General features: G+C 40.7%; 5 protein-coding genes across 10 annotated transcripts in view; all 5 read right to left on the minus strand.

The window, feature by feature from the left end:
* Window positions 1–341, minus strand: part of LOC111151334 (keratin 24) — a 4,623-nt gene extending 4,282 nt beyond the window's left edge. For 3 of the 4 annotated variants that reach the window (XM_022509263.1, XM_022509262.1, XM_022509261.1), the window contains exon 1: window positions 1–341. This exon is cut by the window's left edge and continues 324 nt beyond it. In XM_022509263.1, the coding sequence (XP_022364971.1) occupies window positions 1–315 (315 nt within the window). In that variant the 5' untranslated portion in view covers window positions 316–341. The other variant, XM_022509264.1, reaches the window with a different exon arrangement.
* An 18,993-nt stretch (window positions 342–19,334) lies between these two features.
* LOC111151400 (keratin 25) lies at window positions 19,335–26,860 on the minus strand. 2 transcript variants are annotated; one of them, XM_022509395.1, is made up of 9 exons: window positions 26,312–26,740; window positions 25,487–25,569; window positions 24,901–25,057; window positions 22,364–22,525; window positions 22,153–22,278; window positions 21,583–21,800; window positions 21,137–21,144; window positions 20,702–20,752; window positions 19,464–19,708 (listed from the first exon to the last, which is right to left on the minus strand). In XM_022509395.1, exons 1-9 carry the CDS (start codon window positions 26,738–26,740, stop codon window positions 19,599–19,601), a joined length of 1,344 nt encoding a protein of 447 aa, XP_022365103.1. In that variant the 3' UTR covers window positions 19,464–19,598. The 2 variants fall into 2 exon arrangements, with proteins under 2 accessions (XP_022365102.1, XP_022365103.1); XM_022509394.1 differs by lacking the exon at window positions 21,137–21,144 and having other exon boundaries at window positions 19,335–19,708; window positions 20,702–20,769; window positions 26,312–26,860.
* Window positions 26,861–31,484: 4,624 nt separating this feature from the next.
* LOC111151494 (keratin 26) lies at window positions 31,485–37,302 on the minus strand. Its single transcript, XM_022509508.1, has 8 exons — window positions 36,831–37,302; window positions 35,868–35,950; window positions 35,314–35,470; window positions 34,795–34,956; window positions 34,584–34,709; window positions 34,003–34,220; window positions 32,481–32,548; window positions 31,485–31,892 (listed from the first exon to the last, which is right to left on the minus strand). The coding sequence occupies exons 1-8, from the start codon at window positions 37,257–37,259 to the stop codon at window positions 31,741–31,743; spliced, it is 1,395 nt and encodes a 464-aa protein (XP_022365216.1). The 5' UTR covers window positions 37,260–37,302; the 3' UTR covers window positions 31,485–31,740.
* A 6,737-nt stretch (window positions 37,303–44,039) lies between these two features.
* LOC111151424 (keratin, type I cytoskeletal 27) lies at window positions 44,040–48,722 on the minus strand. The gene is made up of 8 exons (XM_022509416.1): window positions 48,265–48,722; window positions 47,713–47,795; window positions 47,186–47,342; window positions 46,780–46,941; window positions 46,562–46,687; window positions 44,947–45,164; window positions 44,478–44,527; window positions 44,040–44,362 (listed from the first exon to the last, which is right to left on the minus strand). The coding sequence occupies exons 1-8, from the start codon at window positions 48,676–48,678 to the stop codon at window positions 44,220–44,222; spliced, it is 1,353 nt and encodes a 450-aa protein (XP_022365124.1). The 5' UTR covers window positions 48,679–48,722; the 3' UTR covers window positions 44,040–44,219.
* Window positions 48,723–63,516: 14,794 nt separating this feature from the next.
* Window positions 63,517–69,810, minus strand: part of LOC111151443 (keratin 28) — a 7,885-nt gene continuing 1,591 nt past the window's right edge. The window contains exons 3-8 of one of the 2 annotated variants that reach the window (XM_022509447.1): window positions 69,711–69,810; window positions 68,588–68,749; window positions 68,378–68,503; window positions 65,260–65,477; window positions 64,191–64,246; window positions 63,517–63,910 (exon numbers count right to left, since the gene is read on the minus strand). The exon at window positions 69,711–69,810 is cut by the window's right edge and continues 57 nt beyond it. In XM_022509447.1, coding sequence (XP_022365155.1) covers window positions 63,768–63,910; window positions 64,191–64,246; window positions 65,260–65,477; window positions 68,378–68,503; window positions 68,588–68,749; window positions 69,711–69,810 — 805 coding nt within the window. In that variant the 3' untranslated portion in view covers window positions 63,517–63,767. Of the gene's footprint in view, window positions 63,926–64,190; window positions 64,247–65,259; window positions 65,478–68,377; window positions 68,504–68,587; window positions 68,750–69,710 lie in introns of both variants that reach the window. The other variant, XM_022509448.1, reaches the window with a different exon arrangement.

The following is a 69,810-nucleotide window of genomic DNA, read 5'->3' on the forward strand; positions in this document are numbered from 1 at the left end:
CCCACCAAAGCCAGAACCCCCACCAAAGCCAGAACCTCCTCCAAAGCCAGCCCCAGAGCCTGGAATTCCTCCCAAACCACCCACTCCTGAGCAGCTACCAAAACCTCCCCCAAAGCTACCTCCAAAGCCACTGGTCGATCCCCCACTCAGGCCACAGCTACCGGTTCCTCCTCGGAAGCCCCGGGCAGAGCCACGGGCAGAGCCACCCCCCAGACCGCATCTGCTTCCACTGCTGAAGCTGCTCCCACCAGCAGACACCCTGACCAAGCCGCTGCTTCCAGCCCTGGAAGAGGAGACTCGAGAAGAGCAAGACATGGTACTCCTGCAAATGTTTAGCTCGTTCCGGGGAAGAGGAGAGGTGACACTGAAGCCCGTATTTGCAAGCTGTCTTTTTGGCCCTTATATACACACTTTCAGGGTGTTCCTTTTCTGTGTCACTTCTTAATCCCTATTACAGTTTTGCTAATCTGCAGTTGGAACCCACTCTACTGGCTCTTTTTCTGAAGCTAGGTCAGAGCCTCAGGGCATTTACTCTATCAAGAAAAAAAAAATGAGGTGGAGCAAAACAAAAACTTTTTTTTCCCCCAGAATTACAGTTTTAATCTTTCAGAGGTTTCGATGACTTAGAATTCTTTCCTGAAAGTGTAATTCTATCCATTTTGCTTCATGATTTCCCAACTGAAGAACACATCCCCAGATTAGCAAATGCAATTAAAACACTTAATACAATGAGAATGGAAATTTCCCAACAAACTCCTAACTTATGTTCATATTATCCTCTTAAAGTTGAAATTAGCTCTAGCATCAGCATTAGTTTTAGGTTTACTTAATTGTCCTTCTCTATGATCATTTCAATCCCCATATTTCTAAGGGTACGTTTGTATTGAAGTTTTCTTTGTGTTCTGAGATCAGATTAGGTATTTTCACTGTTAAAAAGAAAGAATTAAATATAATAGTCTTTCCTGCATGTACTATTAGATCTCAGCAACATGCTTACTTGAGCAGAGAATATCCTAGAAAGACTGGAAACAGTTTTAGATGGGGTTCATTGTCACTGATACGGTGGTACGAAGATGCTTTTCTTTCTGATTAAATTCGAGCCTGAGATGGTGATAGCAACTTCCTTTTTTGGAGTCATATCTTAAGAAACTAAGATGATGCTGATTTTATCTTTGTTTTAAAGGTGTCTGGAGAAGGGGATCTGAATCCACTTCTGCTAACCACTGTTATGTCTGGAGTCATTTTGCAGATATTAAAATGTGGAATTCCCCCCTGTCTGCTTTCTGCTCATATTTTTTCTGTTTTGGTTGAAAAGATATTTAGTAAAGATACGTATCCACTTCCGATAACTAATGTTATGACTGGGATCATTTTACAGATACTAAAATCTAGAATCCTCCCCAGTTCACTTTCTGCTTCCTGTTTTTCTATCCCTTTGTACTTTACATTACTTCCGTTTGCCTCTGCTAGTAGTTTCTCTGGTTTAAAAGTTTTGGTTTTTGTTTTTTGGGTTTCTGTTTTGTTTTGTTTTGTTTTGTTAAGACGCTCCTATATGATTCCCCTTACATGAAGTACCCGGCATTGTCAATTCCAGAGACAGTAAACAGAACTGAGTTGCCAGTGGCTGGGTGGAGGAGAAATGAGGAGTTGTTTAATGGATATAGAATTTCAGTTTTGCAAGATGAAAAGAGTTCTGGAGGTTGGTTGCAGAGCAATATGAATGTACTTAACAATACTGAGCAGACACAAATGTGAAGATGGTAAATTTTGTTATGTTCACTTTACCACAATTTTTAAAAAGCGTCTTTTTTTAAAAAAAGATTCTATTGATTTATTTGAGAGAGAGAGAGAGAGAGAGACAGCAAGAGAGGGAACACAAGCAGGGGGAGTGGGAGAGGGAGAAGTGGGCTGCCTGGCAGGCGGAGCTCAATCCCAGGACCTTGGGATCCCCACCAGAACCAAGCTGAAAGCAGATGCTTAATGATTGAGCCACCCAGGCCCCCCTAAAAAGTAACTTGAAAAAAAAAAAGTGTAGATGCTTTTAAAACCTTTCTTGGCCTCAGCTTTATGCTCAGGTAGCTGAATTTTGCTTATTTAAACTAGTTTTTATCTTGGCAGTCTCTTTAAATTGTGTGTGTGTGCTTTAATCACCATCAATCATTTGTCATTCTGCGTTCTGCCTTCTGTTAATTTCTCCTTGGACTGCCTTTGATTGGGACACACTATTAAATAGGTGATAATTCCCTTTGCTGTGTAGCTCTTCAGGAATTAGTTTTTACATTTGCCTGCCCTGTCTTCTTTCTCTTCTCTCTTTCTCTCTCTTTCTTTCTTTCTATCTGACAGAGAGAGAGAGAGAGAGAGAGAGAGCACAAACAGGGGGAGTAGCAGGCAGAGGGAGAGGGAGACATAGGCTCCCCACCAAGTAAGGAGCCCAACGTGGGGCTTGATCCCAGGACCCTGGGATCATGACCTGAGCCAAAGGCAGTTGCTTAATCAACTGAGCCACCCAGGTGCCCCTATGCCTTATTTTCACAGCAGTGGTGTGTTACCATTCTTCTGTGGAGGGTGCCATCTCTCCAAGGCTGTTGAGGTACTTTATAAACTTTAAATTGTTAAGCTGGGAGTAATTCTCATCACACCCTTTTAAGGTAGGTAAAAAATGCACCAGCGTTAAGGAATGTTGGTCATCTTGCCTCACCCCTCCCCAGAGCTGGGAAACCAGGGAAGCCTAAGCACTAGTGATTAATGGTATGATGGTAAATGCTAGAGATAAGAAAAAACCACTGGGCTTTTCTTCCCTTTCATAAATGTATGAAATGAAATCTTTCCATGTTCATAAAGGCTGACATTTGCCTAAAGGAAGGTGTAAAGAAAGGGACAATAGCTAAATGAAAGAAAGCTAATTGCAATGGTGAAATTTCAGAGCCTGGGTAGAAAGAGCTTTATGTGGAAAGATTGAGAAAAACCAACATTCAGCAGCAGCTCTGGCCTCTGAAATTTGCTTGAGACTTGTGTTTTTAGTTGTCATGTGAGTTGTATCTTTTTCATTTTGTTGGCTTTACTAACCTTCTATTTGGGGATATCTGGATTGTTCGGGTGTCCACTGAAGAAGCTTGTGATGACTAAGGTATTCCATCTTCTGTCCTATTTTTTTTTTTTTTTAGCTTTCTTCTTGATATAATTTTTAATGCTGATACATTTCTTTTTTGTTTTTAAAATTGAGATTCAAAATTAAGTTCTTTTTTTAAAAATTTTTTTAAAAAAGATTTTATTTATTTATTTGACAGAGAGAGAGAGATCACAAGTAGGCAGAGATGCAGGCAGAGAGAGAGGGGGAAGCAGGCTCCCTGCTGAGCAGAGAGCCCGATTGAGGGCTCAATCCCAGGACCCTGAGATCATGACCTGAGCCGAAAGCAGAGCCTTAACCCTATGAGCCACCCAGGCGCCCCCAAAATTAAGGTCAAAGATGCTTCTCTGATACTCTAGAGTTATTGCTGAGAAGCGTATGTAATAAATAAAACAACCATTACTACCTCAAATTCCTTGCCTGATGAGGCGGTGTATGAATATATATAGACATAAACTCACAGGATTTTCTTCTATTCATTAGTATTACTTTACATGCATTTTTAATGCTTTCTTTCTATGGATCAGTGCATTTCATTTTAAATGGGTAGACCTATCAAACAGACTCATCTTAATTCTATGATTGGCAAACTCTAGAACACTGGTGTTTAGTGGATTGAAGGGTTTTAATCGCATATATAAATAAAATTCTGTTCTTGCTTGAGGTGTTAGAATTCATTTTTTGTTTTAAGATTCTATTTATTGGAGAGACAGTGAGAGTGAGAGAACACAAGCAGGGGGAATGGCAGATGGTGAGGGAGAAACAGGCTCCCCACTGAGCAGGGAGCCCAATAAGGGCTCCAACCCAGCACCCCGGGATCACGACCTGAGCTGAAGGCAGATGCCCAACCGACTGAGCCACCCAGGCGCCCTAGAATTCTTTAGTAAATACTGGTCCCCTTTGTTTTAAGACATCCTCCAAATTTAATACTTTCTTTATTTGAAATAATGACTTGCCAAAGCTCACAAATTAATTCTTGCCATTTCTTTCATTTGTAAAATGAAAGCTTCAAGAATCTGGTGAGTTTGCAGTGAAACATAATGTTCAGAGATGCCAGCTTCAGTGCCTGGCGTCCCAGAGTTGTTCAATATAAGATCCTTTCAAAGAAATAAAGTGAAACCCTGATGACCAGGGTCCCAGTTCAGTGCTGCCCTTAGTTATATAGTGCTTTGAATAGTTTCTTGTGAGCAGTTCATTTTACTTGTAAAGAATCATGTAAATGATGGTTCAGTATAGAATAAAACTTTTGCAATGAGTGCAGGATGATTTGCAAATAATAACCTTAGACATTTTTGTCAGATAGATTATAGTATTTCTTTATTTTTATTTTTTTAAAAAGATTTTATTTATTTATTTGTGAGAAAAAGAGAGCACAAGTGGGGGAGCAGCAGGCAGAGGGAGAAGCAGAGGCCCCATTGAGCAGAGGCCTGGTGGGGGACTTGATCCCAGGATGCTGGGATCATGACCTGAGCCGAAGGCAGATGCTTAATGGACTGAGCTGCACAGGTACCCCTGTGCATCCAAATTTTACTACCTTTCAAGACCTGCCTCTTTTTGAACACTTTTCTTGCCCCACCTACCAACTCCTAATTTACCAGCTTCCCCACCTCTTACAACCTTCTTTCTTTTGTTCTTATAGTTTCTACCACATTACTCACCACTTAGCTATTCTTTTATTTTTCCTTAAAATTAAAAAAAGCGGGGGGTACCTGGATGGCTCAGTTGGTTAAACATCTGACTCTCGATTTTAGCTCAGGTCATGATCTCAGGGTCATGAGATCAAGTCCCACATTGGGCTCTACCCTCGGGGTGGAGCCTGCTTAAGATTCTCTCTCGCCCTCTGCCCCGCCCCCTGCCATCCCTCCTTGGCATGCATGCTCTCTCTAAAAAAAAAATTAAAAAAAAAACATATTCATTGCAAAAACACTTAAACATACAGTTTTTCTTTAAGGATTTTAAAGTGGTACAAGTAGTACATTTTTTTTTTTTTTCAGAAAAATTGGAAAATGCTTACAAACACGCAGCAGAAAATAAAGATCACTCACATTTTCACTACCCACAAACAGCCACTGTTCACATTTTGGTGTACATTCTTCCAGATTTTTAATAAGCATGTATGTAATTTGTGAATAATTATTTTCTTACAAAAGTAGATGATCCTGCACTCATTGTCTTGAAACTCTATTTTTCATTTCTCAAGAGATGACTGACATCTTTTCTGGCCAATACACCAACTCGAACATTCTTAACTGGCTGCATAACATGCCTTCAATGGACCTTGATGTGTGTTTGGTAACAGTGTATTGATTCTTTGTTGTGGGATATTTTATAATGTCTGGTTTTTCACTATGATAAGACACCAGAAGGATGGGCATATAATAAATAACTGTCCTAGGAATGGAACTCCAGGTTCTAAGAACATGCTGTTTTCTGAAGGGCCTTTGATTCCTGTTGCTGAATTGTTGCCAATCTCACTCTATCTAACAATGCATTTGTGCCTTTTCCCTATACCCTTGCTAAAATAGGTATTACCACTAAACAAAACAGACCTGTTTTGATGTCCTTCTTTGAATATGAGAGATCTTGGACATGGGGCACTTTGCTTTTTTTTTGTTTTTGTTTTTTTAAAAGATTTTATTTATTTATTTATTATTTATTTATTTTATTTATTTATTTGATAGAGATCACAAGTAGGCAGAGAGGCAGGCAGAGAGGAAGGGAAGCAGGCTCCCTGCTGAGCAGAGAGCCTGATGCGGGGTTCCATCCCAGGACCCTGGGATCATGACCTGAGCCAAAGGCACAGGCTTTAACCCACTGAGCCACCTGGGCGCCCCGGCCTGGGGCACTTTGTAATGTTTGTTGGTCTTTTATATTTTATGAATTGCTTATGTGTGTCATGTATCCATTTCTTAACACGATAGCTATCTTTTACTTAAGGATCTGTTCATGAATTTATATACTGGGGATATCAGTCAAATATGTCATATATGTCAAGGACATTGAAAACCCCTGTTAACTTGCGGCATTGCTGAAAATTTAGACATAAAGTGATTGGCTGTTGGCTCCCTTCTGCATCCAGCCTCCAAGAAGGTGGGCTAAAGTTCTTATCTTCTTGGGTGATGGGGGGATGTGGCAGGCAGACAGGCAGTGTTGGGGGCAGTGGTTAGGGAAGGGGAGTTTGGCAAACAGGAGGCTGGGATGAGTTGGGCCAGCTAACCAGGTTGTGGATTCTTGGAACTACCAATTTCTTGGGAGTTCACTGGTCCCAGAATCCGCTCTTAATTTTGGACAGAGAAAACATCTGCCAACAGGTGGCGCCAAACTGCAGCTAAGACAAAATTGAAATCGTGTAGCCCAAATCTGGAGTCCCTCGGCTGGCTGCTACAGATTCCCCTGGGGGGGTTGGAATGGATTTTGACCACGTTTTACCAAGGTTTAAAATGTTTTCTTTTAATTTTGTGTTTCTCACGGTATATCATTTTTTTTTTAATACGGATCTCTCTTTCCCCTCATGCTTTCGTAAAAGCAAAATCCTCTTTGGATTTCTTTCGGTTAGCAAAATCAGGTACAAATATATGTCTTCCATAAAAGGGAAGTGGTATAACCGTGAATTTTTGAAAAGAAGGGGAAACTTGTATTCTCTTATGATTTTATTATTTATTATTCAATTTATTATTATATTCATATACCAATTATTCTAATGTTTTCTTTTTATGAGTCTATAAATTATCATCCTTTTACTATCTTATTATTCTATTCTGTCATTTATTTTATTCTTTTATTATCTTGTTAGTTTATATTTTACATACCAGTAATAAGTCAATTTTTATCAGTTATTATTTGAACATCTTGCAAAAACCACTCTGCCAGATCTTAGGGCATAAAATCGACAAGTCGTGGTCTCCGGTTTTAGAGAACTTATGCATAATTTTTGTTGTGTTTTATATGATCACAGAAAATCTTCTCTTATATAATTTTTACAATGTTAAGAGAGTGTGAGAAAAATAATTTACATTTTTTTCCTACTGAGAAACAATAGAGCTTATTTGCTGTCCCAGTGGTTGACCTAGTTGTAGACACTTGGTTGCCGCCGGCTGATTTATCATCTTCCCTTGTTTACAGATCATTGCCCTAGTTAGAAACCCTGTTTCCATGTAGCTTGGTCCTAGAAGCTCACTCTACCTTCTGTCACAGACTTGTAGCCATATCCTGCTACCCAGTGACAGAAACTGATTCTCTTCTAGTTTTGCTGCTGCAGTTCTGTGTTGCAGCCCCCTGCGAAAACCATGACCCCATTGGTTCTCTGCGTTCAAACACCTGTGCCATCTCCATCATGTCCAGTCGCCCAATCGCCCATCATCATGTCCAATCGCCCAAATTCCTTTTAACCATTAACTGTTGGGACTGATGTAGGAGATGCTGGAAAGGAGAACATCGTGTTCCTGCTGTTGGGCCTTCAAGTTGTCCTAGAGCACTAATGTCGTAAAGTAGGGTTATCTGTTCTGTATTAAATCCAACAAATTTTTATTGAGCCCTTATTCTTTGACAGATATTGGGCTGGGAAACAGGGCTTTGTGTTTATCAATCTACAGAATATCTGCTCAACTACATGTGGTTAAAATTGGCTATGGTGGAACTTTATGTAACTATTTATGACCTTGTTTCCATAGGAAAATGTATTCAAGGTCCAAAAGGTCAGCATGGCGTGTTGCCTCAAGAAACCTGGAGCCACATTTTTTGTACTTCCAGCTCCCCAGTCACTATCTGGCTGTGTACCAGCTGTAGGATGTTGAGAAAATTACTTAAATCTCTGTACGATGGTTTGCACATGTGTAAAATGAAGACAATGGCTCCTACGTCATAGAGTTACCGTGAGGACTAAAGAAGGTATAGTTGTAAAGAACCAGGAGTAATACTTGGCATATGGCAGATGTGAAATGTGTTAGTCAAATAGAAACATGTATTAAAAAACCTTTTGGAATTCAATGCCCTCTTGAATTGAAGACTGCTTTTGTTTTTAACAACACATTAATGTAATTAATAACCATTATGTCTTCGTTCATTTAAAAAGTCCTGGGTTTTTTTAAAAAAAGATTTTACTTATTTATTTAACAGAGAGAGAGAGAGAGACCACAAGGAGGCAGAGAGGCAGGCAGAGCGAGAGAAGGGGAAGCAGTCTCCCTGCTGAGCAGAAAGCCTGATGCGGAGCCCAGAGGTCATGACCTGAGCTGAAGGCAGAGGCTTAACCCACTGAGCCACCCAGGTGCCCCTTAAAAAAAGTCCTGGGATTTTAACCCTAGGACCAGTTACCTAAAAAAATAGAAAAAATAAATAGAAAGCAAGATTATGTATATGTGGCAATGCATTATTTTTTATTTTAAAAGTCCCATAAAACAAATACTTATGAGAAAGGTTGAGGAGTGTGGGTTTCTTGCTTGACTCATCCATTCTTTAATTACTGGATAATATTTGCTGTAGTCTTTGGCTGGACCAAATCCCCATTGATTTTGATTTTTGAATCAGCAGCTTGTTGATGCTGTATCCTGGGAACTGAGGTTCCAGATGGTATGCTTTTCACATGGGAAAAGCCCACCATTGTAGCCTCCAGTCTTTCTATCATGACACCTGCCTTAACTGTAGGTGTGTTTATCACCATGGAAACCTATACTTACACCTACACCACTATCTCCAATCTGTGCTAAGTATCATTTCTCAAAAGTTTGTTCTAATGATTCATCATGTTCAAGGCCTTTTGCTCCTTTAAATAAGACATCATTTTCTTGTCTAATCTCTCCGGCTATTCATACTGGCATTTCCACATAATTTTTGCAGTTTTCAACCACACTTTTACATGTCAATGAAATCTAAGTAATAATTATCAGAGTTGTTAGAGGCAGTCAGGACATTCCACAATGAAGGAAACTGAAGCTTGAAAATTATGTTTTCCCAAAACAAATGAACAAATAAAAAAAAAAGAAAGAGAGAGACAAACCAAGAAACAGACTCATAAGTATAGAGAACAAACTGGGGGTTACCAGAGGGGATGGGGTGGGAGATGGGGGAAATAGGTTGAGGGGATTAGGAGTGCATTTGTTGTGATGAGCACTGCGTCATATATGGAACTGTTGAATCACTGTATCATACACCGAAAACTAATATAGCACTGTATGCTGTATGCTAACTACACTGGGATTAAAATTAAAAACTTAGTAAGATTTAAAAATTTATGTTTTCCTTTATGTAATACAATTTGTTGGTGCAAACTGTAGAATTTCCGGGGTTGGAACCTGGGTCTCTTGACTCTGCCCAACACTTATTTCATTATATCGAATGTTCTTTGTTGACCTGCTCTCCTCATGGTTGTCACCTTCACTGTGTGTCCCTGACATACATTTACCTTGAAGAGATCCTTGGCTGAAAGGGGTCACACCTGAAGGGAATGAAGTTTATGAGGAAAAAAAGAAAAAAACCACGAATCTCCTCATTTCTAGCATCCCTTAATGTGAAATTCAGTGTTCCCACCTTAAATTCTGTCCCTTTGGAGCAGTTTAAAAATTATCAATGGGTATTTTATATTTTATAATGTTTTTTTTCTTTGGGAAAGAAAGAACCCGAGAGAGGGAAAAATGTGTGTTAAAGCAGTTTTTTAAAATTAAAATTTTAAACCTTTAATTTTTATTTATTTTTTAAAATTTTAAACCTTTTTTTTAAAAATAAGATTTTTTATTTATTTGTCAGAGAGAGAGAGAGAGAGAGAGAGAGCACAAGCAGGCAGAGAGGCAGGCAGAAGTGGTGAGAGAAGCAGGCTCCCCATGGAGCAAGGAGCCTGATGCGGGACTCGATTCCAGGACCCTGGAATCATGACCTGAGCCGAAGGCAGCTGTTTAACCGACTGAGCCACCCAGGCGTCCCAATTTTAAACCTTTTTAAACCTTTTAATGACCAATATTTTCTTATCACTAACCCTAATTCTGTCAGCTTTGAGATATTTACTGTGAAACAGGTTTGCTGAAAGTTATAGTTAAGCAAAGCTTCCCATGAGATCTACCAATATTCCTGTGACTTGTGGACAATCACACTTGTATCATCAATCTAGAAGCATTCGGTCTTTGCTTTAGTGAATTCTTTTCCTTTTTAAAAAAGATTTAGTTATTTATTTGAGAGAGAGCAGGGTGGGAGGGGCAGAGGAAGAGGGAGGGAGAATCTCAAACAGACTCCACAATGAGCCCAGAGTCCCCCCCAGGGCTGGATCTCATGACCTGCACAGAAACCAAGAGTCTGAAGCTTAACCAGCTGAGCTACCCAGGTGCCCCTAGTGAATTCTTCTTAATGAAACGAATATAATTTACTTTCTGTTCATTTAGTATTGATTGGTGGCATAAAATGAAACATCTTAGGTCCACGTTGAAGAAAAGTTTCTGTTAGCTTCTGTGTCTCCCCATATATTTTAAGACATTTTGTATAAAATCACCTTTTGTGGAATAAGTTTCAAGGGATTGAGGTTTTTGAAATCCTTGCCAAATTCATAGGGTAGTGTGTTGGGTGTGGAAAGAATTGGAGTGGCAGTTTGGAGACATGAGTCCAAGTCCCATACTGCCCCTTAATTACTGTGAGACCGAGGACAAGACAAGTTAACACCTCTGAGTCAGACCCTTGGTCTATAAAAGGGCATCACGCTTCTTACCTTCTAGGGTTTCATGAAGATCAAATTCTTGTTATCTTGTATCTTGTATCTGTACATTAAAATATCTTGTAGCGATATTAAAATCCTAAAGTGATCTATAAACATAATGTAAAATCACCATTCAATTAATTAAGATGCTAGTGTTTGTTCCTTGAATTCTATTTCCAGGCTTTAAGAAAAACTGATAATGCAAGGTGAGGAGAAATGGAGGAGTGAGTTTTATGTCTGGAGGATGAGTTTTTATATCAGAGTTAAGTAAGTACCCATTTGCATCTTCTCTTTCTTTGGGTTTCTAGACCTAGAAACTGAACTGTGGCAAAGGTTAAAAAATGCTCTTTTTCTGATATGTCTGAGACATGATTATCTGTATTGACTGAATTTCCTGTTTTTGCTTTAATGGCCTGGAAAATGGTTTCAGTGCATGTAAATTTTTATTAAGGTTGCCTTGTTTCAAGTATTCTCTCTCTCTCTCTCTCTCTCTCTCTCTCTCTCACACACACACACACACACACACACACACACACACCCCTATCCCTCTAATACGGTGAATGCTTCCAAACACTATTAAATCCCTCTGATCCTGGTGGAGATTTAGGTCCATGCCCTGGGGTAATTATTTCCATCTTCTGCTTTATGTGGGAACCGAGGGGCCTTCTGTGAATGTGTCGCATGTCTTCTCTGTGGCTAAGGTGTTGGTTATATGCCAGTGCAGGTCAGTGCGGACCTGACAGATGTTAAATATGGAAGAAGGTCTCTAAGATAGAATTCATTTTAAGAAAAGATGGCTTCGGGGCACCTGGGTGGTTTAGTTGGTTGAGTGACTGCCTTCGGCTCAGGTCATGATCCTGGAGTTCCCGGATCGAGTCCCTCGTTGGGCTCCCAGCTCCATGGGGAGTCTGCTTCTCCCTCTGACCTTCTCCTCTCTCATGCTCTCTCTCACTCTCTCTTTCTCAAATAAATAAATAAGATCTTAAAAAAAATAAAAAGAAAAGAAAAGATGGCTTCTACCATCAGCTACACTTGACTGCAGAGGCTAGATATCCCAAGGGGCGTGGAGGTCTTGAGTGTGGACTGCTCATTCATCCTGGCAGGTCAGGGGTAAGTGTTGTAGGGAGTGATTGCTCTGAGATGAATGCTGGAATGTCTTGGGGCTCTGCTGTGGGATCCCACAGGCGGTGAAGGGTTAACTCAGCAGGCTTAGGATGCCCAAACCCTGCACATTCCAAAAAAGGAACTGGCTCTTACCCAGCTTCTGAGAGATTACCTCTAAGCCTTGGAAGATCCTGCCTGATTAGAAGGCCTTTCTAGATGCCTAAGAGTTTATTTAACAATGGGATTTCTGGGGGGGTCCTTGGGCTACCCTGTATCAGTGTGACCTCTGAAGAAGCTGGAAATTGAGTAACTAAGGTGTGTCGCATGGGTCCCCCCGGCAACATAACTGACCCCCCAGTAAAAACACTGGACATCAAGGTTTTGTGAGTTTCTCTTATTGGAAAAACAATATGTTGTCACAAGTCATTTCCGGGAGAAGTAAGTCCCAATTTATATGATTCTACTCTGCTTCATCTCTTCTATACCTGGATTTTAATCTGTATCCGTTCACTATAAAAAAAACCATAACCATGAATATAGCAGCTTTTCTGAGTTCTGTGAGTTCTTCTGGGGAATCATTGAATCTGAGGATGGCCTTGGGGCCCCCAACACACCTACACAGAGCAGAGCTCCAGAAAGAGAGGAAAGGGTGTTTGTTTCCTTTTTCATTTTCCCATACAACTTCCAAGTCTTGTAGCATCTTGAGACTTGAGATTATATGCAGCCTAATGCAGAGCATTAAATTATGGTGGATAAGGTCTGTATGTAGTTTCAGAGGTAGGGGTTAAAGAATTAGAAAAATTAGTGTGTAAGTATTAAGGAGACTCTCTGATACTTATATATATATATTTTATGTTTCAAAGTTATTAAATCTCCCGAGCAATTACAAATCTATAGCTATGTTTTCTCAGTGCTGTGTATAAATAAGCCCCCTTTTATGTCAGGCAGCGAGAGAGCTCTAATGAACCAAGGCAGTGATGTTCTTTTTTCCTTTCTGGAGAGCTTTCAGCTGCTTCTTGCCCGAGACATGTGTTCTAGCATGTTACCCACCGTGCCAGGTTGTACCTCCCACCTGAACAGGAACATCTTGGCCCCGCTGGGTGCCGTGTCCCTGCAGGCATGAGCCTCACAAAGGATAGGATCGAGAGCTGTGCCCTGTGTTTTCTTTACAGACTTGCCATTTTGCCAATGCACTCATTGCAATTAGGTCATTTTTTTCCTGAATGCTTTTGTTTTAGTTGGCTGATTTATTAAATTCATTGTCTTATTGAAAAGTAGGGAGAATTACTGTTCACCTTTGAAAGGACTGATAACCATTCTCTCTCTCATTCTGAGTACCGTGGGTGACTCGGAATCCCGTTGGGGACTCTGAAGCCTTTGGGGGAAACATGGACTTGATCATCTCTATGTTTTCCTATGTCATTAAGGTTCTTGGATATCATGAATTTCATTTTTATATCTTTATTTCTTCATTATACTAGCCACATTTATTGAGGGCTTAATATGAACCACTTTTCAACCTATATAAATTGAATATTTACTCCTTGTAACAACCCTCTGAAGGAATTGTTATCATTATTATGACCATTTTATAGGTAAGGAAATGGAGGGATAGGGCAGTTAGATAACTTTGTCAAAAACACACAGCTGGGGGGACGCCTGGGTGGCTCAGTCAGTTAAGCATCTGCCTTTGACTCAGGTCATGATCCCAGGGTCCTGGGATTGGGTCCAGCATCCGGCTCCCTGCTCAGCAGGAAGCCTGCTCCTCCCTCTGCCTGCTGCTCCCCATGCTTGTGCTCTCTCTCTCTCTCTCAAATGAACAAATAAATATCTTTAAAAAGCCCCACACAGCTAGAAATAGGTAGAAATTATTTTGCACTCAGGCAGTTCAGGGCCTGACCCTTTTACTGTGCTTTGATGCTGCCTTCTCAAACAAGCAAGTTAGAGCCTGTGTGTGTCTTTAGTTTGATATGTTTGTTGGATGACATGAATAGAAGGAGAAGGTATAAGCCAGGCTGCTCCGACCTGCCAGGACCACTCAGCTCCGGTATGAGTTGTCACAGAGCTCTCGGTCTGGTGCCTTTTTTGTGCCCTGGAAACTGACCACCTAGAATTGTGGAATATGGTTTTATATGATACAACAGACTACTCCTGAGGCTATAAATGGCTCCTGAGGGCTTTTCTATGGATGTACACAAGGAAACAAAGAAACAGGCAAAGGAAAAGGGCTAAAACCAGGTGTGCTATTTAAAATACTTAACAATCATTATTGCATGGGCACTGATGAGCACCGAGTCTGGAGCAAGTCTGGAGTGGGGTCCTAGAGGCCTCTGCTGCCATCACATGCTTAGTCACTGGGTGGTGGGGAGTGACTCATGGAGAAAGAACTGGGGCCGTAGTTGAAGGCAGTTGAGGCGGGGGGGAGGTCTCTGGGCAGTGGCTACTTAAGTCATATGAAATATTTTGGTATTTTCATGACATGCACCATCACTACTCTACTCCTGGTAAATTTGTACAACCTAGAAAATGTGCCTCCTCTCTTGGGCAAGCAGCTTGGGTTGTGGTGCATGGGCTGGACCCCTGGTGCAGGGCATAGCCTGCAGAAGCCCTACAGGCAACATTTCCTAATAACAGTCTTAACAGGGAGTGGGGGAGGAGTGTGCATATCAGAACTTCCCTGGGGCTGGCATGTTGTTTTCATGCTTATTCCAAAGTGGACATACACTGAACAGAGTCAAGGATCACTGCTTTATTACATTACCTGGGCGATCATCATTCTATGTTATTATAGAACGGTATCTTGTTACAACACAGGTCATGGGCACATGTTTTGCTTAAATTATCTCAGGAAAACTCTTGTACAACCTCCATCCCCCAAACTGATGATCTGATTCTCTTGCACAAAAACCAAATTCGTTTTCATAGACGCCTTTTGGTTATGTATTATGTTAAGTGTGGTACAGGTAGAAATGATCCGAGATTATTTTGGCAGTTAACAATACCAGTGACTAATTATTTAAATTCCTTTTAGGCCTTAGATGCAAATTCGAATTGTTTTGGTACAGGCCTGAGTCACGTTATTCATTCATTCAGCTCTTGAGTTTGGTCCTGTGCTGGGTGCTAAGGATTCAGGGATGACTTAAATAGCGCCTGCTCTCAAGACCTTCCTTACAGTCGGCCAAGTCATGAGTTAAATGCGAAATAGGCAATTATAACACAGAGCAAGGATATGGATCTAAGTGCCATGGAGTGGGTGTTTGGAGAAGGGCTTCTCCCAGAAGGATGAGTAGGAGTCTTTTCAATCGGGCCACACCTTCACCATCCCAGGACCCTGGAATCATGACCTGAGCCAAAGGCAGATGCTTAACCAACTGAGCCACCCAGGTGCCCGGATGTTTTGACATCTTAAACAGCTTGCTGACCCAGGGCTGGCCAACTCTTAGAGGTAGCAGAGTACTCAGCTGGGATAATGTCTTTCGTATGCAAACCAAACCATGCCGCATTTACACTCCCAGCTCTCTTCCTTATCCCTTTAATATGAATTTTCTTTCACCGAAGCTTATTAACTCTCTGTCCTTGATGCAGATACCTGGTATTTCATCTCGAATGGGAGCCTGGCTCTGGCAAGACATCCTAGGCCCATCACCCTGGAGAACATAGGAGTGAAGGGCCTTGGTTCTTCTAGTGGACATACTATGCCCCCATTCTCAGGGGCCCAAGTCCCCTCTTTGAGGCAAACGTGGTCACTCTACTGTCGCGGCCGGCGTGACAAATCGACCAGGAACGTGAGGGTAAGAGGATGCTGAAAAGAAATTAAGAGACAAAGAGATGGGGACAGGAGGAGAACCAAGGAGGATGTCCAATAGTGCCAATTTTATTCAAGGCAGCAAGGCATTATATAGCTAACAGAAACAATCATAAGAAAGTATCTATTTTTAGCTGATTACTAAAGAGTTTGTAACATGCACAGAAAATCCTTCAAGCTTTCCCATTATCTATTTCCCAAGTACCAATAGCAGACCCTCTAGCGCCAGATGTACTGATTTCAAGGCCAACTCAAGACATAGTTTATGTAAGCATAGCACAGTCTTACAGTGGTGTAGTCTATAGCCCGTGCAAAGACAGCAAGGACCAGCCAAGAATTTCTGACCCCGACCAAATCGTGTCTATCTGACTAGCAAATGTGTGGGAAGTCACGTAGGCGAGCGCACAACACATAGCACAGACCCTTTCTCAGTGCTACTCGACTTTATCGACCTAAGCCTTTTGTTCGGCTATTCAGCCTTTAAAGGAGGCACAAGTCAGGGCCTGGTTTGGTTCTCATCTCAAGCCTTACCGTGGCCTCCCACACTCCACAAAAACTCACCGCTGGGACACTTCTTGGGCACCAAGCTGGTACAATGTATGAGCTTTGCAGCTGTTGGAGATGGTAAAAAATGTGTCTTATAAGCTCTCCTCCCTTTGAAAGCTGCCAGATGAGTTAAGGAGGAAACACCTGAACTTATCACAGATGTGACATTTTATAGTTTCAATAACCGACTTTAGTCTGATATATGTTTCTGATCTAAAAATATTCCTCCTGGCTTTTCAGCAAAAGAAATACATACAAATGTCTTACCACTACATCACTCATCACAGGCTAAAACTGGACACAAGTGCCCATGAACAGCAGAGTTCCACTGCTAATGCAGAGTGCTAATGCAGAGCAGCAGTTTATTTATAAAATGAAATACTACACAACACTGAAAATTAACAAACTTTAGCTATTGCAACAACATGAATGAATCTCAAAAATATGTTGAGTGAACTAAGCCAGGCACAAAGGAGTAAATAATGCATTATTACATGGATATGAAGTCCTATGACAGGTGACACTGACCTGTAGCATGAGAAATCAGGAGAGTGGTTATCTTTGGGGAGGGGACTATGGACAGTGTCAGGGACAAGGCAGGAAAGGGTGGTTCTAGGGGCTTAATTTTCCATTTCCTGATCCAGACAGTGGTTACATGGGTTAGTATATTTAATAAAATTTGTTGAGCAGTATGCCTATGATCTTGCATTTTTTTTCTGTGTATGTTAAATGAAAATGTTTACTTAAAGAAAAAATTACCTCTGGTTTTAAATGCATTCATTCAGGGGCTCCTGGGTGGCTCAGTCAGTTAAGTGCCTGATTTTAGCTCAGGTCATGATCTCTGGGTCCTGGGCCTGAGCCCCATGTCAGGCTCCCTGCTCAGTGGGGAGTCTGCTTCACTCTCTCTCTTTGCCCCTCCCCCAGCTTTTGCTCTCTTGCATGTACTCTCTTAAATAATAAATTTTTAAAAATGCACTCATTCAGCAAATATTTAATGTGTACCTACCACATACTAAGTACTGTTCTAGGTGCTAGAAATATGATCTTGAACAAAATGGATGACATCCCTGTCATTATCGAGCTCACATTCTAGTTCAGAGGAAGGAACAGCAAACAAGATAATTTGTATGGTGATGAATGTTCTCAAAGAGATAAGACAGGGCTATATATTAGAGACTTTGTCTAGAGTGATGAGAAGCAGCTCTTTTGATGGGAGTGATAAAAAGGAACCAGGCATAGGGAGAATGGGGGAGGGGAGTGCATTTCAGGCAGAGGGAACAGTTAGTACAAAGGCTCTGAGGCAGGATGAACTTGTATTTAAGGGATAAAATAAAGGACAATATGGTTAGAACTGAGGTTGAGGGTCAGAGTGTAAGATAAGAGTGGAAGGATAGGGGCGCCTGGGTGGCTCAGTGGGTTAAAGCCTCTGCCTTCGGCTCGGGTCATGATCTTGGAGTCCTGGGATCGAGCCCCACATCGGGCTCTCTGCTCAGCGGGGAGCCTGCTTCCTCCTCTCTATCTGCCTGCCTCTCTGCCTACTTGTGATCTCTGTCTGTCAAATAAATAAGTAAAATCTTAAAAAAAAAAAAAAAGAGTGGAAGGATAAGCAGGGCCAGGTCATAGAGGTCACATATTGAAACATTAATCTTTGTATTGGGGTGCTCAGTCGGTTAAACTTCTGACTTTTGATTTTGGCTCAGGTTGTGATCTCAGGGTTGTGAGATCGATCCCCATTTTGGGCTCCATGCTCAGTAGAACATTGTGTTTTTTTTTTTTTTTTTAAGTCATTTTTTATTGAGGAGCAACCAGTGATGTGCTGGTAAATATTTAATAACCAACTCTCCCCGGAGGAGGAAGTCCTGATTTGTAGTGTTAGGTGATTTCTCTGGTGTAAATATGTTCTCCATGGCTGATTTCAAGCTACCAAGGTGACATCACTAGGTGGGGAGTTGTACAGAACTGGATCTCCTGAGATGAACAAACAGCTCCCAGTAGGTGTAATTGACAGAAATTTTAAAATTCACCTTTTTATGGGTATGGAGCTATAAATTTTGACAAATGTATACCGTTGTTGTCAGAATTTAAATTGGTTAGCATCACTTTAATGAGGTACGATTTGATGATAGGTGGGAAAGGTGGTATAAGTTCCTTCAGCAGTTAGGTAATTACGAGATATTTTTTCTAAGTGGAATTTTTTCTTAGACTATAATGTTTTGTTTCATATAATCTGATGGAGGATACTGTTAGGCATTTTGACTGTAGTGGCCTCTGGCTAAGATTCATTAGAAGAAAATAATAAAAGTAATTCAAGGATAATTCTAGTGTCTTTGAAGAATCCCAGTGTCTTTTCTGCTTAATTTTCAGATGAAGCCTGAAATCAAATTTTCATGGATGGATTATAATATGGACAATCCATCCATAGAGGACTGAGAAGTCAACAGAGTATCTAGGGACAATATTTGATCTGAGAAAATCATGTTTTCAGTTCATCTGGTTTATGTCCTTTTACTAGAGATGAATCCATTGGTCAAGAGAGTTGTAAGCATCAAGCATACAGTGTAATACAAGTGAATAACTCCATTAATAGAACTCTAAACCAGAACTTTTGCTTAACCTCCCTGTACTTGAAATATTGTTTAAATACATGTTCAAAAAGGAAATGAGATTTGAAAATTCATCATTATAAGTATCGAATATGAAAAACTGAGTTAGCATTTATTGAATGCTTGGTGCTTAAGAGCATATCCAATAATTTACTTGTTTAATCTTTACCATAACCACTGGAGAGAAGTAATGCTATTGTTTTACAGATGAACCTGAATTGTATACATTGTAGCTATTATGAAAGAGAAGAGGCTTGTTATTATATCACAGCAAGGCAGACTGGAGATTTAATTGGAAATATTTTTATTCCTTTTGAGTTTATCTTATTTTGAGTTATTGGGAAAGCCTCATGAAAATCTAGGTGGAAGCCTGTCAACTTTCTGTAAAAATTTTCATATAAATTAAATGTTGTTAGGTGTTCATACATCTGTACCACAGACATGAGCAGTTTGAAGATAAGACAAGACCACCAGTGGTAACTTGCTAAAGGAAAAAGGTTTATTGAATACAAAGGACTGACAACATTTTCTGTAGGGCAATCAAATGACTCATCAAATTTGCATGTGACATTCTGTCGGATGAATGGGGGAGATACCTCTATTGATTGCCCACATAACGCTTATATTTCAGTAACAGAAAGAAAACAGGACAGGCATTTTTTCTTAGGCTTGCTCACTTTTCCAGACATAATGCTCTCTCTTCTTAGAGAGTATTTGGCATGTGCTCTCTCGTGTCATAAATTAATTGTTTTGAGATTTCTCTTCCAGGGAGTGGAGTCTGGTGGTAAGTATTTTGCTGCGTTGGTCCACTTCCTCAAGAACTTTCTTAACCACTATGGCTTTGGCCAGATCTAAGAATTAAAATTTAAAAGGAGATTTTAGAGAGTTGAAAAAAGATGAACAAGATCCTGTTAGCTAAAATGTGGAAGCAGCCCAAGTGTCCACCAAAGAATGAATAGATCAAATATGGCATATAATTCAATGGAATATTATTCAGCCTTCAAAAGGAATGATATTCTGACACATGCTACACATGGATGAATCTTGAAGACATGATGCTCAGTGAAAGAAGTTATCAGAAAAAAGACAAATGCTGTGTGAGTCTACTTCTACTAGGGACCAGGAGTAGTCAAATGTATAGAGAGAGAAGTAGAATGGTGTTTGCCAGGGGCTAGGAGGAGGAAGGAATGGGGAGCTATTGTTTACTAGTTAGAAAGCAAGATGAAAAGAGTTCTAGAGATGGATGGTGTTGCTGGTTTCACCACAATATGAATGTATTTAATGCCACTGAACTGTCCCCGAAAATGGTTAAGACAGTAAAGTTATTTGAGAGGGAGAGAGCCCACAATGGGGTGAGGATCAGAGGGAGAAGCAGACTCCCCACTGAGCAGAGAGCCCAACACAGGACTTGATCCCAGGACTCCAGGATCAGGACCTGAGCCAAAGGCAGATGCTTAACAACTGAGCCACCTCAGTGCCTACGACAGTAAAGTTTATGTTCTGTGTATTTTATCACAATGAAAATATTGAAAAAAAAGATGAATAAGAAATTATATCAATTAAAGGAATAACAGCATTTTTAATAGGAAGGACTAGGCAGTAAGCACAAATAGATGAATTTTTGGTGAATTTTGACTTCTTGGTTAGCTAAAAGCCTGGTGACATATTACTTTGTTTAGAATTAGCACATATCACTGAAGTTAGACATCCAGCACATGCTGATATGTATACTATAAATCTTTATTGTTATCTATTCTTACTAAGCCCTGGGAATATAAAAACAACCAAGCTGGACATTGCAGATGAGATAGTTCAGCATAAAAACAGAATTTCATTTTAATTACCTCTGACTTGATTTCCCATGTTTCCAGATCCATAATCTTTAGACTTGTAACCTCCAGACTTGCAAGCCCTGTGAACACGTATTGTGGGAAACTCACAAAAGAGAATGATTTAGAGAGAACCCCTTCTTTCTTTCTTTCTTTCTTTCTTTTTTTAAAGATTGTATTTATTTATTTTAGAGAGAGTACAAGTGCATGGATTGGGGGAAGGGGGACAGGGAGAGGGAGAGAGAATCTCAAGCAGGCTCCACACTCAGCACAGAGCCCCATGTGGGGCTTGATCCCATGACCCTGAGATCACGACCTGAGCTGACATCAATAGCTGGACGTGCAACCAACTGAGCCACTCAGGCCCCCCCAGAGAGAACCTTTTCCATTCTGGATGCACTCTTGCATTTTCTTTAGCTCTTTGGTGAGAACAGTTGCAGTGGGTTACACAGCTGGAACTATTCTGCTTTAGCATCAAGGGGTGATTTTTAAAAATTTTTTAAAGAGAGAGAAAGAGAGAGGACAAACAGGGGGAGCAACAGGCAGGGGGAGAAGCAGGCCTCCCACCGAGCAAGGAGCCTGATGCAGGGCTTGATCCCAGGATGCTGGGATCATGACCTGAGCTGAGGGCAGATGCTTAACCCACTGAGCCACCCAGGTGTCCCAAGAGGTGATACTTTTAATTGTCATACCTTGAACATAGTGCTTGTCCCATTTTGGTTTTGTAAGATGTTAATTTGTATCTTGGTGGTCATGTATTATGTTTCATGTTTAGCATTCATGATAATGAATGCAGTCATGTCAGTTTATGCTCACTTTCCAGGGATCTAAGCTTTTCTCCCTTTCCTGAGATCCAGGGACCTCAGGACATCTTTCCTGTAGATTATTTCACGTACCCATCCTCTCCACCGATGAGGAGGCAGTAGGTCTCGATCTCCTTTTCTAGGTGGACCTTGATGTCGAGGAGCTGCTCGTACTCCAGCTTCTGGCCCTCCGTCTCGGTTCTGACCTGGTGCAGCTGTTCCTCCAGGGCCCCGATCTGAGCCTGGATCTGGGCGAGCTGCGCACAGTAGTTGCCTTCGGTTTCGGTCAGGGAGCACTCCAGGGAGTGTTTCTGTCAGGAAACAAGAATGAACCAGAGATGCAGAACCCGAGATACGCAGAAATTTGCTCCGATAGGTGACTTTCTTCTCTTGTTAGTTTTGTCTCCAACTGTGTTCGATTTCCCATGGACACATGGTGAAGAAGGCTCTATAGCGTTCTTAAAAAGGAGCACATCTCTCTTTTGGGTGGAATACGCCAGAGACATTAATGTTGCTGTTTTAGCTGTTCTGTTCTTATGTTCTAGGTTAATTGTGTAAATATACCTGTGGATATATTCTCACCAGGGTGAAGGGCTTTAAAACCAACTGGCACACATTTAAAATGATACTCTGGGGGATGGTAAGAAATCGTCCTCTTCATACCGTGGCTAAGAGAGATTGAAGTTCAATTTCCAATGTTTGGAGATTACGCTTCATTTCGGTCAGTTCGTTCCGGGCTGAGGTCGTGGCCCCAACGTCCTCAGAGATCTGCTGTTGCAGCGAAGCACTCTGAAAAGGTAGGCGTGAGGAGGAAGTCTTAGTTTTGTGACCATCCCTAAGACGCAGAGGGGTCATTTTTTTGGACAGGACTCACCTTCTCGTTGAACCAGGCCTCTGCGTCCCTGCGGTTCTGCTCGGCCAGGGCTTCGTACTCGGCCCGCATGTTGTTCAGCAGGACCGTGAGGTCCACCCCGGGCGCAGCATTCATCTCCACGTTCACGTTCCCGCCGGCCGCGCACTGCAGGACCTGCATTTCCTAGAGGCAGAGAAGTGTGCAGCTCAGGTGTGCAGGGATCTCACAGAAAGTCAAAGGCTCAGCTTTGAAAGGGTTCTTAGAGTTCAGCCCCAGATGTGCAATGACCCTCCTCTACTTCTTATATTTCCCATCTCACAAAGCAGCCTGCTTCATCATGCGAGTTTTTCAGTTGCTGCAGAGCTCTCCCATGCGGCGAACTCAAATCCTGTTTTTATGACCTCAATTCACTGGTTTTAGTTCTGTTGCACAGAAAGTCTTAATTCCCGTTCTGAATGAAAATCCTTAAGATATTTAAAATGAATTGTCCACCATCTCTTATTCTAGCCATTTACAGCCGAAATGTCTCCCCCTTGGTGGACTGGTCTTCGAATCTGCTTAGCAAGCAGCTTTGATGTGTTCTTGGCTCAACTAGAGCCTGAACACAGCATGAACAGGGGTGGGGGGCTGAGTCTGAGTTTTTCTGAACAACTGAAATAATACTTATTATTGTTATGAGTAATAATAATAAGTACTTATGTGTATATATTTATTTATACTAATATATTTGTTTATTTACCAGTAATAAAGGAAGGACACTATCCTCTATAGGATTCCTAGCTGTTTAAGAACCTGTGACCCTTACACAGGGACAGTTGGTGTCAGGCACAGCTCTCAGTGAATTCTGGTTCTGCCTCAGAGTGGTTGGGTGAACTTGAGAAAGTTGCTTAACTTCTTTGAATCTCAAAATGGTTATCTGAAAGTTGAGAATAAAAACCCTTCTCTGGGGACGCCTGGGTGGCTCAGTTGGTTGGACGACTGCCTTCAGCTCAGGTCATGATCCCGGGGTCCTGGGATTGAGTCCCACATCGGGCTCCCAGCTCCATGGGGAGTCTGCTTCTCCCTCTGACCTTCTCCTTGCTCATGCTCTCTCTCACTGTCTCTCTCTCAAATAAATAAATAAAATCTTAAAAAAAAAACAACAACCCTTCTCTGGGTGGTTGAAAGGGGTGAAGGAACTATTAGTAACATGACCAACAATATACCTGGTGTATAAATGCTAAATAAATGCTAGTTATTATGATCATTGTCATCACCATAGAAGTTGGAATCGGTCTTGCAGTCCAAGTCCACACATGGCTCCATCTGCAGGGTGTGCTGCTGGGATGGTGTGAGGTGGTTCTCTGTAGTTGGCAGACCTCACTGCTAACACTGTGTGCACTGAAATCCTACCAGTCAGCTTCTGTCTCTACTGCAGAAAACTCTCCTCCCCACCCACGTCCTGGGTTTGCATTGGTCTTTATGACGATCAATAATGAGGTTTTCTTTCCTTCCTGCCCCAAGTCCCTCGAGGGAGTCTAGCATTCTTTCCTCCCTGTAGCCCCAGATCTGCTCTACCATCAGATGTGGTTTTTACTTCAGAGGACTTCACTTCCCCAGTTCAAGCAGAAAAAGATAAAAGAGATACATGTGGGTTTGCCTGTAAGTGAGGCATTAAAAAAAAAAAATCAGTGGCGTTCAATTTATCAAAACTTTATTGAGTAATTACCATGGGCTATATCCATACTTGAACCATAGAAATGTTGTTCTTTGAGTAGTTATTTTTAGAAGACAGGCTCATGACTAATCAAGTGGTATTTTTAGCCTGGTCTCCTGCTTTAAGTATTTGGCTTGACTGTAGAAGCCTTTCGGCTGTTTAAAAAGATCAAGTTCATTTTCAAAGAAAAAAGATCAAGTTCATTTTTAAAGAATAAAGATTTTTTTTCCCCCAGAAAACAGTGGTTCTAAAAGCAATTCCAAAGATGTGTCTGGCATAGTGGCTGTAGGATCCGATTTTAGGATCTAGCTTCCAACAGTGACTGCTTTGAAGTATACTCTTTATTTGGAAGAAAAGATTTTGATGTAACAATTTATTTTCAGTCTCACTATTTTTATAGACACACCTATTAAGAATATGCATTAATATTAAGTGTATATATTTAATGTATGTACAAAGTAAATGTTTAACTGTTTTGAATCTGCCACTATCATATAGGAATTTAGATCTAGTTTTCTTAGGATGTCCTTATGGTAAGTATATTTATTTTATGTAATTAGATGTAATCTCTTAACTGTCCTATTTTAACTTAGCTATAATTATCTAGCCAAATACTACTCTTGTAAACCTGATTGATCTGAAAATAGGATTCTTTCTTTTTTTCCCATGGGAAACCTGATGAGAGAGCAAGGTTGAATCTTTGCAAATACTTTGCCATTTCTCAAGACAACTCATGCTTCATTGCCCCTCTGACAGTAGGTGTCTAGTACCAATTTCTTATCTAAGAAGTCAAACCCATTGTCTTCCACCAGATGGATGGTGTCTGCAGAGGGATAGCAAAATGCACATCAGCAGTTCTTACCTCCTTATGGTTCTTCTTCAGGTAAGTCATCTCCTCACTGAGGGTTTCATATTGAATCTCCAGGTCCGTTCGGCACAAGGTGATTTCATCCAGAACTCTGCGTAGCCCATTGACATCACTCTCCACACTCTGGTGAAGAGCCAGCTCATTTTCATACCTTAAGGAATATGAATGATTTTCCAGTATGTCATATGGTGAAAGAAATAGTCACCAATCAATGATCAAGAGCTAGAATTCTGGAATTTTGAAATGGCAGATTTGGCCACCAGAGACATTTTCAAATTCTACTGCATAAGAATAATTCCTTTCTTTAATTTGAGGCATTTCTTTGGCAGAAAATGAACTAGGGGGTTGGACACTGCTTTTATTGCAGTTTGTACTTTATGTCTTATAGCCAAAATATTTTTTAAAAGTAGCATTTATTTCATTTAATTTCATTTTTACATTCTGTTTATTTTAAATCTAAGTGTTTTACCAGGGTTGGAATAAGAGTTTGTCATATTTAATGGAGGGCTCAAAAAATAAATTCAATCTAAGGCTTTGTGTTAATTCCCATGTATCTTTTTCACTCCCTGAGTCAACTTACTTGAGTCTGAAATCATCTGCTGTCAGCCTGGCATTATCGATCTGCAGAACAGCATGAGCGTTGCTGGTGGTGGAAGCAATGATCTGGAAATGGGGAGTTTGACAGTTAAAGGCAATTTAGCACAACCAATAAAAAATAAGTTTTTTTTTTTGAAGATTACAGAGTCAGAAGGGGCACCTGGGTGGCTCAGTGGGTTAAAGCCTCTGCCTTCGGCTCGGGTCATGATCCCAGGGTCCTGGGATCAAGCCCCACATCAGGCTCTCTGCTCAGCCGGGAGCCTGCTTCCTCCTCTCTCTCTCTTCCTGCCTCTCTGCCTACTTGTGATCTCTCTCTGTCAAATAAATAAATAAAATCTTAAAAAAAAAGATTACAGAGTCAGAATAATAAAAATTAATATAGCTAGTAGATAGTTTACTAGTTCCTAGATAATGACTAGTTATCATGAGATTCACCAACTGAATCTGCTTAATGCTTATTTCCAATGTCAAATTGAAATTCCCTTTAAGAAATTACACATGGGGGTGGGCGCCTGGATGGCTCAGTCAGTTAAGCATTAGCGTTCAGCTTAGGTTGTGATCCTGGGGTCCTGGGATGGAACCCCGACTGGGACTCTCTGCTCAGAGAAGAGTCTGCTTCTCCCCGTCCCTTTGCCCCTCACCATGCTCGTGCCCCATCACTCTCTCTCAAATAAATAAATAAAAATCTTAAAAAAAAAGAAGAAATTACACATAGGGATGATCAATGTTTTTAGTATTCAGTGAAGAAAGGAAAAGAACCTTCAGAAATAAAACTATGTAAACACGATCGTGAAGTGTAGCTTCTTACCTGATTTTTCAGATCATCAATTATTGGGAAATATCTACTATAGTCGTGATCAAGACCACGGCAAGAACCAGGCCCGAATTTTTCGTACCAGCCCTTGATCTTCTGCTCCAGGTCGGCGTTGGCCTCCTCCAGAGCTCGCACATTCTCCAGGTAGGAGGCCAGCCGGTCGTTGAGGTTCTGCATGGTCACCTTCTCGTTGCCCGACAGGAGGCCCCCCTCATTCAGCGTAAAGCCCGCACAGAGATTGCTTCCCCCCGCATTTCCTCCTGATGAGCTGCCCCCGAAGGCGCACGAGAAACCACTTCCAATCCCAGGCATGCTGCAAGCGTTGCCAGCTCCAAAGCTGGTCCCCCCGCCGGAGAGCCTGAGCGATCCCGCAGTAGCCCGGGGACAGGCCCTCCGGGACCCACTGGAAAGCCGAAGAGACATGGTATCAGGGCAGGCGCGTTGCACAGCTGTCTTGGAGAGAGTCAGAGCAGAGTGCCTCCTCGTCTCAACTGTTTTGTTTGCCTTTTTATAGACAATTCTCAAGTGTGTTCTGGATGAAATTCTGCCTACATAGAGTAAAACATGGCTTGCCAGCCTCAGCAAGTTAGCATAATTGGATGATTTTTCCTAATTAGTAACTAACTTAGCTGGGCTGCTTTCTGTAGGAGGGCAGTTGCCCTCAGGTTGGTGGTTATCTGAGAAATGGGTCTGGGTGGAGCGATGTCAGTTTCCTTACTGCCTTCTTAAATTGCAGGTGAGTCATTCTTGACTTCCATCCTCAGAAGATAAAACTCATCAGTCCACCACACAATAAAAACCTGGCGTCATGGTTTTGGGCTATTATGCTAATAGATATGGACGTTTCTGAGACTTTTTCTACTTTTATTTTCACAGTTCTTTTCCACAGAAGTAGAGAACAGACCTGTAATGGTTAAGTCCCCCCCACCCCCTGCCCCATATGGTCCTTCAATCCCTGGTTTCCACCTCCTCTTGGCACTGTCCTAATGGGAAGTTAACTTCCATTTTGGCTGACATGCCATCATCTTCTGTTGACACTTGCTTATGTTTGGGGATAGTTGTCTTTTCTTATCCATTTTGGCAATTAGGAACACACCCCTAATTGCTGTTATGTGTTGTGGGACTTCCGAAGGACATTAACATATTTCCTGACCCTGCAAAATCTGAAGCAAACCTGGAAGGAAATAGTTCATCTGTTTTTATTTCATTGTGGGTTAGCTCAGGTGAAAGTCATCAGTAGATTAATTATTTATTGGGTGTGGGTTCCCAGATATTCATTGAAAACCCTGAAAATTTTGGAAGTTTCTGAGACATCTGGAAATTGGCTTGTGGATAAAATTTCCTTGAATATTTGTTATGGGTGTGATGTTCATTTGTTCATTCACTTAACAAATATTTATTCATTCATTCACTTAACAGATTCATTTGTTCATTTACTTAACAAATATTTATTAAACACCTATTATGTGCCAGTTACAGTTCTGGGCACTTGGGATAAGTAGATTCATACATTATTTGTCTTTTGGTGACTGGCTTATTTTATTGAGCACGATGTCTTCAAGGTTCAACCACGTTGTAGCATGTGTCAGAATTTCTTTTTTTTCTAAGGCTAACTGATGTTCCATTGCACGTGTATACCATTTTTGGTTTACCCACTCATCAGTCAATGGACATTAGGGTTGTATTGCTTTTTGGCTGTTGTGAATAATGTTACTACAAATACGGGGGTACAAATATCTGAGTCCCTGCTTTCAGTTCTCATGGAAATATACACCAGGGTGGGATGAGCAGATCATATGGTGATTCTGTTTTTAATTTTTTGAGGAACCAGCATACTGCTTTCTATAGTAGCTGCACTGTTTTATGTCCCCATCAATAGTGCACAAGGATTCTAGTTTTTCCACAACATCACCAACATTTGTTCTTTTCTTTTTATTTCTTTTCTTGATAGTGGCCATCCTGATGCACAGCAGGTGGTATCCCTTGGTGGTTTTGATTTGCATTTCCTTAATGATGTGTGATGTTGAGCATCTCTTCATGTGCTTGTTGGCCACTGGAGTATCTTACCTGGAGAAATGTTCATTCAAGTCCTCTGCCCATTTTTAGAATCATGTTTGTTTTTTTGTTGTTGAGTTTAGGAGTTTGTTATATGTTCTGGGTATTAACCCATTATCATTTCTTTGTTAAACAGGTTGACTTTATCACTCTTTATTTTTAGACTGTGTTTCTTTTATTTGAGAAATGACTAATTCTTGAGGTCATACACATATCTTCCTATATTGTTTTCTAAACGTTTAATCATTTTGCATTTCACGTTTAAGGCTTTGGTAGTTGGAATAATTTTTAAGTATTCTTTTTTAAAGTTCTTTGATATAGAATCAAATTTCATTTAAAAAATGAAATCTAGGGGTGCCTGGGTGGCTCAGTTGGTTAAGTGGCTGCCTTCAGCCCAGATCCTACCAGGGTCCTGGGATTGAGTCCCACTTTGGGCTCCTTTCTCAGTGGAGAGCCTGCTTCTCTCTCTGCCTCTGCCTGCCACTCTGCCTGCTTGTGCTCTCTCTCTCTCTCTCCCCCACCCCCCCGACAAATAAATAAATAAATAAATCTTAAAAAACAAACAAACAAAAAAAAGAAATCTACCTGTATTTATGTTTGAAATGAATCTTTTGTAGATAGCATATATGTGGGCTGTGTTCTAGAGAAACTCATGCACATGTAGTAGGTGACATGTACAGAATGTTTATAGTAATATTCATACTAGTCCCAAACTTAAAGCAATTCAATAGTAGAATGGGTAAATTGTGCCAAATATTTTAAAAGTTTTGCCAAGCTGGGAGTTGTGTAATGGTATCTCCTGTGGTTTCAATTTCTATTTCTCTGATTGCTAGTGAGGTTGAACATTTTCATACATTTATTGGCCATTTAGGATTTCTCCCGGCACATTGAAGATATCCTTCTACTGTCCTTTGGATTCCATTGCTGCTGTTGAGAAGTTGGCGTTCATTCTTGTTGACACTCATTTGAAGGTAATAATTTCCCCCCCCATTTGTCTGATTTTAAAGATATTCTATTATCTTCATTGTTTTGTGGTTTCACCATGATTTATCTATATGTGGATCTTTTTATCTTGTCTTCAGCTTTAGTATGATCTGGTCCATGTACATTTCATTTTATTTTGATGTGTAGGACTTCCTTAATCTGTGCACTGGTGTCTTTCATCCGCTCTGGAAAAATTTCAGCTTTTTATCTCTTCAGATATTGCCTTACTCCAATTGTTTTATCCTTCTGGAAGCCAGAAAGGGTTTGCTTTCTCGATTCTGACTTTAAACCAATTGCTAGGGGGTAGATGCAGTGCCTGTTCTGAGGGCCTGAAGCTTATTCAATGTTTGGTCCGCAGATGGTAGTGTCGGCAGAGGCACTATAGGAACTGAAAGGCAAACCTGTATTTGAATGAAATAACTGTTACTTCTGTTACTTTATCCCTTCAGGATAAAGGGATTCAGTAGCGTTATCCTGAGAGCATGTAGTCAGTTTTCCTTCTAAAAAAATGGTACCATCTCAAGGGCTCAGTTCCTATGTCTGCCAATGACAGATCAGTGGTTTGACCAGCCTTAGAGAGACAGAGTCTAAAGTATAGACTTCATATCTGTCACAATGGCCACTTTGACAATGGGCTCATTGTGCAAGCATTGAGGTGGTGAAGAGGGAGGTTGGCTGACCTCCACAAGATGAATCAACTTGTCCACATAGTTTCTCTGGGGTACCTGTTCTATAAAGGGCATTAAAATGAGCCATATGCCTTGTGCTTACTCCCAGGAGAATGCAAGTTTCATAACCATGGACTTGTCATATGTCAAGATTTTTTAGAGGAATTGCTCAAAAACTAAAATTTATAAAAAAATTCTTGTGTATAAAGAGCATAAAGTGGTTCTAAAAATAATAAATATATTGCATTACCCATTTATTCCTGACAGGAAGAGATTTTTGTCTTTTGTAGGCATTAGTGAAAACGAATTCTCCACAATTTTACATATTTGATGACTTAAAAGATTTTCCATAGATTAGCTTCTGGACACACTTCATACCTTATATCTCTTCTATTATCTACATATTTATTTCTGGTGCTGTGTGTTATAAGATTTGTTCATATCACAACTTGCAGCCCTGTACCTTTATGGTATGATACTGATGGGCACAGTGGACAGTGAGAATATTCCTTGAAGCTTCCCATGGAAATGCTGAGAACCTCATTAAATATCCCACTACTTTCATCTCAAATCCTCTTGACTTAGGGTGACTTTATATCCATAGCCTACAATAGGTCAGTTTATGTCTGCCAATATGCCTGGTTAATAGCATCCTTTACTCTGCCTCAAATGTTATATTTCGATAATAAATTGTATGGTCACCCCATATTAGATGTGATAGATCACCCCCAGACACGAGGGAAAGAGTGATGGAGGAGAAATTGGAGTGGAAAGAGAAAGCAGACTTAACCAGTGGTGCCAAAATTATCTTAGTTTTGCAAAAATGGATATGCAAAAAAAAAAAAAAAATGCAAGGGCCCTTCCTGTTCTAATGAGGGACCTGAAGCTTATGCATCGTTAGTGTCATGGTAAATTTACCTGTCAATCACCCTGCCCCTCAGCTTTATCCCTTAGCCTGGTTCATCACCAGACTTGGTTCTTCTAAGTCCTGACTCTCTCCTGGATTCTATGGGGTTGGTCAGTTCCTTGAACATGTATTGCTATTGTTGTTGTTGTTGAGGATTCTTCCACCTTTCTGAACCAACAGGCTTTCCCCACTGTGGTAGGGGTAGAGAGAAGAATGTACTGCAAAATGAAAAAATAGCTATGCAGATTCAGATTCAACAAACTCACATTAACTGATCACCCATGCAGGCTCACCATTATAAGAGTGAATAAATCCTAGGGATCAATGGGGATACTCTTTCCATCCACAGAAACCCAAACCCAAGGAGATCTAGTCATTTACGTGGTTGACTGGGGACAGATTTGGGACCAGAGATGAGGTCTGGTACTCCTTCCAACTTATCATGAATTGAAGTAAATGTAACTGTGTGAGGCACTTTATTTTAGGAGCTATCCTTAGTACTGTCACATTGGGATCAACTGTAGAAGCTCAAAAGCACCAGATTCATCAGAAATAATTTGCAACAGAAAATTTTTAATGAATGACCAAAAAGTCCCTGAAATAGAAACAAAACAGACAGAGCAAGATTTTTCCTACTCCTGAAAAGGATTACATGGAAAGAACATGAGAAAGAGAAGAGAGGAAAACAAATTCTTGCCCTTGCATTTTTAAGAGCGGACATGAATGATTTCCTTGGGTTATTTGGCCAATGGGATTTTGCAAAGGCAGTCTTCTTCTTCTTCTTTTTAAAATAATAACTTCTTTTCTCACTATGGTGCTTTAGAAGGTATTCGTTGCTCCATTGTAATGTTGCTTATTTTCGAGGATTTTTCTTCAACTGAATGGACCCTCAGTGAAAGGACATTACCAAGTTGATCTAGTTCCTCAACCACTGTTTTGACAAGAATTTCTTCTTTTGAGTCTAAAATAAAATAAATGCAAATTTAGTGCTCATTCTTAACAGGCTGGAAAGTACTGTTACGTACTTTACGGTAGGCTTCTAAGAAATAATGTTTGCAATAACCTGAGATACAAAACTTGTGTTTGAAGACTATGCTTAGCAAGGCCCAGGTCTATCTTATACTTACCATTGTTTTTAGAACAATGGGTATTTGAAGGTGTAAATAAAACATAGATTAAGACAACCTAAGTACCAGGCAGTATTGGCCTGGAGCAGGCAGTTTTGTCCTCTTTTAAATGCCAACTTGCCCTATTTTTGTGGCTTAAAATATAGTAGCTCCTTCACCAAAGCATTGGAATTGGGAGAATAATGAGTTTTAGGTAAGAAAAATGTTTGGGGATTGAGTCCCCACTTCAGAAATTTCACAATTTGACCACGTCTATTCTACAGGAGTATAAAATACATTAAGAAGTTGCCATCATGGCCCCTGATTCCTTCATTCACTAGAATTAACCTTAGAACAATTTGATTTAGTTTACAAATAAGTGACTTATTTAATAAATTGCTCAAGTTGAAAAGATTTATGCCAAGCCATAAAACCATCTGTACCTTGGACTTGATTTTCAGAATGTATGGGCCCACGTCCTTTGGATCTGGGACACACGGGCTTGCCTTTTCTGTGAAAAGAAGAGTAAATTGTTGCATTGTTTTCCCTTTCATGAGGAAGCTCAGAATAACTATGAGCTGGGAATAAAAATTCTGGAGTTCTAGTTTCCGCAAGATGAAATTCCTGTTATGCTTAAGAGATATATAAGTAAGCCTTTCGTGACCTCAGTGTGGTGAAGGGAGAGATTAAGTGAGTATTTAGGATCAGAAATTCCCTTGTGACCAGCTATCATCTCTTTTGTCTTGTTATCTGGGGACTCCAGTTTCTGACCTTGTAGTCAATCACCTGGCCAATGAACAAGTTCAGGGTGCCACAGTGCAGAATGTGCTGAGCTAGGTGCTATAGAAAATATAGAATGATGACACAAGCAGTTTATGCCATTGAAAATAAAGTATATGCATGTTAGAATTTAGCTGGAACGCAAGGGGCACCTGCGTGGCTCAGTGGATTAAAGCCTCTGCCTTCAGGTCAGGTCATGATCCCAGCGTCCTGGGATCAAGCCCTGAACCGGGCTCTCTGCTCAGCAGGGAGCCTGCTTCCCCCTTCCTCTCTCTCTGCCTGCCTCTCTGCCTGCTTGTGATCTCTGTCTGTCAAATAAATAAATACAATCTTAAAAAAAAAAGAATTTAGCTGGAACACAGCATGAAAGGTACAGTGAAAGAAGGGACTAATGAGGGCTGTAATGAGCGCTTTGTTCAAAGGAGGGAACATCACAGTTGAGTTCCTATGAGAATAGGTTGTAGAGGGCTGACAGTAGCCTTGGAAGATGCATGAGATGGTGCGGACTCGGGGTGTGACCATCGGCAGGCATTTAGTAACCGCCACTGATTACCGAGTACCTTCTGTGTACAAGGCACTCTCATGAGCACTTCACCTCCATAGTGACACATGATGGTCCCAGGTAAACAGTGTGGTTTTGGTGTTCTCACAATCTTACCAACCAGAAAAACGGGATTTAAAGAGGTTAAACCATGTGTTCGAAATCACACAGTGGTGTGATCTGCGCTCAGGGCTACAATTCCAGGGCTGTTGCTCTTGGCTAACAGGCCATGGTGACTTCCCCAAGGAAACCACCATTGTTCATCTTTCAGATGAAAATGTCATCACCCACCCAATGCAGGGTGCATGCGTGGTCACTAGTGAAGTGCCAGCAAAACAGAGTGTGTTGTTATAGGACATGTGCTTCAACATTAAATCACAGAAAGTGATTTCTCCCCCTGGTGTACAGGAATTGTTTAACATTTGGTATTTAAATGTCCTCTATGTTATTATAGATACACACACTTCACATACTTGGACATTTGATTTGGCTGCCTGTTTTCATTTCACATGGATACAATAATAAATTCCCAAGACCACAGGTGAATATGATCCTGAGAGTAGGAAATTCTAGCATAGGATATTGGTACATGTGGCTACAGAGAAAACCTAATTGATGGGAGATGATTTTTTTTAAATATTTACCTTTCTTCCCCATCTATTAATTTGCAGTACGTTTCTATTTCTTTCTCTAAAAATATTTTGATATCTAAAAGCTGTTCATACTCCAGCTTCTGGCCTTCTGTTTCCGTGCGGATCTGTTGGAGTTCTTCCTCCATTGCCCCAATCTGGTCCTGGATTTGCTGGAGCTGGAGGCAGTAATTGCCTTCCGTCTCGGCCAGAGAGCATTCATAGGAATGTTTCTGAAGGGAGAATAAAGCAAGGCTTGCGTGAGTAACAGATAAAACAGCATGTTCACGTTCGAAACATGTTCAAGGTGGAAGGAAGCATTTGCACAAGGTCTAAATCTTTTCGGTTGAAAATCCGTGTAAGCCAGGTTTCTTTAAAAACAAAACCAAACCACCATTTTTGTCTCCATTGAGAAACGTTTGATTTTTAAGTATTGGGATTGGCGAGTCAGAAGGAGCGTCTACGGACGGCGTTCTTCTTATTTACCACATTTTATACTTTCAGTTCTATGTAATTCGTTGTATTACATGGATTAGATGTGCATTTACTTATACACACATACACACGCATTCCAATCAGTGGTGACTCCTACGAACCATGGCCACGATGGACTGAAGTTCTATTTCCAAGGTCTGCAGACTGCGTTTCAGCTCCGTCAGCTCGTTTCTGGCTGTCGTGGCCGCTCCTGCGTCATCAGAAATCTGCTGCTGCAGCGACGCACTCTGCCGTGTAATCATCAGAAGGTTTAGCGACTGGCTCGGTGGTCTACTGACCAAGCCCTTGGTGTGGGATCTGCTGTAGACATACCTTCTCGTTAAACCAAGCCTCCACGTCCCTGCGGTTCTGCTCGGCCAAGTCCTCGTACTCGGACCGCATGTTGTTCAACAGGACAGTTAGGTCCACGCCGGGAGCTGCGTTCACCTCCACGTTCACATCCCCCCCTGCCGCGCACTGCAGGACTTTCATTTCCTAGAAAAGAGATCAGTATGAACCCTCAAGGCTGAGGTTGTTGTTGTTGTTTTTGTTTTTGTTTAAAGATTTTATTTATTTATTTCTCAGAGAGAGAGAGAGAGAATGAGAGAGCGCGCACAAGCAGGCAGAGGCGGAGAGAAGGAGGCTCCCTGCCGAGCAAGGAGCCCCAAGTGGGACTCGTTCCCAGGATTCTGGGATCATGACCTGAGCCGAAGGCAGCAGCTTAACTGACGGAGCCACCCAGGCATCCCAAGGCTGAGTTTTGACTGATCTTCCCACTCTGCTCTGAAGTGGACAGTGGGCCTGAGGAACGAAATCAGGTACTATCCGAAGCTACGCTGCGGGGTCCCTTACCTCCTCGTGATTTTTTTTGAGGTATGCCAGTTCCTCACTGAGTGTTTCAAACTGTATCTCCAGGTCGGCTGTACAAAGGGTCAGCTCGTCCATGACCCTGTGAAGACCACTGATGTCGGCCTCTACGCTCTGGTGGAGAGCAAGTTCATTTTCATACCTGAAAGGTTAATAAAATGCTTGAGACTTGTGACTGTGGGCAGGTGCAAAGCATAACTTCCTCTGACATCTGGTAAGAAAAGATGGGATATCTGTCCAGCCTTCTAAAGCTTAATGCTTTGGCAAAGAGAGGACCCCCTTTGGAATACCTACTGATTTAGGACGATTATTTTGGAGGAGTTGTTCCTTCAGAACTTTCATCATCCAATGTGCTTTATAGTTGAATCAAAATGTAGTTTAAAATTTATGATAGCTCTTTTTATAAGGGCACATTTAATTTCTTCAGTGATTTAGTCTGACTTCATAAAAACATGTTGCTTTTTACAGCAAAAGGACTGTTTTTCACTCCAACCATAGCATTTACCTTTATTATAGTTAATTACGTTATTTTCACCTACTTCAGCCTGAAGTCATCAGCGGTCAATCTGGCATTGTCATTTTGTAGAGCAACGCTGGAGCTACAGGTGGCCGCAGAAATAATCTAAATAGGGTAGATTGTGCAAAACATTTAGGTGCTGAAAGTCAAGGGAGAGTCCAGATTTCAGTGTGATTCTTTTTTTTTTCTTTTAAGATTTTGTTAATTTATTTGACAGAGAGAGAGAGATCACAAGTAGGCAGAGAGGCAGGCGGTGGGGTGGGGAGCAGGCTCCCTGCTGAGCAGAGAGCCTGATGCGGGACTCGATCCCAGGACCCTGAGATCATGACCTGAGCCAAAGGCAAAGCTTAACCCACTGAGCCACCCAGGCATGCCTTCAGTGTGATTCTTATCTTCTCAACCCATCAAGTATCTACTTTAGTATCACTTTTTCTACATGAAAAGAATCTGGACTTTTTTTTTCCCCTTCAGACAGCAAACGTCCAGAGCTTGAGTCAAAGTGTAAGCTTTTACAATCACAGATACTTTTATTATGCTTGATCAAAATACATGAGCTAGGGGCCCCTGGGTGGCTCAGTGTGTTAAAGCCTCTACCTTCGACTCAGGCCATGATCCCAGGGTCATGGGATCGAGCCCCGCATCAGACTCTCTGCTCTACGGGGAGCCTGCTTCTCCCTCTCTCTCTGCCTGCCTCTCTGCCTACTTGTGATCTCTGTCTGCCAACTAAATAAATAAAATCTTTAAAATATATATATGAGCTAAATACATGATCAGCAAGCCAATTGTATCTGTTTTGAAACTATTTGCCTTTAATGCCCCAATTGTTTTTTGGTGGGTTGGCCAGACACTGCTTTAAGCCCTGGAAATGGAGACTGAGCAAATTCTACATCATGTCAAAATTTTAAGCACGTTTTATATTTCGTCTTTTTTAGGTTACGTACACCCAAAATTCTATAGTAAAAGTAGGCAAATCCATATTTCTTACCTGCCTTTTAAGGTCCTCAATGACCGAGAAATATCTCGTGTAGTCATGGTCTAGTCCCCGGCAAGAACCGGGCCCGTATTTCTCATACCAGACCTTGATTTTCTGCTCCAGGTCCACGTTGGCCTCTTCCAGAGCTCGCACCTGGTCTAGGTAGCATGCCAGGCGGTCATTGAGGTTCTGCATGGTCACCTTCTCGTTCCCAGAAAGCAGGCCATGTTCATTTCCAAGAAAACCAGCACAGACACCCCCACCACCATTACAGAAACCTCCTCCAGAAGAAATGCTCCCAAGAGTACAAGAAAAGCTGCTTCCTGCTCCAGAGCCACGGTACACATTTCCAGCCCCGAAGCCTGGACCTCCACCAGACAGCCGCCCCGGGCCAGCTCGTGAGCAGACTCGCCTGGATGCACTAGAAAGTTGAAAAGACATGATGACAGTACCCCAGAGCCAGCCTTTCTCAGTGAGGAGCGAAGCAAAAGCACACCGTCCATAGAGGTGATCTCCGTTGGCCTTTTATAGGACTCAGTAGGTCATTTCAGTCTTGACTTTCGATCTGTAATAAAATATTACTCGCTCCCTAATTGTTGTTTTTCACAATTGGGTGATTTTTAATAGTGTCCAGTCCGTAGGTGGATAGGTGCCCCAAAGGTATCTTGGTCTATGAAAAGGTGCCTGGTCGAGTAATAGTAAATCATAGTTTCAAAGGTCAAAATTAAATATGAGTAAACATACATCTTTTTTTGACTTCTGGAAGAAAGTCTAGTCCCCCTCACCCAAAAAACAATAAAGAATTAATAATTTACATGAGAAATGTCCACTGCTTTTGTCCTGCAAATGTTTATGGAGTATTTCTATTATGCATGCCTAACTGGGCATTTCCTTTCTTATTAATATCAGATACACTCAAAATACAGTGATCTGTTGGGGTGCCTGGGTGGCTCAGATGGTTAAACGTCTGCCTTCAGCTCAGGTCATGATCTCCAGGTCTTGGGATCGAGCTCCACATCAGGCTCCCAGCTCAAGGGGGGAGCCTGCTTCTCCTTCTCCCTCTGCTTCTCCCCATACTGTGCTCTCTCAGTCTCTCTCTCTCTCTCAAGTGAATAAATAAAATCTTTAAAAAAAAATACAGTGATCTATTGATAGTGGGAATTTTTAAATTGATTTCTTAAGTTGAAAATGGAAAGTAACAGAAGTCCTGCGATATTCTGCTTATCAGTTTAACTAAAATTAATGAATATGTGTCAGGGACAGAAAATTATTTCTATTGAGATTTCTTGATTTAGTCCAGGAGCAAAATATCCTTTCAACAAACTTCCGAGTCTCCACACTGTTCATTTCTTTACCTCAAAAATATTGTTCTTTTTTTTTTTTAGTTTAAATTTATGTATTTATGGCATTAGGAATTATTTTGAGAACTGAACTTACTATTGATAATTAAGGAGTAAGATATATAAAGGAGACATGTATTTTCATTCCTACCTAGAAAACCAATAATTACAGTACTCAAGATGCTAGATTAGTTGTTAACAGGTAACCAGCCTCTTCATTTTCTTTCCTTGATGCCCATGGGAAGTTATCCCATTTGGTTGTGCTTCATTTCCCTGCTGGGCAAATGAAAATAATAACACTGAATGCTGAACAGTTTCAATAATTAATGACTATAAAGCAGTCTGAAGGGTACAAACATTTTGTAAATGTTAATTATTTAAATTATTATAATAGAGTGAACATGTCAGACAGGGTCAGGTTTCTATGACTTGTAATGGTACAAATTGATTGGTTACTGATTATGGGTTTAGATTGTGTCGAAATGGTAATTTTTTCTGAATGATTCGAAACGGTAATTTTTTCTAAGTGAGATTTTTCAATGCTGTGTGTATCCCATACTTTGGAAAACACCCAACGTTACTGCTCCTAAAAGATAGGTAATATTTGGTGGGCCAGAACGCCAGGATTTTTTTTTTTTTACTGAAATATCTTAAGATAATTAATATAAAACTGTAATTCAGGTTTAGAATAATGTGTGATAAGAGAAGTAGCTTGTATTCAGAGGCTCACTATTGATTTTGTTGTGACCTGGTCATAATTTTAATCTTTTGTCCAAACTTCCCATGAATGAAACAAGAAAAACAGAGTATGGGGTCAGTGTAATAGTTTATAAGTCTTGAGTCTCTTGGATAAAAGGTATTATGAGGCTGCAAAGTATTATTAACATAATCTATTTATCTCCAGATATTTTATAAATACTAATTAACTTGTAATCTTTTGGGGAACAGGTTAAGCATATATTATTAGAAACATTTTGGGGATGAGTTGGCTGTGAGGCTAAGGGACAAAACAGATCACAAAGCATTTTTATATCCAAGGAGGACTGGAATGAGTGGTGCTTAGCTCCTTCCGAAAACACTGTCATCTGTTTACTCATCAAGGCAGATCTCTTGACTTTTCTTACTCATAGATTTCCTCTATGCTAATACTTGCCACAGAAGTTTAGGTATACGTTAGTTCTTTCCAGAAGTGGGAGATAGACAATGAATTCTGTCCATACATTTCTTCCTTGAGAGTGGCTATTTTCTTCATAGTAAGAAACACATATTTAGCCACACATCATTATCCTTTCTTGAAACTCTATTAGGTATTAGAACATTCATTATACAATGTGCATATTCTAGGTCCTCAGAAATAATTGAGGTAAACTGTGAGTTATGTGGTATAAATGTTTGCTCACCTCAGGATAAAGACATTCATCATATTATCTTATTCTAACAGTAATAGGCTAATTTCCCCCCGATAAATTTTGTGTTTAGTTTCAAACATGCTTCAATACCTTCTTAAAAATTTTTTAATTTAAATTCAATTTAGTTGGGGTGCCTGGGTGGCTCAATGGGTTAAAACCTCTGCTTTCGGCTCAGGTCATAATCCCAGGGTCCTGGGATCCAGCCCCACATCAGGCTCTCCCTGCTCAGCAGGGAGCCTGCTTCCTCCTTTCTCTCTCTGACTGCCTCTCTGCCTACTTGTGATCTCTGTCTGTCAAATAAATAAATAAAATCTTTAGAAAAAATATATTCAGTTTAGTCAACCTATACTGTATTATTAGTTTCAGGGGTAGAATTTAGCAATTCATCAGTGGCATATAACACTCAGTGGTCATTACATCAAATGTCCACTTTAATCCCCATCACACAGTTACCCCATGCCCTCAATCACTTCCCCTCCAGCAACCTTTAGTTTGTTTCCTAGAGTTAAGAATCTCTTATGGTTTGTCTCCCTCTCTGTTTTAGTCATATTTGATTTTCCTTTCCCTTCCCTTTGTTCATCTGTTTCTTAAATTCCACATATAAGTGAAATTTATGGTATTTGTCTTCCTCTGACCAACTTATTTTGCTTAGTAGTTCCATTCATGTCATGTAAGTGGCAAAATTTCATTCTTTTTGATGCTTGAGTAATATTCCATTGTATATAAATACCACATCTTTTTTATTGTCTGTCGAAGAACATCTGGGTTCTTTCCATATTTTGGCTATTGTGGACTTTGCTGCTATAAACATTATGATACATGTGCCTTGAATCACTGATTTTGTATCCTTTGGCTTTGTATCTGGCTTCTTTTACTTAATATAGTGACTTCAAAGTTTCATCCATGTAGTAGCATGTGTCAGAATTTCCTTCCTTTTAAAGGATGAATAATATTCCATTGTATGCCTACACCACATTTTGCGTATTCATTCATTGTTGATGATCACTTGGGTTGTGTCTACATTTTAGTTGTGAATGATGCTGCTCTGAACATGGGTGTACAAATACCTTTTCAAGATCCTGCTTTCAATTCTTTTGGGTATATACCAGGAAGTGGAATTGCTGGAACATGGTAATTCTATTTTCAATTTTTTTAGGAGCTGCCATACTGTTTTTCATAGTGGCCATGCCAGTTTGTGTTCCTACCAATAGCGCACGAGGGTTCTAATTTCTTCATGTTTTTATGTCTTCCATGCTGTTTTATTTACTGTAGCTTTATAATGTATTTTGAAATCAGAAAGTGTGATTTATGCTTTCTCAAAATTGCTTTAGCTATTAAGGCCTTTTTTGTATCTATATGAATTTTAGGATTTTTTTTCTATTTATGATAAAAATGTCATTGGTATTTTGACAGGGATTGCATTAAATCTGTAGCTTGCTTTGGTAGTGTGGCCTTTTAAACATTATTAAACCTCTGATTCGTGAACATGGGATGTCTTTTGATTTATTTGTATCTGCTTTAATTTCTTTCATTACTATTTTGTAATTTTCAGTGTACAAGTCTGTCATGTCCTTAGTTAAGTTTATTCCTAAGTATTTTATTCTTTTTCATGCTATTATAAATGGGATTGTTTTCTTAATTTTCTTTTTGGATAACTTATTGTAAGTGTATAAAAATGTAACTGATTTTTATGTTGATCTTGTATCCTGCAACTTTGCTGAATTTATTTATTAGTTCTAACAGTTTTTGAGTGAAGTTTTTAGGGTTTTCTGTATATAAGAGCATGTTATCTGCAAACAGAGACAATTTTACTTCTTCTCTTCCAATTTGGGTGCCTTTTATTCCTTTTTCTTGCCTAAGTGCTCTGGCTAGGAATTCCAGTATTGAATAAAAGTGGTGAGTGGGGGGCACCTGGGTGGCTCAGTGGTTTAAAGCCTCTGCCTTCAGCTCAGGTCATGATCTCAGGGTCCTGGGATCGAGCCCCGCATTGGGCTCTCTGCTCAGCAGGGAGCCTGCTTCCTCCTCTCTCTCTCTCTCTCTGCCTGCCTCTCTGCCTACTTGTGATTTCTGTCTGTCAAATGAATAAATAAAATCTTTAAAAAAAAAAAGAAAAAAAAGTGGTGAGTGGACGTCCCTGTCTTATTCCTGGTATAGAGGAAAAGCTGTCAGTTTTTCACCACTGAGTATGATATTAACTGTGGTATTGTCATAAATGGCCTTTTATGTTGAGTTACATTCCTTCTATACCTAATTTTTTTTTTCTTGTAAAGATTTTATTTTTTTATTAGAGAGATGGAGAGAGAGCACAAGTACGCAGAGCAGCAGGCAGAGGGAGAGGGAGAAGCAGGCTTTCCTCTGACTAGGGAGCCCAATGTGGGGCTCGATCCCAGGACCCGGGGATCATGACCTGAGCCGAAGGCAGCCACTTAACCAAATGAGCCACCCAGGTGCCCCCTTCTAACCTAATTTGCTGGGCATCTTTATCCTGAAAAGGTATCGAATTTTGTCAAATGCTTTTTCTGTATCTATTGAGATGACCATATGATTTTTACCCTTCTGTCTGTTACTGTGGTATATCACATTTATTGATTTGTATGTGTTGAACCATTCTTGCATCCCAGGGATAAATCACATTTGGTCATGGTATATGATTCTTTTAAGGTATTGTTGAGTTTGTTTTGCTCCAGTTTTGTTGAAGAATTTTCCATCATATTCATCAGGGATATTGACCTGTAATTGACCTGTCTTGTAGCATCTTTGTCTGGCTTTGGTAGAAGAGTAATGCTGGCCTTATAAAATGAGTTTGGAAGTGTTTCTTCTCTTATTTTTTGGAAGAGCGTGAGAAGGATTGGCATTAATTCTTCTGTAAGTAGTACAATTCACCAGTGAAACCACCTGGTCCTGGGCTTTGCTTTGCTGAAAGTGTTTTTGATTACTGATGCAATCTCCTCACTCATCTTTGATCTGTTTAGATTTTCTGTTTTTCATGATTTAGCCTGGCAGATTGCATGTTTCTTGGAATTTATCTCTTGTAGATTATCCAATTTGTTGGCATATAAATGTTTCAGTATTCTCTTATAATCCTTTCTATTTCTGACATCACTTTTTATTTTATTTTATTTATTTATTTGACAGAGATCACAAGTAGGCAGAGAGACAGGCAGAGAGAGAGGAAAGGAAGCAGGCTCCTGGCCAAGCAGAGAGCCCGATGCGGGGCTCGATCCCAGGGCCCTGGGACCATGACCTGAGCCAAAGGCAGAGGCTCTAACCCACTGAGCCACCCAGGCGCCCCATCTGACATCACTTTTAATGTCTCCTTTTTCACATATAATTTTTATTTGAGTTCCTTCTCTCTCCCTCTGGTTGGTCTAGCTAAAGATTTGTCAATTTTATCTTTTCAAAAAACCCAACTCTCAGTTTTGTTGATCTTATCTATTTCTTTTTTTTTTTAGATTTTATTTATTTATTTGACAGAGAGATCGCAAGCAGGCAGAGAGGCAGGCAGAGAGAGAGGAGGAAGCAGGCTCCCCTAGAGAGCAGAGAGCCCGATGCGGGGCTCGATCCCAGGACTCTGAGATCACGACCTGAGCCGAAGGCAGCGGCTTAACCCACTGAGCCACCCAGGCGCCCCTGATTTAATCTATTTCTTTTCTAGTCTTTATTTCATTTATTTCTCTTCTAATCTTTATTCTTGCCTTCTGCTGACTTTTGGCTTAATTTCCCCCCTTTCTAGTTCCTTGATATGTAAAGTTAGATTATTTGTGAGCTTTCTTCTTTCTTAATATATGATTATCACTATGTAGTTCCCTCTTAGTACTGTCTTGCTTCATCCCATAAGTTTTGTTATATTTTCTTTTTCATTTGTCTCAAGATTTTTAAAAAATTTTTCCTTTGGTTTCTTCTTTGACCCATTCATTGTTCAGGAGTGTGTTAGTTAATTTCTATATATTTTTGAATTTTCCAGTTTTCCTCCTGTTACTTACTGGTTTCTAGTTTCATACTTTTGAGGCCAGAAAAGATACTTGTGATTTCAGTCTTCTTTAGTTTGTTAAGATGTGTTTTGTGGCCTAACATTGTAGAATTCCCCCCTTGCCCTATCTAGTTCCCCATCTTTCTCTCTTCCCTTCTACCTTCAAATATCACCATTTATATTTTTTTAATTTTTAAGATGTTTTTGATTCTTAAATTTCTTATTTCCATGTCTATGAGCATGTTGCATTCAGGGGTTAGATTTTACAGACTGTCTTATTCTCACCGCAGCACTCAGCAAGTGTGCTTGACCAGTGTTTATAGAAGGCAGGAGGAAGATTGAAAATTTTACAGAGAAGTGAAAAAGACTCCAACCAGTTTACCTGTTAAACTTACTCCTAACTTGTGAAGGCCACTGAATTAAACAAAAGAAGCTAAAAATCAGATTCAGTTCTCCTTGTGGATATGTTTAAAATGCCACGATTGACCAGAACCAGTAAAGATGACTTGCAACAGGAAGAACTTTTATTGACATGCCACCATAGAGAAAGCCAAAGAAATGTTACCATTTGACAAATAGCTTGTCTTAATTCATCGGAAGAAAAGCAAAAAACTAAGGGAGATTTTATTCAGGAACCTAGCTTCAGTTTCGTATTTTAATTTAGGGGCTCTTCTTCTGGAGTTCAGGAAGGCACCCTCTGTTCACTCTTCACGTTGTTGGCTTTGGTGGATTTCTCTTCCACAGTGTGAACTCTGGAGGAGAGAACTTTGCCACGAGGATCGATTTCTTCAACAATTGTTTTCACCATGGTGGTTTTAGAGGACTCTAAAATGACACATGAATTGCCAGAATTTATCAGATCGACCAAGAGGAGATAACTAACTTATCATTTGAAAGTTACACAAATGCATTTTCAATGCTAAACACAACTTTTGTTTACCTTTTATCTGATTCCCTGGTCCTCCGTAGCCTTTTGATTTAACACAAGAGCTGTAAAAATATAGAGATCTTGCATTAATTATTTCACTCTATTTTTTTAAAGGTTTATTTATTTATTGACAGACAGAGATCACAAGCAGGCAGAGAGGCAGGCAGAGAGAGAGGAAGAAACAGGTTCCCCACTGAGCAGGGAGCCTGATGTGGGGCTCGATCCCAGGACCCTAAGATCATGACCTGAGCCGAAGGCAGAGACTTTAACCCACTGAGCCACCCAGGTACCCCTATTTCACTCTATTTTGCCAGGGAAACTGGAAAACAAAGATTTAAGATAGGAGATCTCTGGATTCTGAAAGAACACTAGAAGGGGTTTGGTTATACATGATGTGGGTCATATATACTTTGTACTTGATTTCAAAAATCTTTAATAACCTTAAAGTATAAAGTGTTTTCTCAGTAGAAGCTGTATTTACCTATCCTCTCCATCAATCAGGCGGCAGTAGGTCTCAATTTCCTTTTCCAGGTGGACCTTGATGTCGAGGAGCTGCTCGTACTCCAGCTTCTGGCCCTCCGTCTCGGTTCTGACCTGGTGCAGCTGCTCCTCCAGGGCCCCGATCTGAGCCTGGATCTGGGCAAGCTGCGCACAGTAGTTGCCTTCGGTCTCGGTCAGGGAGCACTCCAGGGAGTGTTTCTATGGATCAGTAAGACATAGTTTAGTAGAAAATATCACAGTGCTGTTTTAGAATAAGGCAGAGCACTTAAAAGATATTTAAAAGAGATATCTTACAAATTTTTTATCTACAAATTTTTACCATATTTACCCCAAAGGGTCCCCCTTGTTCAATATTAATTGTTGCCTTTATTAGGTGTCATGCTGTTTTTCTGTTTGAGAATGACACAGTTGGTGGTGGATGTCACTCATATGTCCAGGAGTGTTAGCAAAGATAAACTTGTTTCTTCATAGGGCACAGTCTAAAGGTCTCTCTGCCCCACCTCTGCTTCTAGAGTCTGGTACAATTTGCCACATTTCCCAGGAATAAAAGTCCCCCTACAATTTGCTACTTTGTTTCTAATCATGTGATTAGTAATTAATAATTAACATTAATAATTAACTATTAATAATTAACAGCCCCATGGTGAACTGGATAAACACTGCTGAAATAGAATGACCCAAAGAAAAGAAAGACCTTTCTAAGCTTAAAATTGTTTGTAAATCCAAAGTGTTTATAAAGGGTTTCTCCTCAAGAGGGATGCTTGCTGTACTTTTAGATGGAATGAAGATGTAAGTGTCTTCCTCTTTCAACTGCAAGAATTTTTATGCCAAGTCCTAATTTTATATACATTCATACCCTCTTTTGTGGATAAACTCTGAAGGTTTGTTTACTAGCCATAGTGGGAAAAAAAAGTATAGACGTGGGAGTTAGGAAGTTTGGAGAGAAGCTCAGGTTCCTTTGAATTCAACTGTAGGACTCTGGGAAAACTGCTTAACTTCTTTGAATCTCAGATGGTTCTTTTGGAAATAATGACAGGAATTACAAAGTCTGCCCTGCCTAAGCCCTAGGGTTATTATGGACTCAAGTGGGAGAAAGTGCTGGGCAAACCCTTAATGAAAAGGTTACTATTATTATCAAGGGCGTTTAGCTTTATAGGCAACATGAATGCCTCTACTTTGCTTCTTGTTTATGCCATTTAAAAAGGAACTTGTAAGTGTTCTTAATTAAGTGACCCAAAGGAATGCCAGATGAAGATAGGAGGGATGCCAACGCATTTTTGCACTCCACCGGGATTTTTTTTTTTTTTTTTTTAATCTTTGGACTTGGGAGAGAAGATTCAGGGTAAAAACTATTTTCTTTTTCGAGTACCTCAAAGTAATTGTCCTTGCTCATTTCCAATGTTTCCTAATTATGAGCACCTAGGTCTACTTTTCAGGCCAAGAGGATTCTGCTGCTCAAAATGCAAACGCGGATTATGTCAAGCCCGCGAATTAACAGAGAAAAACGAAAATAAGTAATATCACGTGGAAAAGACGCTCTTTACATTTCTTCCCCACTTCTGAAATCAATCTTTTTTTTGGTACTGTTTACTGACCATTGCCAAGAGGGACTGGAGTTCGATCTCCAGGGTTTGAAGAGTACGTTTCATCTCGGTTAGCTCATTCCGAGCAGAGGTGGTGGCACCAGCGTCGTCGGAGATCTGCTGCTGCAGGGAGGCGCTCTGAAAGTTTGGGGAGGTAGGGGGTGGTTAGGGTGCTGCTGGCCTTGCATCAGCGCCCAGGGCCACACAAGCGCGCGCTGGCGGGGTTCTACCTTCTCGTTGAACCAGGCCTCCGCGTCCCTGCGGTTCTGCTCGGCCAGGGCTTCGTACTCCGCCCGCATGTTGTTCAGCAGGACCGTGAGGTCCACCCCGGGCGCCGCGTTCATCTCCACGTTCACGTTCCCTCCGGCCGCGCACTGCAGCGCCTTCATTTCCTGAAAAATTTGACCAGTTTGGAGCTGAATATTTTCAAAGGAACCAGACCGACAGGATGCATAAGTGAGAAACTTCGTTTCTTTGGAGGCGGGTGGATAGAAACATTTCAATCAGCCACACAGAGAAAGTGACGAGTTCCTTCTGGAATACTGATGTCGGACATTGTTGTACTGGTCATCTGAAATTCATTTTTAAATTTTGGGAGTAAGGCGGATCGTGGAATCGGGGAAGACAGAGACCTACCTCCTCATGATTCTTCTTGAGGTAAGCCAGCTCCTCGCTCAGGGTTTCCAGCTGGATCTCTAGGTCGGTTCTGCACAGAGTCAGCTCGTCCAGGACCCTGCGCAAACCGCTGACATCCGCATCAACGCTCTGGTGAAGGGCCTGTTCATTTTCAAACCTTAGAAGATATTTGACAGTTGTTATCACCTTAGTCCCATCACTTCTTAGGTCATCATAAAATGCCAACCATGATTCAAGGTCAAACTGTTAAAATATACTTAAAACTTCAGTTAGACTGCCCATAATGCAGTAAGCATTTCTTTGAAGTAAGAGAATGGGAACACTCAAAATTCTCTTTCATAGGATCTCGATATTCATTTGTATCGATTCTTAAATTTCCCAAGTAAAACAGATCATTCAGCTGGTCATTCTTATGTGCATTTAGTTCAAAACAAACAAGGTTAAACTATTGAGGTGACCCCCAATAGCTTAGCTTTAAGGCGGAAATGTTGAGAGAACTTCTTTGGTTTCTCTTCAGCTCTACTTACTTTAGCCTGAAGTCATCAGCTGTTAGTCTTGCATTATCATTTTGCAGGATAACATTGGCATTGCTGGTAGTTGCAGAAATGATCTGGTAGATGGAAAGTTAGTTAGAAGTTAGGAAATGTCACATTTCCTTGAAAGAAGGTCACCTATGAAATTATAGGAATCTTCTGGCATTCTGTCTCCAATAATAAGATGATTCTTTTGCAAATGGGAAACTAAATATGGCCTCTTTCACCCTTCATCACCCCCTCTACCATAAAGAAACACTTTCTATGGAAAAAGTTATAGATAATATAGCAAGAGATGGTGGGCGGTTTTTGATAGTTTCATATTACGAAAAGCATAAATATGCATACCTCATAGCAGGTATAGGTGAGCCGTGTTCAAAGATTACAATTTGAATGGAAATTATTTTTAATATTCATAATGAGTTATGGAAAATCAGAAGCTGAGAGCAAAGCCCTGCTGTGTGTGAGAGAGCTCACACATTCGTGTGTGCTTGTGTGGCTAAATATTCTTAGCGTTATTAACCCTCACAACATTGTGCTTCTTACCTGGTTCCTAAGGTCATCAATTATTGGGAAGTATCTGCTGTAATCATGATCAAGACCACGGCAAGAACCAGGCCCGAATTTCTCGTACCAGCCCTTGATCTTCTGCTCCAGGTCAGCGTTGGCCTCCTCTAGTGCTCGCACATTTTCCAGGTAGGAGGCCAAGCGGTCGTTCAGGTTCTGCATGGTCACCTTCTCGTTGCCCGACAGGAGGCCGTGTTCATTCCCGGTGAAGGCAGCGCAAGAAGCACTTCCTCCACCCAGCCCCCCGCCATAGCCTCCTGCAGATGAGCTGCCCCCAAAAGCGCAAGAGAAGCCACTTCCAATGCCCGGCACACCACATGCATTTCCAGCCCCAAAACCCGCTCCCCCGCTGGAGCCAAGCCGTCTGGATGCAGAAGAAAAGCGCATAGACATGATGTCCAGACCCGCAGAGCTTGTTCCTGGAGTGAAGCTCTGATGGCAAATGTCCAGTTCGAACAGTTGAGTTTGTCTTTATATACACATTATCAGGGTGTTTCTCGATGAACCTAGCTACCCATAGCAAACTGGTGTTTGCCAGCTCATCATGAATTATTCATAATTGGGTGATTTTTTTTTTTTTAATGAATGCCTTTACCCTACTGTGTCCATTTCCGTAGGTGGATAGTTACCTTGGGGTTATTTGTTATCTCCAAAATGGGACAGGGAGGAGAATTATCAAGATTATTATAGTGATGCATTTCAAATTTAGTATGAGCAATCCTTCCTGTCTTCCAGGTTTCAAGACTACAGAATTCCTATAAGAATAAAAAAGCATCTAGACAGATTTCTCTTTCCTTGCTCAAACCGATGACATTACATTTTCTTTAGCAAGTGAGCCATCACAGTCATGGGTTTCAGTGGATAATATGGTCTTTCTTTGAAAATAATTTCAAGACCAAGTCTCATGGTACCAGAGGAAGGAGGCCAGGTCTTAAATGAGAAATGAGGATTTAAATGGACTCTTCTTTGGAGACAGAAAGTCTTCCTTGATCCTTATCCCTCCAGAATTACCATTTCATCTTTACTGGTTTTCTGTCTAAGGTATAAAGGTATTAGCTAATTTCTCTGGGTCCAGCTTTCTTATCTGTAAAACGAATGGACCAGACTATGGCCTGTATGTTCCCTTTCTATTTCTAGATTTCTTGTATTTTTATATTTCTTTCCTTTCATTATTTCTAGAAAGACTTTCTGCATTTACTTCCTCCATACTTCCCCTCCTATTCACTCCTGAATTTTGGTCCCCTACTTTACTGAAAATAACCTCAGATTGCTAATTATCTCACATCCAGTCCAGTCATTGTTTCTTATGTTTATTCTCCTACACCCTCTTGGACACATTTGATACTGACCACCGCAGGCTTACTGAATTCTGAACAAATGCCCTCTGAAAATACTTCCATTGGAATATTTCTGCTTGTTCCTCTTCTTTCTTCCATTTGGTGTATCTGTGCTTTATATCTTGTCATTCCTTATAGTTTTGTGCCTGGCACTCTTGTTTTCTACACATTATTCTTTGGTGCTGTCATCCCTTCTTGTCACTTTGACTGTAAGTGAATGGTTTCTAAATATACATCTTTAACACTGGCCTGTGTCCCATTCTAGACCTACGCCTCACTACGCCCACCAGACATTTCTGCTGGATGATTTCTAACTCAACACTCAATTACCTTGTCATCAAACTTTGAACTTTTCTATCTTTTTTCATTACCTATTGGTGAAATTACCCTAAGTCACGCTCATGATTGCTAAGAAATCTTTAATTTCTATCATCTTTTACAGGCCTACATCTAGCAAGTCACTAGGTCCAACTGAATCTACTTCTGTGGTGCCTTTTGAAACATTTTTCTCTTTTCTATTTTTTTCTCACTATCATTTTTTTTAGCTCAATGATTGGATTTTTGGTTCAAGTCTTTTTCCTTTCCACCCTGGTCAGTAGGCAGAGCAGTAAGTTAAGATACCATTCCTGTAATAATACACAACCATTCATGTCATTGAAAGAATGTGAGTTCTTTGATCAAATATATCATCATTCATATCCTAGTTCTGCAATTTTCCGGCTGTGTGACCAATGCAGAGTTCCTTCTTGCTGAGCCTCCGTTTCTAGGACGGATACATGACTTGTGTTTTGTGAAGCTATTAAATGGTAGTTACATTTGTAAAGCAATTATGCTTGTCGATAATATGTAGTCAGTAAATATTTCTTTCCTTTTCCCACTTTCCTACAGCTTAAAATCAATGGACTATAAGCTTGATAAAGCTCCTTCGCCTGATGTGTAAGTTTCTTCTTGAGGTAGGTCATACCTACCTGATTTGTGCATTCTTTCACTTTACTATTCTGCTCCCCTCCCTCCTTTTGATCTTTGCTCTTGTTGTTCTTTCCAGTTGAGACTATTTGAGATCTTGCACTTGCCAAGAACAATGGACATCACTCTCAATCATACAGATTAAAAATGAAATTGCTAAAAATATAAATTTTCATGACCTAATAAGTGAATCTGCAGAAAAGCAAGCCAGAAAAATCTGTTGATCAAGAAATCATATTAATAAAGCATTAGAATTTATTGTATTGCATAAAATCATGACATGAAAAATGTTATTTTTAGCAATTTGTAAGATTATATTATTATATATTACTACTACCTCTACTACATATTTTTTTTTAAAGATTTTATTTATTTATTTGAGAGAGAGAGCATGAGAGGAGAGAAAGTCAGAGGGAGAAGCAGACTCCCTGCGGAGCTGGGAGCCTGATGTAGGACTAGATCCTGGGATTCCAGGATCATGACCTGAACCGAGCCAAAGGCAGTGGCTTAACCAACAGAGCCACCCAGGCACCCAACAAGGATTTTTTTTTTGTAAGTAGGCTACATGCCCAATGTGGGGCCTGAACTCTTAACCCTGAGATCAAGAGTCACATGTTCTACTGTCTGAGCCAGCCAGGTAACCCCACTCTCCTGCATGTTTTAAGTAATAAAATATATTTTTTAAAAATTTATTTATTTATTAATTTATTTGACACAGAGAGAGAGAGAGAGAGACAGTGAGAGAGGGACTACAAGCAGGGGGAGTGGGAAAGGCAGAAGGAGGCTTCCTGCTGAGCAGGGAGCCCAGTGGGGGGCTCGATCCTAGAACCCTGGGATCATGTCCTGAGCTGAAGGCAGAGGCTTTAACGACTGAGCCACCCAGGTGCCCAGTAATAAGACATTTTAAAGAAAGAAATTTATGTGTTAGTACCTCTAACTGAACCTTTTCCTGACTTTTGGACAAGGGACCTGATACTTTCATTTTGCACTAGGCCCTACAAATTAGGTATCCATCTGTGATTGTTGGGTCCTTCTCTGGGGTAGCCAAAGAGTTCTAGAGAAAAGACCTGCAGATACTTTGAGTGTTTCCCATAAGAGAATGCTTACTACCCATCCACCCTGGAGTGAAATACACACATTGCCTCCAAATATTTAGGACCTTACTTTTACAGATGAGCAGAATTTTAAAAATCACCATACATTGAAAAAACATTCCAGCATGAAAGACAAAGACTTGAAGAAAGAAGCAAAAAATGGCACTTGACAAACAGACAATCGAGGAAGCTGAAGAAAACTTAAAAAAAAAAACAACCAAAAAATGAAACTACCTATCATTAATGCCCTTAGAAGTAACAAAAATACTACATATTTGAAGCATGAATAGAGTGTCATTAAAATTAAACAGCAGAGCACAAGAATGGGCTCTCAGAATGAAAAAAAAATAACTCCCAAAATAATTTCCAAAATAACTTCAATAGATGCATTGGAAAATAAGCTTTAAAAAAAAAATCTCCCTAGCAGTTGAGCAAAGGTCAAAAAGACAGATAAAAGAAAGGATTAGAAAATTAGAGGCTTAGTTCAAGAAGAACAACCTTAAGTAAATCTTTCAGAGAGAAAGGGGAAATGATGAAGAAATTATTTTATAAGTATATTTTATAACACTACTCAGAACTAAAGGACTGAGCTTCTAAATTGAAGAGACCACCAAGAACTATGAGTAATAAATGAAAAAGAATCAGAGCAGAGCACATGCTCAGTTTATTTCAGAGAACCGTGGAGAAAAAGAGAACACAAAGTGACAGAAGAAGAGACGACACCCATCCAGTGATGGGGAAATCAGATGGCTCTGAACTTCCCAGCAACCCTGGAATCCATGATTCCAGTGAAGAACGCCTTCAAAATTCTCCTTGAAAATGATGTCCAACCCCAAATTCTCTACTACAACAATTAGTCATGAGTGAGGGAGAAAAATATTTTCAGACATGAAAGGTCTCAAAACATTGATCTCCTTCACACATTTTGTCAGGAAACCACTGGAAAGAAAAGTGAACAAGAAAAGAGAGAGCTCAGAATCTGAGAAATGGGGTCCCAGTACAAGTGCACCGAATGCATGACCCTGAAGATAGCTGGTAGCAAGTCAGAAAAACCAATATGAGAAGAGAGGATTCTTGAGTTGGATGTCCAGATGAAAGATGAAAAAGATGGATGAAAATAGGTGGGGATAGATGGAAATGATGGATTTTGTTTGTTTGAAAATGGTTTTGTTCATGTAAGAAAGAGGCATGAGAGATTAAGGTATACAGGAAACCAAGTTAGTAAAAATGTTAGGAAAATATTTTGAAGAACAAAAAGCTGTACAAGAAAACATGACATATACTGCCAGCATAATGATGAACAATATCCACTTAGTCATACTGGTGAGAAGACTGAACACTGGTTTAGCCAAATATTGTGGTAGAGCTATGTTAGGAAGAGGAGAAAGGTGGTAAAGGCAAAACGCTCAACTTTCTTTTAAGAGCACAATATATAATATGTAAAACTGGTAAATCAAGAAATATTGAATGAAGCATATTATTTAAAAAATCTAGAGATAAAGATGACAAGGAAGAGCTAAAAGAGTTGTAAATGGTTGCCTGTAGAGGGCAGAGCTTGAGGTAGAAGAAGGGAGAGAAAAAGATACCATTGTTTTTTGTTTTTACTTTACTTTTATTTTATATTTTATTTATTTATTTAATTGACACAGAGAGAGAGAACGCGAGAGAGGGAACACAAGCAGGGGGAGTTGCAGGGGAGAAGCAGGCTCCCCACTGAGCAGGGAGCCAGATTCCAGGACTCTGGGATCATGACCTGAGCCAAAGGTAGATGCTTAACATGTTATGACTGAGTCACCCAGGCACCCCTTGTTTTTACTTTAAGCACAATTTAACTGTTAAAACAACGTGCATTCATTACTTCGATAAAAAGTAAAAATTTATTTAAAACTAATAAAGAGAAAAAAAATCCCAAATACATGTCAGAAGTTTCATTGTAAAATTTACAAATAAACTTGATACATAATGCAATTTAAAAGAATAGACATTGTGGTATCTCCATGTCTCGCAGTTAAATAAGACTAGATGAAATACCCTAATGCTGGATAAATTATTATAAAATGCCTTTTAAATTCATATCTAAGCTCAAAAGAAAATAAAGGAAGTCATTAAAAAAAGAAAAAGGAAAACACATAGAGTCAAAACACGAGTGGTGAGCAGACACAGAAGTTTGAGCTGTCCCAGAAATATGCTCAGAGCAGAAACAGATTTTTCTGGTTAAGAGACCCGGTGAGGGATAAGATTTGGACCTTACCAAGTGTCATAGCTAAACTTGAGACTCCACTTAAAACTCTGTACCCCAAAGCCTATGTTGTCAGTGGAAAGGACGAAGTTAGAGAAATTTCCATGCTGGCAAAGCACAGAAACAAGCATGTCATTCTGTTGCCAGTGGTACTGAATAAAAATTCAATACTATGACTATTATTGATATTTGATAATGACTTATCATTATGCTCTTACTCTGATACAGTCTAGCAGTTTGAATTTATGCCCACTTAATCTGAGAACCCCAATCTAAGAATTCGTTTAAGACATTTTTAGTTTGGGGTGTCTGGGTGGTTGGTTGGTTAAGCGTCCAACTCTTGTTATCAGGTCAGGCTTTTTTTTTTTTTTTTAAAGATTTTATTTATTTATTTGACAGAGAGAGATCACAAGTAGACGGAGAGGCAGGCAGAGAGAGAGAGAGAGAGAGAGGGAAGCAGGCTTCTTGCTGAGCAGAGAGCCCGATGTGGGACTCGATTCCAGGACCCTGAGATCATGACCTGAGCCAAAGGCAGCGGCTTAACCCACTGAGCCACCCAGGCGCCCCTCGGGTCAGGTTTTTATCTCAAGAGCTCAAGCCCTGTGTTGGGCTCCATACTGGGAGCTTACTTAAAAATAAAAAATAAATTAAAGATAATTTTATTTTATTTTTTTATTTTTTAAAGATTTTATTTATTTATTTGACAGAGACCACAAGTAGGCAGAGAGGCAGGCAGAGAGAGAGAGGGGGAAACAGGCTTCCCACTGAGCAGAGAGCCCGATGCAGGACTTGATCCCAGGACCCTGAGATCATGACCTGAGCTGAAGGCAGAGGCTTAACCCACTGAGCCATGCAGGTGCCCCTAAAAATAATTTTAGAAAAATGTTTTCAGTTTGGTAATGCTTTGTAGTACCCTGGAGAAATCACCCCATTCCTGGCCCTGCAGGACTCCCGAAGTTAAATTCCAACCACATTTACACTCATAATAAAATAAAATAAACATATGAGAAAACAAACACGTATGACTAAGAGCCAACATTACTATGTCTATAGAATAGAACATCAAAGACCAACGATAATGAGATTGCAAGAAAGTGTATGCAAAGAAAGTGTGGGGTTTTTTTTGTGTTTAGAGAAGTGAAAGAGAGAACTGGAAGTGTTCCAAATGAATAACTATTAAAAATGACTCAGTAAATTTCAAATAGAAATGGCAATGGAAAGGAAATGGATGAAGAGGATTAGGCGTGCACTTAACTAGATGAACACTGAGCATCTTGGAACTGTTAAATCACTATATTGTACATCTGCAACTAACAGAGCACTGTGTGTTAATTATACTTGAATAAGAAAAAGAAATGGGAAATACAATAACTAAAATTAAGAATTTTAACTGAGGGGGTGCCTCGGTGGTTCAGTCGTTAAGCGTCTGCCTTTGGCTCAGGTCATGATCCCAGAGTCCTGGGATCAAGCCTCGCATCAGGCTCCCCATTCTGGGGGAAGCCTGCTTTTCCTCTCCCACTCCCCCTGCTTCTGCTCTTGCTGTGTCTCTCTCTTTCAAATAAATAAATAAAATCTTAAAAAAAAAAAAAGGAATTTTAACTGGGGATTAAGCAACAGATAAGACACAACTAAGGAGGAAATAAGTAAATTGTACGAAAAATAAAAGTTTATTGTTCTAGATGGAAGAGAATGAGATGGAAGGAGGGAGGAAGGAAGGCAGGGGAACAAGCGAGAGGAAGAGAGAGGGAGTTTGGAGAGAAACTCTGAAATACTTTTCACTGGAGTATCCCTAGAGACAATACTAATGGGGTAGAAGGTAAGAATTTTCTAGAATGGGGCAGAAGGTAAGAATTTTCTGGAATAGATTAGAAACAGTCCTCCAATTCAAGAGGCAAAGTGAATTTAAGAGTCTACTTCTAGTCACATTGTAGTGATGTGGAAGAATACCAAAGACAAGGAGAAGACCTTAAAGCAGCCAGAGAAAATAGAGATCATCTACAGAGGAACCATAATTAGACTGTCAGCAGCTTCCACTAGCAACAATAGTGTCTTACTGGAATGATTGCTACAAAATATATAGTTTTTAAAGATTTATTTATTTATTTTAGAGAGGGGGTAGGAGGAGAAGAGGGAGAGAGAAACTCAACCCAACTCTGTGCTGAGACCTGAGCCTGATGCAGGGCTGGATCTTATATCCCATGATACCACAACCTGAGCTGAAACCAAGAGTTGGACGCCTAACTGATTGGCACCACCCAGATGCCCCTCTACAAAATATTAAGAAAAATATTTACCATATTAAAACTGAGCGCCAAGCAAAGCTGTCTTTCAAGAATAAGGTATGGATTCTAGGAAATCATGGCAATGGTTGCAGAATTTTTGAATCCTCACAAAGAAATCACACAGAACAATTATATCACAAAACCAGAGACCTGTATACAACGTCTTTTAAAAAGATTTTATTTATTTATTTGAGAGACAGAGATCACAACTAGGCAGAGAAGCAGGCAGAGAGAGGAGGAAGCAAGCCCCCTGCTGAGCAGAGAGTCCGATGTGGGGCTCGATCCCAGGACCCTGAGATCATGACCTGAGCCGAAGGCAGAGGCTTTAACCCACTGAACCATCCAGGCGCCCCTGTATACAACTTTTGTTACAAATCTAGCTGACAAGATATTACCATGAAACCCAAAATGTAAGCTGGTAGAACAAATTACCATGAGCCACTAGACTTTTGTGGGAAGAAGAGGGAATCCAGAGGTATTTAAAGGGTCTGATTATTGGAGAATTATGGAAAGCCAACTGAAAAGGACTGCAGGTGCATTGGAGAAGAACAGGTAGAAACTATAACCTGAAACTGGGTTTGCCTCTTGGTAGGTGGGAGCCAAGACAAAATCAAGCCAAAGAAGAGGAAAAGAAAGGGTTAATTACTTGCAATAAGCCAGGAGAACACCATGGATATTTCCAAACAACAAAATTAGGGAAGTTTTAAGGTACATGTGTATTCATGTGGGGCTTGGCAAGGGAGAATTCAGTAAAGAGTTGGGGCAAAATCATCTTAATTGGACAGGTTCTAGTTGACTGAAGTCATGGGGTGGGGGGGAGGTCAGCATCACCAATTCGCTGTTCCAGTGAGTCTGGTGCTTGAGTGCTCAAAAGGGTTTAAATCCTGTAAAAAATGACTCAAGGATATGTATTAGGTCAATCTTTATTTTTGAAACAGTCCTGGAAGTATTATCATTAATTTGTTGTCTCTGATATGGTTAGGCTATTTCCTGGCCTGGTACAGACTTAGTTTCTACATTCCTGTTATTCCTTTAAAATCCTTAACTACTGGGATTTTCGCATTTTTTGATTCCAGTGTGTCCTAGGAAGCGTGCTTGGGCAAGGAGTGCTGGCACAGAGTGGCTGGGGGCTAAAATGACTTCTCTTATGTTAAGAAAGCTATGACTCGACTTTCCTTTTCTGGGGACCTCTAACCCTATCTGCCTACAAAACTGGGAGAGTTTTGCCCATTCAGAAGTAGGTGAGTGAAAAGAGTCTCGCATGAGCTCAGACGGAAACAGTCTAGACGTTGTGAATTCTTGGAACGGACCAGCTGTGTTTCCTTTCCAGGAGAGTGCCTCACCATGAGAAGAAACCCCCGGAAGAAGAATTGAAACTGATCAGAAGAGGGTCAGTAGAGATGTAGGGAAGAGAAGGTCCGGATACAGTGGAGGAGAGAAAAAGAGACAAGAAATTTGAAATCAAGCCAATATATTTTTGAACTCTAGATGAAAAATGAGAAAAGGTATCTATGTGCAGTTAGAAAAGCTGTGTGGAATTATACTCATACTAGAGGTTAAGGAACGTGAAATGCCTATAAAAATGAGCAGAAGAAAAGGATTGAGGTAAAATCCCACAAAACGTCAGCACATTAAAAACAAAAAAAGTAGGAGCTGAATTACATCTCTATAGAAAAGGAGAGTATCCCAGAAAGACATGTCCACAAAACAGATTAAGATACAATGTACCACTTCAAAGTGATCTCAAATGCATTAAAAAATGGTGGTTGAAAAAACAGTCAACACAAGCCATAATTAGGACACTTCGAAATGAGAAGACAGAACTTACTAGGAAAGGATTAGATATAAAAGCAAACAAAAGCATTATACTGAATAAGATCCAAATACAGGCAATGAGAAGTTTAGGGGAAATCAGTTCCCAGAGAAAAGACGTATTCTGGAAATACACACTCTTCAGTCAAATGTTAGTCAATACAATTCAGTAGTATATTAAATAGCATTTTACTAATCCAAGGAGTGATACATAGGAAATGAGGATGGTTATACTACATGCATAAAATGTCATATGACAAAAATCCTCTGATCATCTCGAAAGTACTAAAAGAAAAATATGGGCAATTTTACCTATCTTGTTGGAATGGCAAAGACCTTTCTCAGCAGATGTAAAACTCTGAATCTATGATGGAAATTGATCTATATATATTATAACGTATTATAAAATTCTGTGTGATGACAAAACATATTAAAAGGGAAAGAGAAAGAGCAACCCATTTGCAACACCCAACAACAAATGGTAATTCACTCTTGTAATGAGCATTCGCAGACCTTGGCTGTTAGAAGAAGGGATATGAGTTTGTGATTTCTGCTTTAACAACCTCGCCAGCATAGTATCTGAAGTCCTCCTTTAGATGGCAACCAATTGCTTAGAAGCTCACCACAGCAAAAAGTACCCTTCAAGGATTGGAGAAAAACATGTATTTTTTTTTTTTTTAATTTCTTTTCAGCGTAACAGTATTCATTGTTTTTGCACCACACCCAGTGCTCCATGCAATCCGTGCCCTCTCTAATACCCACCACCTGGTTCCCCCAACCTCCCACCCCCCCACCTCTTCAAATCCTTCAGATTGTTTTTCAGAGTCCATAGTCTCTCATGGTTCACCTCCCCTTCCAATTTCCCTCAACTCCCTTCTCTTCTCCATCTCCCCTTGTCCTCCATGCTATTTGTTACGCTCCACAAATAAGTGAAACCATATGATAATTGACTCTTTGCTTGACTTATTTCACTCAGCATAATCTCTTCCAGTCCCGTCCATGTTGCTACAAGAGTTGGGTATTCATCCTTTCTGATGGAGGCATAATACTCCATAGTGTATATGGACCACATCTTCCTTATCTATTCGTCCGTTGAAGGGCATCTTGGTTCTTTCCACAGTTTGGCGACCATGGCCATTGCTGCTATAAACATTGGGATACAGATGGCCCTTCTTTTCACTACATCTGTATCTTTGGGGTAAATACCCAGTAGTGCAATTGCAGTGTCATAGGGAAGCTCTATTTTTAATTTCTTGAGGAATCTCCACACGAAAATCATGTAATTATTAAAAGAACTCCTGAAGAACTCAGGAGCCCTAGAATTCTGCAGAGCAAAGGAAAATCATAGGTCTAAAGGCCATGGTGAATTCATAACTCTCCTTGAAAGGGAGAACAGATTTAAGACTAAGTTCTGAGGATGGGGTATTTGCTTTGATCCTATGAACTCAACAGAATGTAAAGGAAACACACCCAGAATTTAATTTTACATCTGTTCCTTAGCTAAATAGATACACAGGGAATTCTGGTTTGTTTCCTTGGCAAGAAATTGTTAAAAAACAAAATTCAACAACAGAAAAGCAAGAGGTTTTTAGCAACAGGAAAAAAAAAAACGAAAGGATTGTTACTTCTTCTTTTTGGGGGAAAGAGGAGAGCAAGGGGGTTTTTTGTTGTTTTTTTTTGTTGTTGTTTCTATCATGCAGATGACCTCACCAGTAATGATCAGGACTTTTCAGATTGACTGTTAAAAGGTCACATTCCTAGTAAAGGTCGAATCTAGTAAAGTCTTGGTTTGCTGTTGTGGGGGACATATGACTTCATTATAGGCTTGTAGTTTCTTTCTTTCCTTTTTTTTTTTTTCAACAAAATGATGACTTAGAGATAGTTGCTTTTCTTTCTGATCTTGTAACATTAAAGCAACCTTACCACAAAGTACAATGTGTGCTCCCCATTCTACTGCAGGAGTACAACTCTGATTTCAATTCCAGGGTGAGGGTGTCCCCCCACCCCCGACACCCAACAGTTCTTAGACACCAGCAACAATTCTCCCACACTCAATTCTGACACTGTCTACCTGGAGATAGGCAAAGGATTCAGTCCTGTTAGACTGCTCACTCTGCCTCCAACTAGTCTCAAGTCTAGGTTGTCATTTGTGCGTCTAAACCCACCGGCTGTCGGGTCAAAGGCTTTCCGCCAATCCCCTCCCCTCCTTGGTTTGATTAATTTGCTAGAGTGGTTCACAGAACTCAGAGAGACATTTTATTCACTAGATCACTGGTTTATTACCAAAGGAACAGTCCTATGAAAGAGATGCATAAGACATGGTATGGGGAAAGGGTGTGGAGCTTCTGTGCCCTCTCCAGGTATACCATCGTCCCCAAATCTCCACATGTTCATCAATTTGGAAGCCCAGCAAACCCCGTCCTCTTGGGTTTTTATGGAAGCTTTGTTACATTGGTCTGGTTGATGAAATCATTGGCCTTTAGTGATTGAACTCAAACTCCACACCCCTCTCCCCTCCCAGGAGGTGGGGTTGGGGGTGGGACTGAAAGTTCTAACCCTCTACTCACAGGGTTGGCTCAACTGACAGCCATCCCTCCATCTTTAGTTTCTTTATAGGCTTTCCAAAAGTCACCTCATTAACATCACAAAAGAACCTTGCTAGCTCTGGACATCTTGGAAGTTCCAAGGGTTTTAGGAGCTCTGTGCCAGGAATGGGACAAAAACATATTTCTTATTACAAATCACAGTATCACACAATGAAACACTGATCACCAAGAAGTGTTTTTATTTAGTCAGTGTGTTCTGAGCATACCTGATCAGCAGGGCTGGCTTCATCAGCGTGAAACCTGTGCATGACACAAGGTTTCCTGTTCAGAAGGACCCCACACTTGGTTTAATGCTCTTCTGATGCCATCTTGGTATTCTTAATAATACTGGTCTGCAGTTTTTCCTTCCTACCTCAGCAGCCTGTAGCATAAGCAATGCCGAGTTGCACAGCCTTCTGATGCATCCATCCTGTGGAGTTTGCTGAAACTGAAAGCAAGTTTAAGGTTAAGTATGTCTGTGACTGAGTAAGTAGGGTTTCCGACAACCCTGAGAGTTTTTCCATTCAAATGGATTTGTTTCAGATGCAGAAAGAAGGCAGTGGTGTTCTAAGGAACAGGAACTACCAAGGAACCTTATCACATACTCTTATATTCCTATATGAGCCAACCACTTAGGCTGAAAACAGTGATGTAGAAGAATAGGGCAACCCACACCATCTTTTCCTGTCTTTTTTATCATCAGTATGTCAATGGTGGATAGTGTTGGCAGAATGTGAGCAGATAAAGGAGTGAAAGAAAACCTGTTGAGTTGGTTTGGTGCAGTGTTTCCACTGTTTTGGTAAAAGAACAAAATACAGATGTTTGTGTAGGGGCCAACCAAAGGCAGGGTGCCTCAAAATATGCCACTTTGGCGTACTATTTTATTTTATTTTAGTTTTTTTTAAAGATTTAATTTATTTGAGAAAAAGTGAGTGAGAGAGAGAGAGAGAGAGACCACAAGACAGGGGAGGGTCAGAGGGGAGAAACAGTCTCCCTGCTAAGCAGGGAGACTGATGTGGGGCTCAATCCTGGGACTCTGGGATCATGACCTGAGCTGAAGGCAGGTGCTTAACTGACTGAACCACCCAGGTGCCCCTGGCATATTGACTATTTTAAATAAAAGCTACTTAAGGGATAGCTTATATAAGAAGGACACTCAGACCTCCTCTGTCCCCCTGAAAGCAGGAAATAAATCTCCCATGTAAAACATACTCTATACTAAGAGGTAAAGAGATGTCCTTATTACCGAAGATGGAAAATTTAGAGCCAAGAAGGTTTTATAAAAAACTCTTGTTACTTTTTAGTGATTTACAACCACAGCCCGAATTCCATTTAGAATTCCTTACTAATTGAAGCTCCCAAAGCTATGTTTTCTTTCTCCTGTCAATTGCTTACAGATTTAATTTTCTCTTTGTCTAAAAAGTATAAAAACTGCCTGCCTGGGTCATGTCTTTGGGTCTCAAATTCATTATTGGGTCTCTGTGCACATGTGATAAGACTTTGTTTTTTTCTCCTGTTAATCTGACACATGTAGATTAATTCTTAGTCTAGGTGGAAGACCTTGAAGAGTCGAGGAAGAATTTTTCGTTCCCTTCACATATATCAGCTACAAAATATGGCTTGTGTTATTTTGGTGATTCTGTGTACAAGTTAAATGTCCTTATATTTGAATTTTAAATGGGTATTTCCCAATATAAAAAAGAATGGCAAAATTTATGCCAATAAGTGTACATTTTAATTTTAATTTACTTAGAATGACATTAAATGGCAAATTTAAAAATCATGACAAGTAGAGTGCATGACTGCAGAAGAAAGGAAAAAACTTTATATTTTAGTGCCTTTAATGACACTTTATCCCTCTGATTTTTTAACGAGGGACTCCACATTTCATCCTGCACTTAGCCCAGCAAATTACGCAGCTGCCCTGTACACTGCATATTTGGGAGATTATTTTCCCATGAATTTTTAGTATTTGCTTCATCTGATGCCTTTTGACTCAAGATTTGCTAAACATCCCATCCTTTGTCACTTCTTTAACTCCCGTGTGGCTGTTGCATTTTTGGGTAGAAGTCCCACCTTCTCTAGAGCTTCTCAGAATCAGGCCACATACTACAGAAATAGGAGAGCTGCTCTCCTTTTAGGGAATTTAACATTTGTTAGGACTCCTTACCCTACATTATGATCCAGAAACATAGAAAGACACAATAACTGTGATCATCAACTTCATGAGATTTTAAATTCTAGACCAGGTGTTGGTGGGCTGAATCTGGTCTGTTACCTGTTTTTGCACAGCTCATGACCTAAGAATGGTTTTCACATTTATAAATGGTTGGGGAAAAATCAGAATAATAGTTCATAATACATCAAACTTAGTTGCAGTTTGAGTTTCAGTGTCCATAAATACAGTTTTATTGGGACATGGTCATGCTCATTCATTTACCTATATCTAGGGCTGTTTTCTGTGATAAATGTCTTAGCCAAGTAGTTGAAATAGAGACATTATGGCCTGCTAAGCCTGAACTAGTTGCTGTCTGGGACTCAACAGAAAGTTTGCTCTAGGAAAAAAAAGTCATTCACATGAGGCTCATTGCTGTGGATCTTTCCAGAGTTAATCCTGATTGTATGGGGAACAGCATCCTGGGAAGTATCCAGATCTCCGGAAGAATTTGATAAACTCATTGGTAAAAAAAATACCAGGAATGCGCCATCTAGTGATGGGATTTTTTAATCACAGGAGAATTTCTGATTTTTTCCCCAGATTATTTGCCCGTGCAAAATGGTGAGTTAGTTAATTACCTCGTGAATATTAATACTTAAATGCCATGTGCTACTGACTATTATTTAAAACTAGAGTGAAAGGCAATGAAAATAGATTCCATGCATGTATGCCCGTGAATGAGATGTAGAAAAAAACCCCTCAAATAATTGCTTATTAGTTATAGGTAAATGGAAATGAGTACACATCCACTTTTTTATTTATTTGAAAACAAACACCCAAGAATCTATAAAAGTTAACTAAGAAAACAGGTATTTTTGCTAAGTAACTTATCGGTAAGGGTAGAAATGTTTATTTTTTTGTTTTGTTTTGTTTTTCTTCTCCTTGATATTTAGAATAATGCAGTTGTACAGGATCCTTTTTTCCCAGATTGTTCTTTTCTCAATGGTGGCTAGAACGGAACCTTTTGCTCTGTTTTACCACTGGTCATTTTAGATGTCTTTTCTTCAATGGAGTGAACTCTTGATGAAAGAACTTTACCACGTTGATCTATCTCTTCAACCACTGTCTTTACCAGTGTGGTTTTGGATAATTCTAGAAACAAAACACCTGTGAATACACATATTCCAGCTAAAAGATTACATGAGGAAGAATTCCAGTGCTGGTCGTGATATATTATGTACACTTTGGTTAGAGCATGTACAGATTTATCATAATAGCTTGGGATAATTTTATCCACTTAAGATAATACTTTAAGTTCAGAGCATTTGAATTAAAATTACTTAAAATAATACAGAGCATTATCGTAGCCATGGTATATGATTGTCATTAATGGGAAAGTACTTGCAGTAGAAACAGAACTAGATTTTATTACCTTTAGGTGAATTCCCTGAGGCTCCTGATCCAAAGCCCTTTGATTTGGAGCATGAGCTGCAAAACAAAAACAAAAACAAAAACAAAAAAAACAGTTTATTCTTTAATATTTCAGATTACTACTTAAGAAATATTCATTGAGTCAAAGGATGGACATGAACTCAAGGAAACTTTGTATGCCAAAAACAGATCTTAGTTTTCTGTAAAGGAAAATATTAAAATTTTGGGGTATAGGAGGAGAAAATAATTAAATGTCTTCTAAAGAGAGAATATAAAATAACTTTGTTTTCATTTGATTTGTTTTTTTAAACCCAAGGATTTATAACCTAAGGAGAATATATATACATATTCATATACATATATAATATAGTCTATATCCACATGTATGAATATATACTTTTTAAATGAAAATAATACTTTTTTAGAGACAGAGAGAGGTGGGGGAGGGGCAGAGGGAGCAGGAGAGAGAGAATCTTAAGCAGGCTTCTTGTCCAGTGGGGAGCTAAATGTGGGGGTGAATCTCACGAGCCTGAGATCAGGACCTGAGCCAAAATCAAGAGTTGGATGTTTAACTGACTGAGCCACCCAGGGGCACCTCCTTTTTTTTTTTTTAAGTGTTTTGTTTATTTAAGTAATCTCTACACCCCTGTGGGTTTCGAACTCACAACCCTGAGATCAAGAGTTTCGTGCTCCTGGGGGAGCATACAGATCCTGGGGGGTTGTATAGAGTGCATTTATTTCAGAGCAGCAATTATATTAGGAACAGAGTGAAAGATGGGTAAAGCCTGGTGGGGGGTAATCTTGAAACCTACAATGATTAACATGGATACAGAATGGCATCTTCTGGGGGGACGACTGGGGTCATCCGAGGCGGATGAAGAAGGGGCTGTGATGTAGAAAATATGGCAGAGCTGACCGCAGAGGGAGGAGGTGGACACATGTCTCTGGAGTGGGAATTTAGAACAAAAGGCTTGGAGGCATGGAACATGGAGGAACAGTCCATGGTTGTGGTTTAAAATAGGTAACAACCTATTCAGTAAAATACTGGATTTTCAAATGGTGTTACTCACTTCCCATCTCCATCAATCAGGCGGCAGTAGGTCTCGATCTCCTTTTCCAGGTGGACCTTGATGTCAAGGAGCTGCTCGTACTCCAGCTTCTGGCCCTCTGTCTCGGTTCTGACCTGATGCAGCTGCTCCTCCAGGGCTCCGATCTGAGCCTGGATCTGGGCGAGCTGCGCACAGTAGTTGCCTTCGGTCTCAGTCAGGGAGCACTCCAGGGAGTGTTTCTGAGGACAGGGGATGTCACAGCAAGGGTGAAGCCACTTTGAGGACTATGCAGGCCAGAGCTTCTCGGCAAACAGCAGCCCTGTTTCCTAGGTGAGTTTTAGAAATCTGTGGGGCTCATCACAACCACACAGGAGGTGCAGAGGAAGTCACAGGCATTTCCCTGGGAGGGGGTCTGGCATGTTGGAGGACCTGATATGGCATAAATGACCCTTTCCCATGAGACTTTTGACTCTTCCAATGGACTTCCATGGTATTTAGGTAATATTTCCTATCATGATCAACCTACATGTTTTAAAACTCTCTTTGGGGGATATTGGAAATTTTATATATTGAAGTTATGTATTTATTTTTGGGTTGGTTTTTTGTTTTTCAATCTTATTCTGCTCCTGTCTCCAGAGACCTACCTCACCACTGCTCCAAGGCCTTGCGTGCTGCCGTTTGTTTTTCTGCTCTGTCCTGGATTTGCGTGTTGTTATTCAAAGGTCTTTTATGAAGTACTTGAGATAGAATGAATGCCTTAACAGGGGTGGGCTTTCAACACAAGAGATGTGTTTCACAGCACAGTACAGGTCATTATTTCCATACTACTCTTATGAATATTATACCTCCTCATTTCCCCTTGCACAGCCTGTCATCTGTCTCATCATGTGATGTCTGCTTCAATTAAAGTAATTTTCCTCTCCCCTTATTATAGATGAATACCTCTGGGTGGTTATTACTTCTCCTGATATTAGTAATTATCCGAGTGTCCACCCCCATTCACGCTCTTTCAGTTTCCTGTTCTTGTGTGGAGCCACTCCTGATCTTACCTTATTTAAAATAAAAATTTATTTATCAAGGGAAGGGTAAACCTCGGTCTCTCTCATTACATGTTCTGAGGTAGTTGGGCCCAAGTGTTTACATATTAAGTATTTTTTATTTAAAAATACTTTTAGTTTTCCTTTTTATTGTACTTACGGCATTATAGTGGTTTTTAAAATTTTTTGTATTACTAAATACATCATCTATTGACTTTATTCTAGGATAAAGAGGGAGTTATAAAATATTCATCATAACAGGTGGACATGGTGTTTGATGGGGCTAAGAACCACTGACTTAATAAATAGGCCAATTGGGGCGTTACAGGGGTGGTGCTGGGCTCTCCAGGGCAAAAGAGTGGAAGGTGAACAGGACGGTAACGGGGAGGAGGAGGCCCCAACTGGAAAGACATCAGTGAGGTGTGTGCTCTGCTGTCCAAAACTTTAATTTTCCTGATGATGTATCCTCATATGGTATTCATTTTATTCCTTTTTTTTTTTTTAAAGGGGTTGAGGGGTAAAGGGAGAAGGAGAGAGAGAGAGACTCTCAAGCAGGCTCCCCGCCCAGCACAGAGCCTGATGAGGGGCTGTCTCAACCCTGAAATCATGACCTGAGCCGAAATCAAGAGTTGGATGCTTAACTGACTGAGCCACCCAGATGCCCCTGGTATTCCTTTTTAAGTCTGCAAATACTCTTCTTAATCAGAGGGCACAGCATTCCTATCTCTACAGCCTTTCACTGTAAGGTTAGCTTGTAGATAAGGAAGGAGGACAGGATGAACTTGCAAGTTTGCATACTACAGGAAGGACAGGAAAAGTTTATATTACACGTGATTTGTGTACTAAACCAGAGAAGATTCTGGTTAGAATCCATCTATGACAAAAGAATCTCAAGCATGGCAGTTAGGTTCTATGCCACCAGTTTTCTAGAATTCAGTTATGTTGTCTAACATGGGCTTTTTGTGTGGCTCATCTCCTGAGTCCAAACTATGGTACTCCCAGCTGCACAGAATGAACTACTTTCTAACATCATCTCCTATGTGAATATGCTTCCCTTTTAATCTGGGAACTCAGGAATTTATTTCCTTCGGCGTAGCTCAGAAATGCAAGAGCAGATCTGTGCTCAGGAATAACAGCGGCAGGCAAGGGTCCTTGGGGTTCTAGTTGCAGGGAAGCAGGGAGAGAGGCAGGGCTCCAGGAGCCCAGAGGGGCAGGGGAAGGCTTGGGTTACCAGCCAGCAGTGGTGACGAGGGGCAGGACGAGAGGGGCACTCTTGTTAAGTTGGGGGTTAGTCAGTGGTCAAAACAATCTCTAATCTAAACATTATATGGTAAGAGAGCACTGTATCTTTTTAGGGGGACTGAATCAAAATGGTCTTCATGTAGTTCTGAGTCTTCCTTACCTTCTCTGCTTGTGGCACCTACTTGTATCATAATGACGCTTTTCTTTGGGTCACAACTTCGTGTCCTCAGGGAGCAAGAAACCCCTGATGGGGATGGGAACCGTTGGGCCACTGGTATTTGCGGTAATTCTCAAAATCAAGCTTTTTGGGTGCTGCTAGCTCATACCCCAGAAGGGAAGCCATTTTTAGTCCTGGATTGTCTCCATGGTAACCTCTGAAATAGTTGGCAGTAGGTGCCAAGCTGGCTGGGTGCCCAGCTCTGGGAGGTAGGTGGGGATGAAGGGGCTGACAGGAGCTCATAGGGATTCAGATAGGTACCCTCCTTTCCTCTGTCTGATGAAAGGACCATGTGGCATGAATTGGCCTTCATCAATCCTAGGAGATGCTGGTGACCCTAGGTCTGCCTCGTGTGGCTGCCTGACGGTGTCCTGACACTTAATTTTCAGGCGGGGTAATACCCCTGCTGCTTGTTCTGCAGGCTGAAGAAGGGACAAGGGACACTGAGCGGAGGCCAGGAAGGAAATCCTCAGTGACCTCAGGAAAAAAGACACGCTCTCTGTCCGTCTCTCCTTCCGAGGGTCTCAGTGTCTGTCTGCCTTGATCTCTTCTGCTCTAAGTATTTGGAGGTGAAGCTCTAACAGGGAAAAGGAGGGTTTTCGTGAGAGTCACAAAATGCAGGCTGACCCGCGCTCTCGCCTACCATTGCCAGGAAGGACTGCAGCTCGATCTCCAGGGTCTGCAAGCTGCGCTTCATGTCGGTCAGCTCGTTCCTGGCCGAGGTGGCCGCGCCCGCGTGGTCGAAGATCTGCTGCTGCAGGGTGGCGCTCTGCAAGGCGGGGTGCGGAGGGGTGAGCGGGCCTGCACCCCAGCCGGCGGGCTCGGGGGAGGCGGGGCTGGGCGTGCGCCTCACCTTCTCGTTGAACCAGGCCTCCGCGTCCCTGCGGTTCTGCTCGGCCAGGGCTTCGTACTCGGCCCGCATGTTGTTCAGCAGGACCGTGAGGTCCACCCCGGGCGCCGCGTTCATCTCCACGTTCACGTTCCCGCCGGCCGCGCACTGCAGCGCCTTCATTTCCTGCAGGGACACGTGAGCGGGACTCGAGGGGCAGTGTATGGTCAGGGCGCGCAACTGCTCTTCCGCGCTCCTGCCTTTCTAGCCCTCTGCCCTGCGACTCTTCCCTCCCCCTCTTTCTCTTTTCATGTTTCCTGGCCTTTCCCTCCCCCATAATTCTCTCCTTTTAGGCTTTTCTAACCGGTCACGGGGTGTTTCCCGAACATTTTCATCCATTGTTTAGGAGACTATTTTGGAGATAGTCATTTTTTCCCCCCTCTAAGGGGTTTGAAGCTGCGTGGTATAACGTTGTCAAGTAAGGGGTTTATTACTGTACAGGGTTCCACATTCAAGTAAAGCCAGTCTCATTAAGTGGAGAAAACAGTGACATCTTTTCCTAGTCAGGTCTTTTGTGGGAAGGTGGATGGCAGGATGGCCTTTTACGAATGACAGAAATAATACAGTACAAACAAGGACGGGTGTATCAATGCCAAAGCAATGCACCATTTTTATTTATTTATTTTTTAAAGATTTTATTTACTTATTTGACAGAGAGAGTGAGATCACAAGTAGGCAGAGAGGCAGGCAGAGAGAGAGGGGGGGAAGCAGGCTCCCCACTGAGCAGGGAGCCTGATGCGGGGCTAGATCCCAGGACCCTGAGATCATGACCTGAGCCGAAGGCAGAGGCTTTAACCCACTGAGCCACCCAGGTGCCCCGCAATGTACCATTTTAAAAACATTAGATTGTTCTATCAGGCTAAAAAAATGGAAGGGTGCCGATCAAATGGTTAATACTTATAACCTTGGGGGATGAGGTTAGAAGGGCGGAGAGCGGGAGAGAGAAAATTCTTTCTTTGTATGCCTTGGCATTGTTTAAATTATTATGACGAGCACGAAATACTACTGTAAGTTAATGACACCTCTCTCCCCCAAGTATTAAAAATGTACAGAATCGCGATTTCATTAGTGGTTCAGCTTCTCCTACCTCTTCATGGTTCTTCTTGAGGTACCTCATCTCTTCGCTCAGGGACTCGTACTGCAGCTCCTGGTCGGTTCTGCAGAGCGTGAGTTCGTCCAGGACTCGC

This window comes from Enhydra lutris, unplaced genomic scaffold, assembly GCF_002288905.1.
Source record: "Enhydra lutris kenyoni isolate GAN:26980312 unplaced genomic scaffold, ASM228890v2 scaffoldscaffold26, whole genome shotgun sequence".
Lineage (NCBI taxonomy): Eukaryota > Metazoa > Chordata > Mammalia > Carnivora > Mustelidae > Enhydra > Enhydra lutris.

What these genes read in the sequence shown, in the direction of transcription:
- LOC111151424 (XM_022509416.1), bottom strand. Translation starts at nt 48,678, where the DNA reads ATGTCTATGCGCTTTTCTTCTGCATCCAGACGGCTTGGCTCCAGCGGG. An exon ending in TTGATGACCTTAGGAACCAG is followed by an intron (nt 47,796 to 48,264) that starts GTAAGAAGCACA and finishes TCCATCTACCAG; the next exon opens with ATCATTTCTGCAACTACCAG. An exon ending in AGGCCTGGTTCAACGAGAAG is followed by an intron (nt 46,688 to 46,779) that starts GTAGAACCCCGC and finishes CCAAACTTTCAG; the next exon opens with AGCGCCTCCCTGCAGCAGCA.
- LOC111151494 (XM_022509508.1), bottom strand. Translation starts at nt 37,259, where the DNA reads ATGTCTTTTCAACTTTCTAGTGCATCCAGGCGAGTCTGCTCACGAGCT. An exon ending in TTGAGGACCTTAAAAGGCAG is followed by an intron (nt 35,951 to 36,830) that starts GTAAGAAATATG and finishes TACCCTATTTAG; the next exon opens with ATTATTTCTGCGGCCACCTG. An exon ending in TTCTGAAAATCAAGTCCAAG is followed by an intron (nt 31,893 to 32,480) that starts GTACAGATGGTT and finishes ATTTTATTTTAG; the next exon opens with ACTCAAAAGAAGAAATTCTT.
- LOC111151400 (XM_022509394.1), bottom strand. Translation starts at nt 26,740, where the DNA reads ATGTCTCTTCGGCTTTCCAGTGGGTCCCGGAGGGCCTGTCCCCGGGCT. An exon ending in TGAAGAAGAACCATAAGGAG is followed by an intron (nt 22,526 to 24,900) that starts GTAAGAACTGCT and finishes CTCTGCCTCTAG; the next exon opens with GAAATGCAGGTCCTGCAGTG. An exon ending in CATGGGAAATCAAGTCAGAG is followed by an intron (nt 19,709 to 20,701) that starts GTAATTAAAATG and finishes TTTAATTCTTAG; the next exon opens with ATCTGGCCAAAGCCATAGTG.